Consider the following 72,089-nt stretch of genomic DNA (forward strand, 5'->3'; position numbering starts at 1 on the left):
TTGCCAGTAGAAAGCCCAAAAACCATTTGAAAGTGACCAGTTCGAACTTGCTTCTTTTGTGACTCCTTTTCTGTGTGACTGCTTCCTTTCCCTTTGTGCCGATTCTTATAGTCATTTTTGGGATGATGACGATATTGAGGATGTCGCCGGCGATTTTGGCTACTTGTATGCGATGTGCGAGTACATGGTGAATCATAAACATCTGCAGCACAAGAAACATGCTTCTCAGGCAGGTGTCCAAGGCCATACTTTTCAAAACCACCTCGTAATGCTGATCTTACCTTGGCAAGATCATGATGACAACCTTCAATTGAAACAACAAGCTCTGGCAACTCAAGAGGCAAAGGGCCTTTGTTGCCTTTTGCATGTAACGACGAGATCTTTGAAAAAGTTTGAGCTTCAAAACTACAAGATGCATTTGCCGATCTACTACTGAGCATCGATGGCATGAATAAGCTCTTAATTAAATCCAAAGGCTCAAAATAAGATGGCCAATTGGAAGATAGAGTGAAAATCAACAAAATAAACACAACAATGGCGAATTCATTGTAGCAGCAAACAACGCTGAGGAAAAAACTATCGTAGCAGGCTGCAAGGGGCGAGTTGGGAGAGGCCACAGTGTCGAAAGTCGACCAGTAGGTCTGGGCGATGCTGTTGATGGCGAGCAGGGCGGAAATCATACAGACCCAGAAACAGGTTGCTTCTCTGCAAGCGGCTGTACCCGCGCCGTGTCGAGTCGAGAGTCGAGGTTTGAGCCAAAGCTCTGATACCAGTTGTTGGAACCTGAGGCTATGGTGGGTGCAGCCTGAGGCAAGCCATGGCGTGGGGCCGAGCACAACAGAAGGCGAGAGAGAGAGAGAGAGAGAGAGCAGAGATTCGACACAGAAAGAAAGATAACGCTATGATTCATTAATTGGTTAGAATCCTTTTACATATATAAAGTTAAAAACTTTCCATGCAAACTAGACCTTCAACTGATTGGTAACTGCATGGCTCTAAGGGACTGTGCCCACGGGTGACACTTGGGCTTGAAAACCCAACAATTTGGGCCATGACCCGATCATAGTCATGCTTTCAAGAGTTGACAAAGCTGACCTACATATGATAAAAGGTTTGTCAATATCGAAATAAAGAAATGCTGAAGCCAACGTACAACTGCTTTGTTGTCTGGGGTCGAGCGCCAGTGTTGCTAAGGGCGGACGTGGGCTAGTAGTCTCTAAAATTGCAGCGTCACCAAGAAATGTGCTTATCTTGGGCTCATGATAGAAAGCTAAAGCAACAGGGAATGGGTCACAAGGTCGAATGGTTGTCGACGCACCCACATGCAAGGAGAACAAAGCTGACCCAGCATCATTATGGTTCTTAGCCCTCACAAGAGGACAGTCAATCATGACGAACAAGCCGATCTTCAGCTCCTTGGTGTAGGTCTCAATGAAGGGATCCACAACAACGACCGTAATCGTGTCAATGCAATCGGCATCGACGATGTCGAACTTGAAGTAATGTGCATTTTTTTTTTGCCCAGGGGAGATGGAATGGTATGTGCCATACCAATTCAAGATTTTCCCCTCTATGGAGAAAGGTTTACTATCTTCATCTATATCGCTAATCATGAATAGCGGCAAGGTTTCCTTGACTAAGAAGCTTTTCCCTTTGTCCAATAGCTTGCCCTTGTCCAAGACATTATGAGCAGCTGAAGATTGGCCAACTTCAGAAAATGAGGCTGCAGCTTTTCCCGATTCGTGAGCTGGGCAAGGAAGTTGTTGTTGAGACGAAGATGGTGCCTGTGCGCACTCCTCCTCTAGTGGAGAGTATCCTTTGCCTGCAAAAAAAAGCAGAGCACCATCTTAATGCAACTCAACACTCAAGAATGCATTGTAGCGAAGAATATCGTAGACACGTCAAGACTGTTCCACAAAGAATGATTGTGCACACTGGCCATACCTACACTGCCAACGGGATCGTTAGTAGGGATTCCTTGAAGCAAGGCACACCTACACCTCTTCCCAGCTGCGATTTCCTCGAAGCCCGGATTTGGCGGTGACCCGGCAGAGCTCGACACTACCAGGTGCGATGAACGTTTGCCTGCACGACATGGAGGAGACTCAACGGACCTACGCAGCTCTGCAGGAGGAAAAGAAAAGGAAGCATCCAATTAACCATAGCATTGACTAGTTGAGCAAAGCAAAGAGGGCATAAAAAACATCCTGCAAGCAGCACACTCATGAAAGCAAAGGAAGAACGAGGTGCAGAAACGAACTTCCTGAAAGGATGCGAACAAGCTTGCGCCAAATATGATTTCCTTTTGGATGAGCAAGTAAACAAGTTATTTAATCTTGGAAAATGTCACGTTTCAAATCCCTCGCCAGGTTACATACACAAGAAGATTTAGAAATTTTCTCATGCAAGAAAACGGAGTCTCTCAATGTTTTTCTTACAATGCATAACATCATGAGCTTCTACTCGAGAGGCAATGTATATGGAAGCCTCCGAGCCAAGTAGCAAGATTGCGAGCTACTCAAGCGAGGATGATCATAAAGAGCGTCAGGTGGAGCCCACTCCCCTCAGGCGATGGGGAAATGCGAGCATGCGTAGACATGCATAAGTCAAAATCTAATGAAGGACTGATGCCCGAGGCTAGGCTTGGTGAGGTTTGTGAGTTGTTGCAAGTAGAGACGGCTCAAAAAAGGTATAACCAGAACATAAAAAGATTGGGGCTGTGGGATACGAGACAACCGTTGTGTGTGTGCATGATGCTAGTGCTATGATTAGCAAAGGCAGAGGGTCGTCGAGTGGGGTGTATGCAGAGTTAAAGAAACTAGAGGCAACAACTTTGGGGTTGTTCTCAATGGGCATGCGCCTTGGAAGGCAGGGGTAGATTATGGTGAGCGTGCAATTGTACTTCGATGAAGATGTAATGAACCACCAGTTTCCGGATTTGGCAATTGGGACGAGGTGCCCGTTCATGAAGTATTCACAAATCCTGGCCATCAAGAGCTAGGGTTTTCAAACCTGGTTCGATGGATCAGATATGGTGCGGTTGGAGGATTCAAACTCCCCTCGACTAAGGCGTCTTGTGAATCAGCGGACGGCCAAGCATGTCGCTGAGATGGTTTGGATAGATGAGCGGTGGTTAGTAAGAACTCATGTCCTAGTCGGAATCATTGTAATCACTTGATACACGGGAGAACTATCCATTGAATGGCAAGCATGGAGCAAAGTTTGGACTGAATTTTTTTGGAGGACATTGAGCCCCCAAGCGTGGCTTTTGATTGGCCAAACATGATGCAACCAAAGGGCTGACTGTCCCTTTACCTGAGACGTCCTGCACTACAGCGGACGATCTCCTCGATGGTCAAGATGGCACGGGCAAGTTGAGCCTGAGCTGGAGAGCCAGGCAAAATGCAAGGAGGTAACATGGTATGAGCCGAGTTTGGTTTCAAACATGACAGTAAATGAGGGTCTTGAGAGATCAAGCCCAGATTTGTTGCGATGCTCGTGTTGTATTGCGACCTTATGCTCATGGAGAGAAACGTTGAACGCGACAGCCATCGAAGTCATGGATGACGATTAGGAATACCTAGGTTTGTTAATAAGGATCCCCCTAGCAGGGTACTCGATGGGATTGAGCAGGGCCTACTGAAGGTGAAGACACGTTAGGGCCCCTGGTCTCATACAACGGGGAACCTAGAGTACTCCAACAATGATCAACACACGAGGGCTTCTCAAGCCCGAGAGCAACACTATGGTCGGGTCTATATTGGCCGGAAACACCTGGATGATAGCCAAGTACCAAAATATAGAGAGGGATCCACAATCCCTTGAACCTCGGAGCCAACTCCGGGTCTCAAAGTGTAAGCCGAACACGTCCAGGAGATGTCTAGCTTGACAGAGCTTTGCAACCAGAATACATGGAAAAAGAAGAAGACAACCTCTCAGTCAAAAAGGCCTACTGCCTATGTCCACAAACTCAAAGAGAGTTAGTCACCCTGGCCCTGCACAGTCAAGGCAATTGAGCAAAACAGCCCCTGACTTGGGCGCAATGGTACAGTACCACAGCCCACTGCAGGCATCTGAAATAGAGCCTGGCATTGTCTTGGTCGATATGTGTGCCAACTATGGTGCGCTTGAGAAAGCACAAAAAGTTCTTGAGGAGCTTCCTGTCCGGAATGTCGTCTCTTGCAAACACCTACGTGTGCATCTCGAAGGCATGTGACTCTACGCAAGATGCTGATATGTGTTGAGATGTAGAGAGAAAGAGAGAGAGAGAGACGAGACAAGAGACACACCATATACGCTCCCAAAGACTGATTCATATTGAGGAAAAGATACAAATATATAGGTGAGACCAAGTTGAGTAGAGTGAGCCATATATAGCTCCAACACCTCCACTCAAACAAAGGTCTCTAGCTTTGGATGAAAAAACCCTTGGGGAGTTCAAGGGAAAAACCCAAGCCCCTATACAATGTGAAAATATGAACCAGCGATGATGATGTGAAAGTGAATTGCGCATCTATGTACAAATAAACTTTGACTGTCAAAGGAATAAAATACCTTTTGTACGGTTCCGTTGGATTTGAATGCCAAGACACGAGTGAATCTCTCCAAGATCCACCATATCAAATGCAGAAGACAATAACTTTTTCACTTGTTGAAGAAATCCCAAATCATTGGAAACAAGGATGGTATCATCCACATAAAGAGCAAGAATCACAAAACTACTACCTTGGCGTTTTATGTATAAGTTGGGGTCTGACGAGCAAGAGATGAATCCTTTAGAGGTGAGAAAAAGATCAAATTTTTTATACCAGGCTCACAAAGCTTGTTTGAGACCATATAGTGCCTTATGGAGTTGAGCAACAAGGTCTTCTTTACCTGGAATAACAAACCCTTCTGGTTGTTCCATATAAATTTCCTCTTCCAAGTCACCATTAAGAAAAGCAGTTCGCACATCCATTTGATGAGCTTCTAAATCAAATTGAACAGCAAATGTCAATAAAACTCGAACACTTGTAATGCGAACAATTGGTGAAAAAGTCTCTTGATAATCAACACCAGCTACTTGGGAGTAACCTTTTGCAACTAAACGCGCCTTGAACTTGTCAAAAGATCCATCTGCTTTTACTTTTGTCTTATACACCCACTTACATTTAATAGTTGTACGACCAGGAGGTAATTCAGTTAGTATCCATGTACCTTTAGAGATAAGAAAATCGTACTCTGCTTCCATAGCCTCTTGCCATTGATCCTTTTGTGGTGAAGAGATAGCTTCATCATAAGTAATGGGATCTTCGGAAGTAGAAAAAGCATTATCAGCAATATCTTCATCATAAACATGACATGAGCCATGCTCAAAATCAATAGGCAGATCAACAAAAATATCAATATCATCATTGGCAACATTCGGAATGGATGGTTGTGAAGAGGAAAGTTGCTCTATAGGAAGATTTTCATCTTCTGAAAGAAATGGAAAAGCTTGAAGCAATGATTTAGTATCATCAGAATCATCCATGGACCATGAGCCTCCCATAAGCTGTTCGTTAAAAGTAGCATCACGATTCACAATTACTTTCTTGGAGGAAGGGTCATAGAATTTGTAGCCTTTGGAAGTGTCAGAATATCCAATAAAAATAACTTTAAGACCAGGAGCATCAAGCTTTGTTCGTGTTTCTTTGGGAACATGAATATAAGCAATACATCCAAAGGTTCGAAAATGAGATACAGAAGGAATGTCACCTATCCATGCTGTGATGGGTATCTTACCAGAGGGTGCAGTAGTAGGAAGATGATTCTGAATAAATACTGCTGCCAAAGTAGCTTCAGCCCAAAAAACACGAGATAAGCTAGAATGAATCAGCATACATCTTACAGCATTGAGAATAGTGCGATTCTTTCGTTCAGCAACACCGTTCTGTTGAGACAAATATGGAATAGTGTGTTCATGATGAATTCCACTGTTAGCACAGTAACTCACAAACTCTCGAGAAACATATTCGCCTCCATTGTCACTGCGAAGCTTCTTAAGGCGACGACCAGTTTGAAGTTCCGCAGCCTTGTGGAATTGTTTGAAAACAGATAAGGCTTCAGATTTTTATCTAAGTAGAAATACAGTCGTATACCTTGAAAAATCATCAATGAAAGTAATGAAGTAGCGATATTGTGATCTTGAAGAAGGTAGAGGTCCACATATATCAGTATGAACAAGATCCAATATGTCATGAGAATGAGTTGTATTTGAAAGAGGAAAGGGTTTGCGATTGTGTTTCCCAAGAGCACAAAATTCACAAATTCCCATATGAGGATGGGCTTTAAGATCCATGCCATGAACAAGATCTCGACATTGAAGATCAAGGAGTTTTGAGAAATCAGCATGAACAAAACGGTGATGCCATACTTTGCAATCATGATCACCTGGAGCAGTGACAACATTTGCTACAACATCGTTGAGAGAGAGTTCAAACAAATTACCATTTCGAGGAGCAGTGGCTATAGTCTGTCCATCTTTCTCAATTCGGCATTTGGTATGATCAAATCCAACAAACAGACCAAGATCAAGAAGTCTAGCAACTGAAAGAAGATTACGTTGAAGATCTGGTACATGTAATACTCCTCGCAAAATTCGAGTGGAAGAAGATAAGGTACCAAGATATAAGTCTCCAATACTCTTTACTTGACAAGTAGTATCATTAGCAAGATAAATAACACGTTGAAATGGCAGTGGATGATAGTTATGGAGCCACTTAAACTGATATGTCATATTTCTTGTAGCACCAGAATCGACAATAAAAAGTGATCCATCGCGTACATGAAGTATTCTGTCTGGAGCAACTGAACATAGGATGCAGCTTGTTTCTGGTACAATGTTGTTTCGATTTTCAATAGCATATGCTCTATTCCGATCTGTGTCGAATCGACGCTTATAGCACATATGAGTGGGATGATCAGATCGTCCACAATATTCACAAGAAGAAGAAGAAGAGTCTCTACATAAACGTGGTTGTTTTGTGGTAATATTGTGTTCTTCATCATATTGACGTGCCCAACAATCATCTTCAGTATGGCCATTTCTGTTGTAGTAAGAACATTGCTTATTAGGAAATTTGAGACGAGAGAAAATATTACCACGACGGCCACCTCTGCGGTTTCCTCGTTGAAATGGACGCCTTCGAGCATAAAAAGCCCGTTCCATCTGTTGTGACTCAGTCTCCTCGTGTGAAATCATAGCTGTATCATGACTAGCATTACGACGTTCTTGACGTTGAGAGTATTCAATTAAAGACATGCAGGCTTGGTCGAAATCAAGACCATCTTTATTAGAGAGAATAGTAACAATGTTATCATAAGAAGAGTCCTTCACCGTATCAAGGAGAAGTGTAATCAGTTGCTTTTGTGGAACAGGATCACCGACAGCAGCAAGTTGATTAATAATAGATTTGAAAGATTCAATATGTCCCGTCATGGCAGTACCAACTTCATATTGTAACTTGTTAAGCAACCCTCTCAAATAAAGTATTTCTGTGACAGATTTCTTCTGAAAGTTTGCAATAAGGTACTTCCATACGTCGTGGGAAGTAGGCAGTTCGTACATATCAAGCAAAAGGAAATCAGTAAGAGCAGAAAGAATATACCGACGAGCTGCCACGTCGTTGCCAATCCGTATAGGCAACATTCCAATCTTCAAATATAGGTCCTTCAGTGATAAGCACGTTATCATTATCCGTATCAACAGGCTATGGCGTACAAACACGATTTCCAAGAACAACATCGGAGAGTTCATCGCCTTCAAGAATTAACAACATCTTTACTTTCTAGCCTGGAAAACCTTGACCTTGGAAAGGAAAAACAGAACGCTGGCCAGAAGAAAAGCCGTTGACGAGAGTATTCATAGCCATATCTTGTTGCGAGAAGACGTATAAGATAAGATCGCAAAATTGTCACACCATATATGGTGAAGGCCGCAATTGAGAATGAGAGAGATATGAGGACTGCTTTCTGTCAACGATAAACGTAAGAAGGATGCTCAAGGAACTTCCAAAGATGTGAGAGACGTCACCCAAAAAGGGCAGGGTAAAGGAGACGTTAATAATAAAAGAGTCCTCAAAATAGAGTGGCGTGAGACGCAAGATTGACGGCCACAATACGAATAGCAAAAAGCTAAATCTTCTCGAAAAAGTTAATGCCAAAATAAGAAAAATGATCGCGGATGCTTCACGAAGAAGTAGGACGAAGAAAGCTGTGTCAAGCTCAATTGCAGTAAAAACAGCATAACTTTCTGCTGCGCACTCCGATTGACGCAAACCTAGAACTCAAACCGAAGAGCTCGAGGAGATGAACAAGTTTTGAATGAAAAGTACCATTGCGCTATGCTCCATGGAGCTTTTCCCGTTTCTCCAAATTTTGAGCAGAACAGCAAGAAAAATTGAGATGAAGTTCAGGGTGTCATCAACAAGAAAACGTAATCAACGATTAGATTGATTAGCAATAAACGTCACACAAAACACTAATCATATTCTTCTTAACACAAAACAACCACATTTAACAAGAATCAATGCTCAAAAATAAAATTTGTAGCAATTTTTGAATCTTACATGCAAATCGCATACACATACTGTTTTGTCACTATGAATTGAATCGGCGCATGATCGTTACTGCTCTGATACCATGTTGAGATGTAGAGAGAAAGAGAGAGAGAGAGAGAGAGAGAGAGAGAGAGAGAGAGAGAGAGAGAGAGAGACACCATATACGCTCCCAAATACTGATTCATATTGAGGACAAGATACAAATATATAGGTGAGACCAAGTTGAGTAGAGTGAGCCATATATAGCTCCAACAATATGAGGTTAAAAATTCACTTTCATATTGTTAGTTAGGGGCTGTTACAAAAATTTGTCGTACTTGGCAATGCCTTGGTCCATATGTATGCCAAATCTGGTGCACTTCAAAAAGCACAAAACATGTTGAGGAGCTTCGTGCGAATGCCGTCTCTTGGAGTGCATTGATCACGAGATACGTGTAATAGGTGCACGGCCAGAAAGCTGTCTAGATGAAATCACATATACGTGCATCTTGAAGGCATGTGTTGGTACACAAGATGTCGATATAGGCTTAAAACTTCACTCTGATATTGTTAGTCAAGATTTGTTGCAAAAAACTGCCATGCTTGGCAATGCCTTGGTCGATTTTTATGCCAAATGTGGTGTGGGATGTCGTCAATTGGAACGCACTGATTACAGGGTATGCCCGACAAGGGCCAGAGGCCAGGAAGCTCTGGGTTGTTTTTAGTAGGTGCTTGAGGAGCTTACTATTCGGAATGACGTCAGCTGATTGGGGGATACCCACAACAGGAGTAGGGACAAAAATCTTTGGTTTCACTGGATGCAAAGTGAGGGCCTCTACCCATATGCAATCACCTACGCGTGAATCTTGAAGCGATGTGGTTGTACGCAAGAAAATTCACTCTGATATTGTTAGTCAAGGGTTGTCGCAAAAAATTGTCATGCTTGGAAATGCCTTGGTCGATATGTATGACAAATGTAGTGCAATTCAGAAAGCACAAATTGTGCCTAAGGAGCTTCCTGTCCCGAATGCTGTCTCTCTTGGAGTGCATTGATTGTAGGATATGTGCAATAGGAGCAGGGCCATAAAGCTCTTGGCTATTTTTAGCGGATGCAAACCGAGTGCCTTTCTCTAGATGCAATCAGATACACGTGCATCTTGAAGGCATGTGTCGTACGCAAGATGTCAATATGGGCTTAAAAATTCACTCTGATATTGTTAGTCAAGGGCTATCGCAAAAAATTGTCATGCTTGGCAATGCCTTAGTCAATATGTATGACAAATGTGGTGCACTTCAGAAAGCACAAATCGTGCATGAGGAGCTTCTTGTCCCGAATGCCATCATTTGGGGAGTGCATTGATTGTGGGATACGCGCATTAGGAGCATGGCCAAAAAGCTCTCGACTGTTTTCAACGGATGCAAAGCGAGGGCCTCTCTCGAGATGCAATCACATACGTGTGCATCTTGAAGGCATGTGTCTATACGCAAGATGTCGATATGGACTTAAAAAATTCACTATGATATTGTTGGTCAGGGACTGGTGCAAGAAATTGTCGAGCTTGGAAATGCCTTGGTCAATATGTATGCCAAATGTGGTGCGGGATGTCATCTTTTGGAACACACTAATTGCAGGATATACCCAAAAAGGGCCAGGCCAGGAAGCTCTGGGCTGTTTTTAGCAGGTGCTTGAGGAGCTTACTGTTCGAAACGACGTCAACTAATTGCGGGATACACACAACAGGAGTAGAGACGAAAAACTCAGGGCTGTTTTCAACGGATGCAAAGTGAGGGCCTCTATCGAGATGTAATCACCTATGCGTGCATCTTGAAGACATGTGGCTCTATGCAAGATGCTGATATGAGCTTAAAAATTCACTTTGGTATTGTTGGTCAAGGGCTGTTGCAAAAAATTGTCGTGCTTGGCAAAGCCTTTGTCAATATGTATGCCAAATCTGGTGCACTTGAGAAAGCACAAAATGTGATTGAGGAGTTTCCTACCATGAATGCCATCTCTCGGAGTGCATTGATTGCGGGATAGGCGCAAAAGGAGGAGGGCCGAAAATCTCTTGACTGTTTTCAACGGATGCAAAGTGAGGGCCTCTGTCCACATGCAATCACCTATGCATGCATCTTGAAGGCATGTGGCTCTATGCAAGATGATGCTATGAGCTTAAAAGTTCACTCTGATATTGTTAATCAAGGGTTGTTGCAAAAACATTTCGTGCTTGGCAATGCCTTGGTTGATATGTGTCAAATGTGGTGCACTTCAAAAAGCACAAAACGTGCTGAGGAGCTTCCTATCCCAAATACCTTCTCTTGGAGTGTATTGATAGTGAGATACGTGCAACATGAGATGGGTCAAAAAGCTCTCGACTGTTTTCAGCGGATGAAAAGTGAGGCCCTCTCTCTAGATGCAGTGAAATATGCCTGCATCATGAAGGCATGTGTCCGTACGCAAGATGTTGATATGGGCATAAAAATTCACTATGATGTTGTTAGTCAAGGGCTGTTGCAAAATAATAACGTGCTTGGCAATGCCTTGGTCGATATGTATGCCAATGTGGTGCTCCTATGCAGGATGTCCTCTTTTGGAACGCACTTATTGCAAGATATGCCCAACAAGGGACGGCGGGCCAGAAAGCTGTGGGTTGTTTTCAGCAGGTGTGAATCAAGGGTCTTTCTCCAGACGCTATAATCACCTATGTGTGTAGCTTGCGAGCACGTGGCTCTATACAAGATGCCCTTGAAAAGAGATGGGGTGCTTGGCAGTGCCTTAGTCGATATGTATGCCAAATGTGGGAGACTTGAGCAAGCACAAAATGTGCTTGAGAAGCTTACTATTTGGAACAATGTCCAATAATTAAAGGATACACACAACAGGAGTAGGGATAGAAAGCTCTAGGCTTTTTTCAACGGATACAAAGTGAGGGCCTCTGTCTAGAAGCAATCACCTATGTGTGCATCTTGAAGGCATGTGGCTCTACAAAAGATGCTGATATGGGTTTAAAAATGCACTTTGATATTGTTAGTGAAGGGCTATTGCAAAAAAAAATCATACTTGGAAATGCCTTGGTTGATATATATGCTAGATGTGGTGCACTTCAAAAAGCACAAAACGTTCTTGAGGAGCTTCTTGTCCCGAATGCCGTCTCTTGGGGTGCATTGATTGCGGGATAGGCACAACAGGAGCAGGTCCAGAAAGCTCTTGGATTTTTTTAGCAGATGAAAAGAGAGGGGCTCTCTCCAGATGCAATCACATACGCGTGCTTGAGTCCTCATCATGGTCTTCATGCATTTGAACTAGAAGCAGGTGCTCAAAAGAAGGATTTGTACCAAGTCAACATTGAGATATGTTTCTTTGCATTAGAAAAGTACATTTAGGATCATACTGGTGAGTGTATACTTTGGTCGATATGTACATCAATTGTGGTGCCAACAAATATCCATAGAGAGCCAAAATTTCCACTAACAACTCTAGGGAAGAAGCAATACTTGCTACACACATCAATTCCAACTCCATTCACCCATGCTTGCACCTTGAAAGTTGGTCACCTTATGAAATACCTTCACATGGGTTTGAGAATCCATGATGTAATTGCTAGTCACGGCCGTTGGAGGGGAATGTCATGCCTCGGGGGGTTCACTATGTGTAACACTACCATATCACGTGCGTTTAAGACATGTTTGTAAAACCCCTTATCTGTGATTTTTGTTAGGAATATAATGTACCCTTTTCTTTTAAAATCTGTAAGTTTTTTTCAAATTTGAAAAAATAATGCCCTTCTGTATATATATTTCTATAGTTTCAAGAACTTTAAATACCCTTCTGATGAACTCACGTGATAGGTTACATTTTTATTAGGTGACCTGCTCGGGTGTCATGCTTAATGCTGATTTGATCAATATGTATGTTGAATGTGGTGCCCTCACGCAACTACAAAAAGTTCTAGATGAGCTTTTTCTACGATAGTGAAAAAGGATGTCGTGCTTGCCACTATCTTGGTTGATATGTATGCCAAATGTGGTGTGCTTGAGAAATCACAAAAAATGCTTTAGGAGCTTCTTGTCCGGAATGTCGCCTCTTTGAATGCACTGATAGCGGGATACACACGGCAAGAGCAGGGCCAAAAAGCTCTAGGCTGTTTTCAACAGATGCAAAGCAACTATATCTCTCCAAATTGGGTCACCTATACATTCGTCTCGATGGTTTCTCACTAGGCAAAAACTCTTGGAGTGCTCATATAGAAGTTTGATTCCTAGCTCGATCTTACTAAGAAAGCTCTAAACTTTTTCTTTGATGTAACACAAGAGTATTTCATCAAAACTATTTCTTGTGCCATTTCTTGGAGTGTGTTGATTGCAGGAAATGCGACAGCTCAGAGGAAGGATTTGTACTAGATCAAGAGGATAAATAGTAAGCTCCTCAATAACACGCTACTTAAAAAAGACATAGATTTACGAAGCTCACAAAAGCACAAGTTTTCTCTCGATGGGCTTTTTGCCTTGAAATCATGGTTGATATGCCCAACACGAATGTGGCAAAGATGCACATTGGATGCAAAGGGAAGGCATGTTTCCATATGAAAAATGACATGCTTGGTGGTGCTTTGGTTGATTCTCTCTAGACTTTTATCACTCGGAATGTATTGACTGCAAGATATGTCCAACATGGCTAGGACAAGGAAGCTCTGGGTGGTTTTAACCAGATGTGAAGGAAAGGCCTTTCTCCTACCACAATCTCCTATGCTTACACCATGAAGACTTATGGCCTAATGCAAGACACTTACATGTGGGAGAATTCACAACAAGATTGTTGGCTGTGCAAAAAGATGTGATTGGTGATACTATGGTTGATAGCATAGACAAACAAAGCGTCAAAAGCGATGAGCTGTCAAAACCAATCCAACAGGACAAATAGAGATTCACCAATTTTTGGGGAACACATCTTTGAAGTTCGTATGCCAAATCAGGTACCCTCATGAAAGCATTAGAAGTTATTTTTCTGGAATGTTATCTCTTGAATGTGTTTACTGCAGGATATCCTCAACATGGCTGTGGAAGACGCTGTATCTTTCTTGCTATTTTTAACAGAGGCAAAGACGTGCAGAATTTTTATAAGACAAATGGTGTGATCCATGAAAGCAACAAAGACAAGGAGACTCTTTGGAGAGGAGCTTTAGCTGACATCATCATGATGGTTAAGACAATCGACAAATGAATGTAGAAACAGAAGGTATGTAAATACTTTGTATTCTTTACTCATTACTGAGAATAGAGTGAAACCAACACACTGGAAATTGCACACTGTCGTGGGAATAGCACGTTCCCTCGTATTATTAAAATTGGGGAGGACTGTGCAAACTCACCCATGCAAGGAGACTTGCATGTTTTCTTTTTCTTCCAAACATAAAAAGAGGACAACATCTAAAAATGAACATATTTTAAACGATCTGTATCACTTTATATAAATTCTAACCCTTCTGACAGTTCTTTGGCGAGGTACATGACTCAAAATTATTGCATCACAATCGTAACGCACTTGAGACAATACCAATTAAGAAACAAAAAAACTTGCTTTGACGAAAGGTAACAATCTCTCTCTCTCTCTCTCTCTCTCCCCTCCCCCCCCCTCTCCCTCCATTTTCTTCTCCAAGAATATATACACTTGTTGAATCTTTGAATGACGCAACCATACTTACACAAATAACAAGAATGCACAATATAAAGAGACATTGGATCAAATAATTAATACAATTTAATAGCTAAGGACATATTTAGACATATCAAAATTGAGACATCAAGATCGTGGCATTGTAAACACAAGAAAACAAGAACATAGAAGAGAAAAGCTTGAGAGAGAGAAAGAGAGAGAGAGAGAGAGAGAGAGTTTGTGCTTTGTTTTCCACAATCCTATTACCTTAAGGTGACAATCCTCAATTTGATTCAATACAAATGCACCTAATGATGCACTCTAGTTTCCCTTGTTAAATAATAAGCGTAAATTGGCTTGTCGTGCGTGAGCTCTGAGTTATGGGAAGGGCTTGTTCACACTGCACAAGAGGTGATAGACGTCAAAATGGAAGTAATTATTACCTTGCTTGTTCACACTATGCATGACTCACTATAGACCACAAACGACGTACCAAACAATGGGCTCACACCAGGTGGATCCACCCATTTGCTTCTATCTTGTGGGGAAGATTTAAACTCTCACGATTTCTTTTCCTGACCAATCTCTAATGTTAAGAGTGCCGCCCATACCTCTATGGGGTCAAAAAAGTACACCCCTTTAATTTATCAATTTGCTGAAGAGCGTCATCTAAACGTTCGTTGCCTTATGTCACTTAGGTTTCTCCTGAGGAAGTGAGAGCAAAGGTGAAGGCGCTAAAAAAATATGTAAGTTGGGATTTTTTAGTTTTTATAGAGCAGTTTGAATGTTGTTGGAGGCAGTTGGAGGTCGATGTGGGGTTTTGAGGCTACCAAATCCACCATCTACAACATACAATATTGACTACATGCATCAAAACATACAACATTGATCCTCACATTGATCATACATACCCTTAAAACATAATACTAGAGATCTATATAGTAAGTGCCACACTGTGCATGCATAGTGCAACTGTTCCTCTCCATTGTGTGTAGTCCATATGGTTGACTTCCATTGCACAAATGCTTTGTCAAAGTGATCTTTGTGGAAAGCGTGCATCGGCTCTTCGAGAAACAAGCTGTAATCACGTGTAGCACATGCATGGGGCTTCTTCACCATTAAATTCTCACACTTTATCTACTCTGCCAAGCTCAATACACTCTTGTATAAGAAGCATTACCAAAAGTGCACTCATATATATATCACTATTCTCAAATGTTATTGTACTCACCTTTCTAGTAGCCACTAGTATACATGCATTCTCACCCAATGCAGAAATGGCTTCTCTTCTATGTCGGGATCATTGTAACCTCTCCCTTGGCCAATATTTTCACTAAATAACATTTTCTAAACGTGGAGATGATATAGCATCATATTAATTTGCAAAAAAAACAATTACATTCAAAAGTAAAGAACACTCACTTCACAGGGCTGGTATGTGCACATTGTTAGCGTGCAAATGACAAGGAAAAAGAGTGCCTCTATAGCCTTGCATGAATCCCACCGTCGGAAGGAAGAACTATTACACTGCCGAAAACACTTATGATAAACACCTGGAGTGATTTATGAAAAATTGCTCAAGCAAGAAACACACTCAAAATTAGGAAAAATCGAGGACATCATGACGAATCTGTTCTCCTGGAGATGTCCGTAGAGTATCCATAGGTAAAAAACAGATGTAAGATGAAAGAGTTATGGCCACTCGAAAACGAGGGTGTACTCTTTCTTGCTAAAAACTGAGCTCTCTGGAAGTTGTGCAGGTGTTGAAACTATTAAAATGGGGGTCTTTCTTATCTTTTATTCCCAAAAATTTCCTCTCTCTTCTCAACTTACAAGGCTCTCTTTGTAGGCTTCTTTCAATTGATTCATTTTTGGCCTTTTTTGGGTAGAAAATGAGGTTTCGGTGACCTTGTGACCAAGGGAATGGGGTGGGGGGCAAGTGGCCAGGGATAGAAAATTGAAGCCAGACACCTCTCAAGCTGAGTGGGAACACAAAAAATGTGCCCCTTCTTCCCCATGAAGCCCATGAGCCCCTCCATAGCCAAGCCTGAGAGCTCCTCTCACCTTGATTCACCCATAATGGGCTCCCAATGTGCCCTATGTACCCTCCACTCTACCCATTTTCCCTTCCCATGTGGGATAATTCCCATGCCACATGGCAACTTCCTCCACAATCCTCCCAACTCCCTCATGCCCAATTAGTTTCCAGCTTCTCCCCCAAGCAGGATTTTGGACAACCTTCCCTAAAGAATAACTTGCTGCTCCGGTCACTGAATGACATAGCGTAACACACGGCTTGGATCTCATCATCTTGGCTACTTCTAGAAATCTTAAATCTCATTATTTTCAATTCCAATTATCAATTTGGCCTAGTTGCCTTTGTCGCATGGAGTTGCAATCACTTTCTAAGTTGAGAAACCTTAGCACCCAAGCCTGGAAAAATCAGATCTTTGTACATGAATTTTTACGTGGTCACTTCCGAGACTCGAAGAACTATGTACACATATGTACATGAGGCTAGTTCGGAAGAATTTTAGCATGATTTAATAACTTAATCCTCATCCAAAAAATGCATGACATAGCTTGCCAAACCCCCCTATTTTTCTTAATCATTCATGACAAGCAGAGGTTTCTAGGGTGAACATCTGCAGTAGCTCATTTCTAGAAACCTCATTTACATTCTCAGATGTGTTCACACTGTCTTCCTCCATGATAGAATCTCGGCTGTCACAATTTTCATCAAAACGTGCCAGATATTTCTTCAATCTGTAACCATTAACACGGTATTTATGTTTTGCACCACCCAAATCTACCAAGTGATATGTATCATTGTCGAACTTGTTCACAATAGTAAAAGGACCTTCCCATTTAATTTGAAACTTTTTCTAAAAGGTATTGTCCAACTTACTATTGTATCGCAACACAAGATCACCCTTTTCAATCACCTTATCCTTCACATATTCATTAGCCTTTATCTGAGCTTTCTTTGACACTTCCTCATAGTAGTTTAAAGCCAAAACTCTGTCCTATTACAAACATTGTAGATCCAATAGCCTTTTCTGCCAAGTGTCCCTTTCCTCTCCATCTTCCAATGACAACAATTTGAGTACAGGATTCAGGAATCTCCACTTCAATTGGAAATAATGCTTCCTCGCCAAAGACCAAATGGTAAGGAGAAAACCATGTGCTCTTTTTGAAAGCAGTTCTGTAGGCCCATAATGCACAAGGAAACTCTGAATCCCAAGTTTTCTCATGTGTCTGGATCATCGATCTTTGTCAAGATTTTCACCAACTCTCCATTGAACCCCTCATTGAGACCATTGCATTGTGGATAATAAGGAGAACTATACATGTGCTCTATATTGAGCTTCTCGCATAGGATGTCAAACAGCTCTCCTTTAGTCCCGGTCCTCTATCAGAAAGTAGTTCTAGTGGCACACCAAATTTGCAGCATATATGCTCATATACAAACTTTCCCAATTTCCTTACTAGTAATCTGTTTGACAGCTTTGGCTTCTGCCCAATGTGATAGATAATCCACTGCTTTCAAGATGTAAGCATTCATTTTACTAGTCATGGGTAATTAAGGGTTCAATAGCATCAAGACCCCATTTTTTGGACACATCAAAAGCTAGAATTGTCTTTTGTAATTTGGGCTTCAAAATTTTCTTCCCCATTTTTTGGTAAGGCAAACAAGACTTGCACCAATGGTTAACATCCCGGTGAATACTTGGCCACACATAGCCTTCTTGCAAAATTTTATGCAATATGATCTTTATGGCAAAATGACCTCCACAAGATCCCTCATGATTTTCTTCCAAAATCTTGTAGATTTCCTCTTTCCAGGGCACACGACGCAAAACCAAATCACTTCCTTTAATGTAAAGCACCTCATCAAGCATTTTGTACTTTATAGATTTTCTTATAAAAGAATACTTTTTGGAGGATTGTAGACCTTTAGGTAAAACACCTATCAATAGAAAAGCCATCTCCTAACACTTCCCTCCCATGATATAAAGGGACAGTTTCCTTCAACACAAACACACAAGTGATCATTTCTTGGGCACAATCACGAGCTTCTTCATTTTTAGACCTCTCAATATGCTGCAAACTCCATGCTTCAAAATTTTTGAGCAACGATTTCACCTTAAAGCATAAATTCTTCAGTTTAAGATTCTTATTCTTCCATACTCCCAATACTTGCTTCACGAGCAAGAAGCCATTCCCTTTGATCTGTAAGCATCTAATTTCCAACTGTAAACAGATGTGCGAACCACCTTCCAGAGCCAAGGACTCTGCTTCATTGTTACTTTCAGCATCAAGTTTTAGCCCTTGTTTCCTTACAAGTTTCCCCCGTGCATCATAAATGACAATGCCTCTCGAAGCAACATCATGACTTCTTTAATAAGAGCCATCAAAATATAACAGTGAAGCATCAGATATGGCAAGAGTTTTGACTTTCTTCTTTTGCACCACCTCTTCCTTAACCAAAATAGGAGTATCTTTATAAGTGAGTAAATTTGCAAGGGTAGCCCGAGCACTCAAAAAGGTGAATCAAATCTCATGAAGTTCAATAACCCATTTCATCATTGTTTTTGATATATTCAAATTATTGAATAGCTCAGGAAGCAATGAATAACTGGTGAGAAAAGTGAAGGACTTTTTCAACAAGTAATGTTTGAATCGTCTGCAAGAATAAACCATATTGGTCATCACCAATTCAATTTCAGAGTAATCTGTTTCATGAGGAGTCGTCACTCTGCTAGCATAATGAATAGGCTTCATATACTGAGATTCCTTCCCGCTTTGCAAAACAACATGGCCCCAATGGCATTGTCTCCCACTGATGGGTTAACATAAAACTCCTTTTCCAAGTCGGGAGCTTGCATAATTGGTAGTGTACTCAAAACTTCTTTGACTCTGTCAAAAACATTTTCACAGTCACGTGTCCACTCCAAGGGATCATTCTTAACTGCTTGCTGCGGTTATAGAATTGACATTTTTATTATTTATTGCAGCTGATAGGTGGAAAAGACTGGCCTTTGCAAATGGATTTTTTTATCATGTACATTTTATTATTCAAGTGCTCTTTTATGAGTTTGGCCATTTATGACCGGTCGGCCAGTTTGTAACCAATTTGACCATTCAAGAAATCTATAAAACAAATACGTGCAAGAGGGAAATGGTCACTCTTGCACGGGGGGAGATTTCACCCAGCGTTGTCTTATTCTTCTCTTCTCTCCTCTCTTCTCTCTCGCCGTGCTGGCGTAGCACTCTTCTCTAGTAGATGCGCCTGCACGTGCTCTCTCACTCTATCTCCCTCTGTGTCTCTCTCTGCCCGTGTGCAGCTTGATTATGTGCAAGGATGGTTGCCAGGTATGCATATTTGTGTGTTTCATCCTCTATAGTATCTAGTTTTGGTATTTTGCAGGGCTCTCCTCGCTCCCGTCAGCAACAGTGGTATCAGAGCAGGTGTTATGCTCTTGGTAACAAGGAAAACAAAAACACTCGAAGTATACAGTTTGTCCTTCGACAACATAACTCTTCGCGATTGGACACTAAAGCTAAGTCGATCACATGGTTCTATTTTGTTTTATTCAAAGTTTTTTTTATAAAAAATTCCTTCTAGATGTTTTATATATGTTAATGACAATACTTGTTCAATTTGTAATGAGGCCCAAGTAACATGAATAAGATAGTAAGAATAATAATATTTTTGGAAAGCCAAAACGTTGTTAATATAGTAATTAGTTCTTGTTTGCATCATTATAATTAATAATGGGGTGCATATAAGTACGCATGCAATTAGCATAAGTATTTAATTAGATCAAAGATATATATATATGTGTAAGAATAACTACCAAGAGGAATTGTAGTGGAAAGGAGCAAAATAAAATAAAATTTGAATATGTCTGGATCAATCTTAGACCTCTCGCTTCAATGTGAGCTCCGCCTTTGTCTCTCCTTAGCCATAGGAACAAAGGCCCATGAGACTTCTAGGGTATGAAAAATTTCAAATTATCGTTTATTAATTTGACAGATTGGCCTGGCTTGGCGATAGTAGCCATAGTTCTGAACTCCGCATCGGCTGCTACATCCACGAGAATTGATCCTCAGCAATGTCATCCATAGCCAATGAACATAAGCAATCATAGCATTTGCTAACGATGACTCTTCATGAACTCCAATACTTTGGCCGTGAATATTCAATTAACTACAGGTTTGCCACTTGTGTGCCCTCGCTCCTCTTGCAAACCTACAGCTACAGTCTTATATATTGAGGTCATGTCGACCACCACCATACGATTTTCTTTCATCTCGACCAGTCCTCCGACACACCACCCTCTATTCCCGTGCCTACCCCAACCAACTCTTGGCCCACCCGCATGCAACGGATGAATTGGTGCCAGCAAACTTCTCTCTAGATGCTCTCAACCACCACACACACAGAGTCCAACAGCCCCCATAGGTCATCGCCCATTTTCCCATGCTTTACAACCAGTCTCTCTCTCTCTTTCAGCCACAAAATCCGCCAAAACCTAGCATCGACACTACTTCTTGATGTAATATAACCACTTCCAATGACACATCCACAGAAAAGCAGTCAAGCTCTCTCCCTCTCCACAGATCTCACAAGCATCTCTAGACCGGCAGTTAAGCTCGCTCCCTCTCAATTCCTCATAGCCATGAAACGGCATGCAGTTCACGCGTCATCTGCCTCAACTCCCTATCTCGGTCTCTCCTAGCCACTGAATTCTCTCTCTCTCTCTCTCTCTCTCTCTCTCTCTCTCTCTCTCTCTCTCTCTCTCTCTCTCTCTCTCTCTCTCTCTCTCTCTCTCTCTCTCTCTCTCTCTCTCTCTCTCTCTCTCTCTCTCTCGCATGGCGGAGCCAATCTGCCTGTAAATCGTTCCTACCCACGCCTTTTTGGACGCATGTTCTCATAGGTAGCCGCCACTGCCATCCCGAGGCTCATAACGGGCGTCCACAATATCTCTCTCACGCTCTCTCACCTCGTGGCACCCATACCACCCACTCTCCATGCAGAGATTCTCTCTCCCCCTGCCAACCAATGGCATTGCCATCAACTCAAGCTGCCAACCACTCCCGCACATTATCCAAACAGTGGCCACCCAAGCTACCAACTACACCTCTCTCTGATCTGTCTCTCAACTGCAGCCGCTCTGAGACTCTTGGAGTCTCGGTGCATGCAGTTCACCAACCCTAATCTTGACTCATGGAGCTCCTGCCGACTTGCAGTTCGTGCCGTTTTTTTTCTTATTTTCTACGCCACACACACACGCGGTGGCCAGTTTTCCCTCGGTAGTCCAACACTCTTCTCTCTCTCTCTCTCTCTCTCTCTCTCTCTCTCTCTCTCTCTCTCTCTCTCTCTCTCTCTCTCTCTCTCTCTCTCTCTCGTGGAAAACCAGATTTCTCTCTCCCTCTCCTGTAGTGGCTACCAGGCAACTCTAGCTTCTCCAAAATTTCATCTTAATTTTTTTCTTCACTTGCCTACTAGCACACAGTTCAACCACCTCTCGCATGCATTTTGCAGCCTCTCAAGGCCCGACAGCTTGTCAATATCACGAATCTTTCTTTGTCCTTAACTAGCACCACACCAGCATCCCTACGCACACACCCAACCTACCCCAAGCATGGCAGTTGTGGGTCCAGGCATCCCCAACACACACACATAGGAGCAAGTTCGAGAGAAGAAAGATTGTGGTGGATCGTTTCATAAGATGGATTGGAACAGGCAGCGGCGATGCGGCTAGTCGATGAGAAGAAGCAAGCATGGAGTTAGCAAACAAAGGTCAGCAATGCTAAGTTTGCAGCTCATGACGGAAGCTTTTGACGTGGCAGCTTGGCTCACTCACTGCCTCTCTCTATCTCTTTCGCGCTATGACAAACCCCATCACACTCCCTCTCTTTTCCCCCCCTTCAAGTTCGACTGCTTACAGAAGCAGGCATTGACGACGCCGCTGCAACGCCCTCTACAATACTTTTTCAGGCGACGCTTGATGCAGAGCATCCTGGAGTCACGACTACTGATGACGTTTTTTTTCTCTTAAAAAATAAAATAAAATAATAACTCAGTCTTTAAATATTTTTTTCATTTTATTTTGTACCCAGGCATTGGCTTAGATCTAAAAGGATTGTATGAGTTTATTCCCGATTCCCATAGGCCTTTTGTCGGCGTTTTATATAACATATCATTTCATTCCGCTATCTCTCTTCACCCTCCCACTACAATTCCTTACGGCAGGGGATATTGACGAAGCTCTATGGTGACCGTTGCATTACTTTCTCAGATAAACATCCACTGACGGGCATCCACGGGAATCGACGACCATGATGACAATATTAGTATCACGCTTTTAGGGTTTTACTTTTAAGTCTGTACCCAAAATTTGGATTAGATTCACACTGATTGCATCAGTTTTCACTCAAAATGTAATTTTGGCCTTTGAAGGCATTTAATGTAATATTTTCTTTCATTTATCGCTCTTTCCCCCTCATCTACTGCATCTGACACCTTCACAGTAGTGCTCCCGCCCCTTTTTTTTACTATGGCTCTAGCACGTACAAGCCCACCTTCAATAGATTGAACAATAGTGGCTGCTACACCACTGTGCACTGACCTAATAGTTTGCAAGATGAAGAGGAATGCCTTGTTGATATTAACAAAAAAAATATAAAAAATAAAATAATCAATAATCTATAAGACAATACAACTAACCGCTTATGCGTAGTTAGTATGTCCGCAAAACTTCAAACTGCTTATGGCAATGACCTCACATTGCGACTCACTACACATACTCAAACATTGGACAAGCTTGACATTATATTACGACCTCACACAACCCAAACACACACTACCAATCCCTACTTAGGGGCAGCTAGTACCACATTACATCTATTCTCTAGGCAATTAAGTTTCTATTAGCAGGGACTACTCATTTGTGCTCAACCTTAATTTTCTTTCTCTTAATTGATTTTTTAAACTAAACATAAACAATGCGCAGCGAATGCTAACACATTGCGATTGATTCTTTTCATTAAGTAGTGAGTGCAACACTTCTGTAGTATTGCTGGTATCCAAGGAATTTATTCATGTTATAGAATTGACATTTTATTATTTGTTGCAGCTGATAGGGGGAAAAGACTGGCCTATGTGAATGGATTTTTATATCATGTACGTTTTATTATTCAAGTGCTCTTTTATGAGTTTGGCCATTTATGACCGGTCGGCCAGTTTGTAACCAATTTGACCATTCAAGAAATCTATAAAACAAATACGTGCAAGAGGAAAATGGTCACTCTTGCACGGGGGGAGATTGCACCCAGCGTCGTCTCATTCTTCTCTTCTCTCGCCGTGTTGGCGTAGCACTCCGCTCTAGGAGGTGCGCCTGCACGTGCTCTCTCGCTCTATCTCCCTCTCTGTCTCTGTCTGCCCGTGTGCAGCTTGATTATGTGCAAGGATGGTTGCCAGGTATGCATATTTGTGTGTTTCATCATCTATAGTATCTAGTTTTGGTATTTTGCAGGGATCTCCTCGCTCCCGTCAGCAGCAGCTGCAATGGATACAATAACCGTGATGCCAAAGATATGAAGCGAGACATATATTTAACCTTCTGTATGAAAGTGGGCAACTGTCTGATATCCTTTGGATATGATAGCAGTCACAAAGCTTGCACTTTCTCTGAATCTGCTTCTCTCCCATTTTTTGAAATCACATGTCCAATACGCTCCACCCTTGGTTGCGCCAAATGACTCTTCCTAGGGTTCAACTGACCCTCGCATTCATCCTACCTTGCAAAAGTAATTTCAAGATTTTGAACATGCTCTTTCCTTGAGCTGTATACACAGAAATCATCTATGCAAACTTTGAAAAACTTCCCAAGGAATGGGGTAAGAACCCAATCCACTTTTCTTTCAAAATCTCTCATTTGTTAACCCAAAAGGAAGGTAGCAAAAGCAGAAACAACCCCATGGCATGATAAAGGTAGTCTTTTTTTGATCTTCGGGAGCAAGGATAAGCCAAAAATATCATGAACAACCATCACAACCACTGTACATTTCAAAGCCAGCCACTACATCTAAAAGTTGATCAATGAAAGGTAAAGGGAAAGGATCTTTCTTGGTCGCTGCATTTAATGAATTATAATCAACATAAACTTTCCAACGTCCATATTTCTTTGGAGTGACTATTGCAGGGCTTGTCCATTCAGCGTTATCAACTGACACAATGAACCCTGGATCCAAGAGTTTATCCACTAATCCTTCTAAAGCATTCATTTGCTCCTTACCATCCTTCTTAATTTTTGTCTCATTGGATTTGCCCCTTTCACTAGTTCAAGCTTCGCAGGATCTCCAAAAAACCCCTTATTTTCTGATATGAAGTGATGAAAAGGTTTGGAAACCTGTCCAACATTGCTAAGTACTCCCTTCTTTCTCCTTGTGTCAAATCAGCACTCAACATATTTTGAATCAACTCTTTCTTCACTGGAAATTCCTGTTTATGCTGCATCAACTCTTCAAGTTGCTCTAAACGTCTTGGAGGAATCCCAATCCTCGAGCGAGTACTTCCGAGTGAACAAGTAACTGAGAGAGTGTATAAAATAAAAAAGCAAAGATCAAGACCTCAGTAGTTACTCTATAGAGGATGGTGTAGCGAAGTAAATGCAAAATCAAACATAATCCTCCACAACCCCCATAGGGTTCAAACTGGATGCGATGTATTTTTTGCAACCCCAAAAACATGGTGTGACAACCCGGTGCTTAATATCATGTAAGCTATCATTAATTAATTGCACACATCTGCTTATTTGATTTTGTAGAATCCCAAAACACGTCATGTTACATTGACTTTGCAAACCCATTTCTGTCATCGACTTTGTAAACCCATTTTTGCCATCGATGAATGGGTGAGACTGACCAAATTTCTAGCATCCAAGGCAATAGATCATTTCTATAATAATCTCTAGGCAAGGACTTGCATACCACGGGCATTGCTCGTCTTTGCCCCTTTAAGGTAGAAATTACGCTTAACACTCGGAACATGACCATTGCCATGTCTGCCATAGCACATTCATATAAATAAGCTTGTGGTCATGCTCTGGTTCATAAATGGTTATGTCCCTAATCACTTTTGACTGTAGGCTCGCTCAAGATGGGTTATTGGGGTTCTAAATGATCTAAAACACTAAAATCCTTTACTGTTCCTAAATTTTATAGACACTAAAATATATAAAAATATAAATCAATTTTTAAAATGCGAGATTTTTAATTTTGAAGATGCTAAAATATTTTATTTTAAAATAAATAAATAAATTATGTCCAATCCATCAACACGATTTTAATTGAAAGTACTTTGACCCAATAAAATGTCTCGACTGTGAATTTTGTCTCCTTAGTTTTGTGGAGCACTTGGTCCGTGTAAAAGGAAAAGAGTACCTCGAGGTGGGTAGGATTTGTGAGAGAGCTTTGGTTTGCACAGGACATAAGATGATTCATTTATAGTTAATGCTCAGAAAAACCTAGGTTAAGTGTGATCCCACCTAAAATTTTGAGATTTACCTCTAAATTTTAGATTTGAGGGTAAGAAAAGCTAGGTTAAGTGTGATCCCACCTAAAATTTTGAGATTTACCTCTAAATTTTAGATTTAAGGGTAAGAAAACCTACAAATTTTGGATAAATGTAGTGTAATTTGGTGTGAAAACCTTCAAAAGGTGCACGCCAATGTTGTACGCTGAGAGAGAGAGAGAGAGAGAGAGAGAGAGAGAGAGAGAGAGAGAGAGAGAGAGAGAGAGAGAGAGAGAGAGAGAGAGAGAGAGAGAGAGAGAGAGAGAGAGAGAGAGAGAGAGATGTTGAAGCATCTAAGCAAGGTAAAGATCGAGTTCAACACCTTCGATGTGAGGTCTGCATCAGCCGTGGAGTTTCTAGCGCAAATCCAGCAACCCCAAGTGCCAAATTCTCATCAAGCACCGTACAGACAAGACCCCTCTCCCTTGTGTCTTCTACTTACACTAACGGCAAGGAGGAGGTAAGCCTTGATGGCTTAGTTCTCAATGCTCAAGACATCCACAAATCCATCCTTAATCAGTTGTAGGCCATTGAAACTGAGGAAATGTTCAAGAAGGCTGGCATCCCTTGACTTGTCATCATCATCCCTTTTGAAGAGGTTGTACTCGTCAAGAATACTTCAGACTTAGGCCAAACCGCCAATTTTCTTCGGTACTATGTAAGACATGAATGTCTCTAATGGAGCCTTTGGGGGAAGAGAGAGAGAGAGAGAGAGAGAGAGAGAGAGAGAGAGAGAGAGAGAGAGAGAGAGAGAGAGAGAGAGAGAGAGAGAGAGAGAGAGAGAGAGAGAGAGAGAGAGAGAGAGAGAGAGAGAGGGAGGGAACCGGTTCATCTGAACAGGGCCTTGGTCTACACACTTAACTTTTTTCCCCCTTGAGCTTAAGGTTCCATCAACGGATCATGATCCATGTAGGCCTTCTTTGCTAGCTGGCCGGATTTAGGGAGCTTGTAGAACAAAGCGGGTGTGTTTTAGCAGGCTGGAGTAGATTAGGGTCAGCGATCGTGATCCAAACACACTTGCCTCCAACTCCTAAAAGGTTATCCAATTGATCTCAATCCAAAGCCGCGATCCACTCCTCAATGATTAAAAAGGAGTTGATATGTGAGCTAGCATCGCCTGGAGGCAGAGAAAGGTCATCGCTTGCGTGGGGTCTTAGCTCAATCTGCAGCTCGGGCAACTGAAATAGAGCCTTCCTAACACAACCTTCCGTGCTAAACAACAGGAATTAGATGAGGTACCCACAGGACCCAGCAGGCCTAAGTTTTAACTTCGTAGGAAACTATCATAAGAGACCTCAAGACTTGAAGTCCCTGTAAGGGCGCGCGCCGATGCGCGGTGCTAGAGAGAGAGAGAGGGAGAGAGAGGGGGGGAGAGAGAGAGAGAGAGAGAGAGAGAGAGAGAGAGAGAGAGAGAGAGAGAGAGAGAGAGAGAGAGAGAGAGAGAGAGAGAGAGAGAGAGAGAGAGAGAGAGAGAGACGGAGCGCCCATCGATCTTGGCAGTTACGGAGTCTAAGCTGGCCGGCAGCCGCAACCGTCGGTATCACAGAACCCTGGAAACAGTCCCCCTTCGTGATGCGTCTCCTGTCCCAGTCGTGACGCGTGATCTCTGTGTGTGGAAAAAAAACTCCCCAACTGGTCCCGTACATCCTTTACGTAGACTTTGCTTAGTAAATGGAGCTACTCCATTGATGTTCGATTGCAGATGCAACTGCATGTGTGTGTGTTTGTTGTGTGAGTGTGTGTGTACGTGAAGGGCGCCAACGAGGCTCAGAATTCAACATGCATATGTCAGGCTAGCGTGGGCGGTTAGTGCACAAACTCTCGACTGCAGTGCCAACTTCTTGTGTGCAGGCCTTCTGAGGAGGCAGAAGCGGGTGTGGCTACGTAGGGTATGAGCACGGGTAACAATAGGGGTGCGGGCCTGGGTATGGAAATTGAGGCGGCGGCTGGGGAGGAGGTGCTGAGGATGGTGGGTGCGGAGGCAGAGATGGAGGAGGAGGAGGATAAGGAGGAGGTGGATTTGCTGCATCCAAAGTGTTGGCCTGCTCCTGTGATTTCTTTAGCGACTGTAAGGATTCTTGTTAGAGTTGATCAAGCTTGTCTCTCTCTCTCTCTATCTCTCTCTCTCTCTCTCTCTCTCTCTCTCTCATTTAAGACCAATGAACACTTTATTATATAAAATAGATGCCAATGTGTACATATGAGTAGAAACTTCATCAAAGGGGTGACTAATGATAGAGACCAATGACCACTTTATTATATAAAATGGATGCCAATGTGTACATGTGAGTAGAAACGTCTCAAAAGGGGTGACTAATGGTATAGAGAGAGAGAGAGAGAGAGAGAGAGAGAGAGAGAGAGAGAGAGAGAGAGTCCAACATGACACTGAAAGCAACACAGTAGCGGGTCGATGACTTGCCTCGATGTATGCTCATCCACTCATTCCCACAATGATCGTGATAACACAATCTCTACATAGTGAGCTTTGAAGAACTCGATAGTGGGTGATAGCACTATTGTGGTTTTGGAATGATATCTAGGGTTGATGAAGTTTGTGTTACTTTGGTTCCCACAAACAGGTGCGATGATGGTGACAATGATGTCGAGGCCAATTACCGTGTGTATTCACGGTGTATATGCAAAAAGGCAGTAAACATTGGACCCTTTTTATTAGCAGCCATGACCTTCGAAAGTGAGAAAAACATAAGAAGTTTAGATTACATAGTACAGATGCATCTTCCTCCAACTCGAGCTCTAGCATGAAACAAAGGAGATATGCAAAGTGACTCCATTTTATTCACCACATTTCACAATATCAACTGGTGCATTTGAAGATAGATGCACTTAGATAGCACCATCCAGAGATTGTGAAAGCTTCGCAATCACACATAGATAGGTGAGAGACTAACACTCTAGCCATGTATGCCTCTTTTGACCGCATATGAGCTAAAACTACCCCACATTTTCCATCAATAGGTACTCCTAATGGATCAACTACACAATTTGATATGTCCTTTCCTACAAGAACATCCACACTACATCCAGACAATATCGCGTTCTCTAATGGATATTAGAAAGATTTTGAAAATTTTCCTTTGCAAAAAATGGTCCTTTTTCCTTAATTTCTCCAAAAAAAATCTACATCTTTAGATTCTATTGGATTGCCTACAGTTTGTAAACTTAGCCAGGTGCATTGATTGGTGTGTGGGGGCTACAAAGGATAATAGTCCCTCTGCCTTGAATTTCACACCTAGCTAGTTGAGCAAAGACAAGAGAATAGAAGCACATGATGTTGCCATACTTCACAATGTTTTAATAATAGTGGGAGGAATGATGTGTTCTTGTGAATTACTCGCCTTATTAGTAGAGGCAGCAATCTTGCGCACATACGAAACCTAGCTATGTGTCAATCCCGTATAATGTTATGATTTTGAACAAAATAGAAAAACTAAGAGAATAAAGAACTCTTTTTTATAAGAAAATTTTTCAAAACCGTTTTGTTTTTGTTAGTGTGGATTTACCCTTGCGTTCTAATACTAATTTTTTTCTCTATAGGTATTTTCCATGGGCCCTATATTTGTAGCTACACTTAAAGTAGGAAAAGTTACCCTTTTTGATGGGAGCGTTCCACCACTCCTTTGAGAAAGGGGTTTTTAGCTTGACACAACGACTGGTATTGGACCACATGATTGCTATTGGACCGCATGTCCTTCTTGTAATTTTTTTTATTTTCTTATAGGCAAGTTTGAAATCTAACGATTAAAAAACATTGGACCCGTGAGCAATATTGTCAAGTTTTGAAAAAAAATCCCTAGCATTGTTCATAGTGAACCGCACATCGCGTGTGGTCCTTGGTGTACGAGGTGATGCCGTAAAATACAACCCAAAAGCAGGCTAGAGCACCCACAGATTCCAGAGACCCACATTAACCCTGCCAATGTCATGTGCTTTGTACAACTTCCCCATCGCTCTCCTCTTTCCCTCCTAGTCCTATGGCCTATGCCGTGTTGCTTGGAGGGTGCAAGAGGTAGTAGGAAGCCCCTTTTCCATGTGCAATTCCTCTCCCCTCTATTTTGGATTGCAGGAATCCAACCCCAGTTACCCCACCATTCCAAAGCGTCAGAACTCTCACCCAAAGCCACTTGTGCCAGTAGAGTTCAAGACATGTAGTCTTCTTTCATGCACTCACTTTTTGTAGTTGGCCGCTTCACTCACAAGTTGATCGGCCTCTCTTGCTCGGGTTTTAGTTCGCTCGAGAAATCTCGCTCGGGCTCTGGTAAGACTCAACGGCTTGAAGCATTTATATTCCCTAACACTTGCAACATTTCACCCACTTCTCTTTTGTCCCCGTCCAACAACAAGAATGATACTTCACCCTCAACACTAGAAGTGGAAGCAGTGCTACTTTCTGAATCTTCAAAATTGTCTTCACTGGCAATTTTGGATTCATCATTTTCACTCCAACTTCTAGTGCTAAAGGTTGCTTGGTAGTCATATCAAGCACCCTCTTTTCTCCCTTCCTTCCATACACACAGATTGTGCCCTTGCCCCAATCTTGCACAACACCTACAACTCTCAACCAAGGTCATCCCAAAATGAGAGGAAATGCTCCCAGATCAGCTGGCATAACATGAAAGTTTACTATAACTTTCACGTTAAAGATTTCAACTTCTAAATTCTTAATCAGCCCCAAACACTTCACTTTGGCATGGTTTGCTAGTCAAATCCAAAACCCAGAGCTTCCACATGTAATGAGACCTAGTCTCTCAACACTTGACTGTGTGATCACACAAACTTGAGTACCTCCATCAATATAGGCCTCTCCCGTGCCCACACCTTTGTGCCAAGCGTTCACCACAAGACAAATGTCGGGTAATTCTCCCACAGCCAACACTCTGAATTGTCCATGTTTTGACTCTTTCTCTAGATTCATTAATGACTTCCACTGCCTCCTAAGTTTGGGTGCCATATTTATCAACTGTCCAAAAGTACAATCTACTTTCCTCCCAACGAGGTATTCCTTTAAATTGTAAGCTGTTTGGCCTTCTCCCAAAGGTAAATCTGCTACTTCAACCCATCTAGGAGGTCTGCCTTTCTTCTTAGCTTTTGCATCTTCACCCCTTTCTCTTTCCCTTTCTTTTTGCTAAGACCTAGAGTGGCATAGCCCTCCCTCTACCTTTTGCCTATGGGCATCATATCTGCTTCTTTCTTTTCAACCCGCACAATACCCACATGACCACTAGAGGTTGAGGCCTGATTTTCCTGCTCAGTACCTTGATCTCTCCATATATCCAATGCATAATCATTAGCCATGTTAGTAATATTCTAGGGAAGTGGATACATATCACCTCCCATCCTTGTTGGCTTTAAATAATAAGTGCTAATGTGACCAAGTTCTCCAAAATTATAACAGGTAGGGATGAACCTCCTTTGCGGCTCAAATACACCTTGTTCACGACCCACATTAGCATTAGGTTGAGCTTCACATGCTTGGGCCATTCATCTACCACGTCCAGGACCACCACCACCACCACCACCATCACCACCTTCAAGAACACCGAGTCACAATTCCTGCATGATGGTCATCATGTCTTGCACATTTCGTTTAACTGTTCAATATTAGCAACCCTTTGAGCAGGTTGAGCCCCAACCTCTTCATGATTTTTCTCATTTTGGACACCATTACTTTGGACATGGACTGCTTTTCCATACTCATTAAGTCTTTGAGCCTTCCATTTTCTCCCTAGAAATAGTGACTGCTTCCTCGAAGGTAGTGGGCCTTTTCAACTCAACTTTTAACTTCAGACTTTCTTTTAAATTTTCCCACGGGGGGTGCACTATGTAATCATGTTAATATATAACGTGAGCTGGATAGGAGGGGTTTTAAAATTCAAAAAATTTAGGCAATTTAATAGAGATACATTAAAATAAGGGGTATTTATATTCAATTAGGAAAAAAATCCTAAATTAAGGGATCATTTTATTGATTCATACATGTTAAAAGAGGGGGTTTTTTTAATACCGCGTGAACGAACATTATATAGGGGGGTACTTAATAGTGAACCCCCCAAGAATTTTCCACAAAACAATCCTTTTTTAACATGGATGGAGGGATTTCATTTCCCAAATTTCGGGCCCATTTATCCGATAAATGGATGAACTGCATGAAAAAATCATCAACACTTTGATAATTAACCTTTTGATTCTACCCCAAAATTTCATGCCAAACTTCATTAGTTGCTTCAATGGATCTCTCTACCAGAAAAGCTTGCTTCACACAATTATAGTCCAAAACCACCCCTGGAGTTTGTGCCTGCACCAGATCTTCATGATTTTGTAACCAAACTTTTGCCTCATCCTATAAACTGTATTGCAGCAACCACAACAATATATCTTGGTCTAGTATATTTCACAGTGAGCAATTGACTTCCAATTTTTCAATTAAGGTCTCTGCATTATCAGTAGGCAATCCATGAAACTGTGGATACTTGTCCGCCATGTTTGATTGCCACAAAAACACTTACATGTGACATTGAAAGCTCAAGGGATGTCAATGGATCACTCGCGTACCTAATCCACATCATACTGGGTAACCGAGCGCCCATTGCTTGGATTTACAAAACCTGATGACCCTCCAAAGGTTGCAATCCAATTACAAGACAGCCTCAAGTGTTGTTTACAATTTGCACATACATAGGCGGTTGTCTATAAGGATCCACACCCCCTTCACATTCTCTGCCTGTAGAATAGACATATTTCACAAAATTTTGAGCAAGGAACACCTGCTCCTCAGTGGGGGAACCAAAATAATGTTAGCATACAAACAACAAGGAAAACAAGTGCCTCTATAGCCTTGCACGAATCACAACATCGGAAGGAAGAACTATTACACCGTCAAAACATTTGTGACAAACACCTGTAGAGATTTATAAAAAACCCTTCAAGCATGAAACACACTCAAAATTAGGAGAAACCAAGGACACCATGACAAAGCTCGTCTTGTGAGATGTCCATAGAGTATCCATAGGCAAAAAACAAATAAAAGATGAAAGAGTTATGGCCACTCGAAAATGGGGGTGTACTCTTCCTTGCAAAAAATGAGCTATGTGGAAGTTGTGCAAGTGTTGCACGTATTAAAATGGGGGTATTTTTTTTCTTTTATTCCCAAAAATTCTCCCTCTCTTCTCAATCGACAAGGCTCTCTTTGTAGGCATCTTTTAATTGGTTTTTTTTTGTCTTTTTTGGGTAGAAAATGAGGTGTTGGTGACCTTTTGACCAAGGGAATGGGGTGGGGCAAGTGTCCATGGACCAGAAATTGAAGCTAGGTGCCTGTCCAGCTGAGTGGAAACCCAAAAAATGCAACCCTTCTTGCCCATGAAGCCCACAAGCCCCTCCATAGCCAAGCCTTAAGAGCTCCTCTCGCCTTGATACACCCATAATGGGCTCCCAATGTGCCCTATATACCCTCCACTCTCCCCTTTTCCCTTCCCATGTGGGATAATTCCCGTGCCACATGGAAAAGTCCTCCCCAATCCTCCCAACTCCCTCATGCCCAATTAATTTCCAGCTTCTCCCCCAAGTAGGAGAACTTCTCGAAAAACCTTCCCCAAAGCATAACTTACTGCTCCGGTCACCAAATGACACACTGTGACACACGGTTGGGAGCCCATCATCTTGGCTACTTCTAGAAATCTTAAATCTCATCATTTCCAATTCCAATCATCAAGTTTTCTCAATTGCCTTTGTTGCATGCATCTGTAATCACTTTCTAAGTTGAGACCGCCCACTTTGGATGCACATAGCTCATGATGTACACGTCCGATTCACAAGTTGTAAATCACGGCTGAAAATACTTATTGAAAACTATGTCTTGGGGATTCAAACAACCCAAAACCTCAGCACCCAATCATGGAAAATTCAAACCTTTGTACATAAATTTTTACATGGTCACTTCCAACACTTGAAGCACTATGTACACATATGTACATGAGGCTAGTTAGCAAGATTTTTAGCATGATTTAATGAATTTATGCTCATCCAAAAAATGCCTGCCAACATGTGACCTTGGACTTTGAAGGGGGTCATGTCATTTTGCACCCCTTCTCTTCCCAACCCACAAACAAAATATACTTTTAAAAGAAATCTATTCCATTCTCTTCAGGGATTTAATCTCGGGGGGTGCACTATGTAATCATGTTAATGTATAACGTGAGTTCGATAGGAGGGGTTTTAATATGAAAAAAGTTTAGGAAATTTAATAGAGATACATTAAAATAAGGGTATTTTATATTTAATTTTGGAAACAAATCTTAAAATAAGGGGCCATTTTACTCATTCACACATGTTAAAAGAGGGGTTTTCTTAATACCTCATGAATGCACATTATATAGCACGGTACTGAATGGTGAACCCACGAGGATTTAATATTCACATGATCATGTGAAATTTCTTGCAATCACAATGTTTATTATCATTTTCACGTAATCACAATTAACGTGATCACAAAAAAGCCGATAAGTGGGGATGTGGCAACCCACCAAAACCTCACCCAAGTATGTGTTTTTTCCAATGGGCACAGTGGGAAACTATAAGAATGCTAAATTGAGCCCACCAAAAAATGAAAATTATCCTGTGGGCTTACCTAATTGGACAATTTCTATAGGTAAAGGGGAAGTCACGTGAATAGTTGACGTGATCACGTAATTTCAAATGTGATCATTCAATGTTATTAACATGTTCACGTACTTGTGATTGCTACAGATGGAGGCGAGGAAGGCCCTGCAAAACAAGAAAAACTATATCGTGCAAATAATTGAAGCTGACAAAATCCGCATACCTAGTAATTAACTCGAACATACAACCATTGCTATACATGAAGAGAGAGAGAGAGAGAGAGAGAGAGAGAGAGAGAGAGGGGGGGGGGGAGGGGAGAGTGAGAGAGAGGGAGAGAGATAGATAGAAATGACACACACAATGGGTGCAATCTCCCCCCGTGTAAGAGTGAGCATGTCCCTCTTGAACGTATTTAATTTATTGAAAAGTAGATGCTCAAAAATGAGATACACCAATTCACACTTGGACAGAAAATAGTCATGGCTCGTAAAGAGCTCAATAAAACAATTAATAGTTGTCTACATCTCAACTAATAACTAAACCATAAAATACTAAGGCTTGCCACAAAATCCAATGGTATCAGTTTTATTTTAAATAACTGCTATCGCCTTATTGTCCATCACGTTCCAATCACTGATCTGCTCACACAACACCCAACAAGTGATCATATTCCACAATTCAAGTCAACATTGCAATGCTTCATCAAAGTATCAAATATTTCACAAATATATCATCAAAATATCCATTCTATTACATACCCCGAGGTTGAAAGACAATTGTCCTCAATTGTTACCAAAACCAAACTAGCGGCAGTGGTGGCGAGTCCACTGGTAGAGTGGTCTAGTAATTTGGTGTTGCCTCAATCGACGGATCTACACCAATGGTCATGCTGCCTAAATCGGCGTATCTGCACTAATGCTGCCTAAATCAGCAGATTTGCATTTTGAATTTGTGTTACCTAAATCGAAGAATCTACACTAGTGGTGCCTAAATCGGCGGATGTGCACTTTTAAAAATTGTGTTTCCTAAATCGGCGAATCTACATTAGAAGAGAGGCACTGCCTAAATTGGTGAATCTGTGTCTCTAGGTGTGTGGTATGCAAGTATCAAGTGGTGGTAGTGCACACATAGCGATTGTTCAGAAATCCATTGACACTCTTCCAAAGAATGGTTTTTGTATTTTACTAAATATCTTTTGTACTGGTTTCCTATGCGAGTAGTGGTCATGTCATGATCTAAAATTATTTTGGGAGTCTGAATTTTTTCATCGCCCTCAATTAAGGGGGGGTCAACTGTGGAAGGAGTATCGGGAATAGGTCCCTTGTGTGGTCTCAAAAAACTAACATGGAAGGAGTTTTGTATTTTCCAATGTGAGGGAATGCCCTAGCAAAACGCATTTTCATTTATCTTTTGAAGGATTTTGAATGGTCCATAAAATCTAGGGGCCAATTTTACTTTGGGATGTTTTTCTACACTTTTTAAGCGTCGTTTATCTATTCTAAGCCAAACAAGGTCGTTTTCTTTAAAAGGTGTAGGTCTTCGTTTCTTGTTGGCTTGTGCAATGTATCGTTGTTGTGCTCGTGTAATGCAAACTGTGGCTTCTTGTAAATGTGTGTGTGATCTCTTGCTAAAGTGTCAGCCGCTGCAGGGACATCAATGCTAATAGTGGAGACAAGGACATGGAGTTTCTTCCCATAGACAATTTCAAAGGGTGCATGGTTTGTGGAGGAGTGAGGGGTGTTATTGTAAGAAAATTGAAGCATAGGAAGGTGTTGATCCCAGTTTCTAGTATTTTCAGTGGTATAAGATCTAAGAAGGTCCATAATAGTACTGTTTGTGACTTTTGTTTGACCATTACTTTCAGGGTGAAATGCACATGTGAAATCCATTGTAGAGCCTAAGTTTTTGGCTAGGGCGACCCTAAAATGATTGCAAAAGCGTCCATCACGATCGGAGAGAATGGCCTTGGGGAAGCCCTGGTAGGGAAAGATGGTTTTGAGGAAAAGGGTTGCAGTCTGTGGTGCAAACAATGTCTTTTTGCAGGGTACAAAGTATGCTTTTTTTCTAAAACGGTCAACCATGGTCTATATCATATCATTGTGTGAGGATGTGGTGGGGAGTCCCGTGATAAAATCCATGGAGATTTGTTCCCAAGGGCCAACATGGATAGGGAGAGGCATTGAAAGACCATAAAACTTACCATGATGACGTTTAACTCTTTGACATATCAAACATTCTGAAACAAATTTTGTGATATTGTGCTTCATTCCAGGCCAAAAAAAAAGATCTAGACACGCAGTGAGTGTGGATTGAACTCCTCGGTGACCCATATATGGTGGTGCATGCATTTCAATCATTGCTAGTTCCTTGAAGGGTGTTGTGATGCATAGCTTTTGCTGAAAATAAAGATACCCATTTGCCAATGTGTAGTGTTCATAGGGAAGACCATTATTGTAAGTTATTTCAAATGAAGCACGTGAGAAATGTGGATTGTGAGCATATGTGTTAGGCATAGAATGAAATGATTGCACATCACTTACAGAAATGTGATTCAAATAAACATGCTTGATTTTATCAAAGACACATGAACAAGTAACAAAGAGTACATTCACTTCAGGTTTTCTACTTAATGCGTCTACTACTACATTCGCTTTACCTGGTTGGTATTGTATCATAGGGTGGAAATTTTGAATGAAACCGTCCCATTGGATATGACGGTTAGAAATGGTGGATTGAGTCAGAAGATGTTTAATGGTCTGCTGGTCAATGTTGATTAGAACTTCGAAGCCCATAAGAGAGTGTTTCCACATGTCTAGAGCATGGGCCACGGCTAGCAATTCTTTATCGTATGTGTTGTATTTGGTTTCAGAGTGTTTGAGTTTTTTAATTTTGTAGGCAAGCGGGTGATCATTTTGCATTAAGACTGCACCTATGCTTGAGCCACTCGCGTCTGTAAAAACTACAAAGAAGGGTTTGCGTGAAGTCGGGTAATTGTAGGATAGGGGCATGTGTGAGGAGATATTTGAGAGTGTCAAATGATTTTTGTTGTGGGGAGCCCCAATTGAATGGTACTTTTTGACGAAGTAGAGTGGTCATTGGTGATGCAATGTGTGAGATGTTTTTGACAAATTTATGATAAAAAAGGATTTTATGTCATGCACGGATTTGGGGGTAGGTCATGTTTTAATAGTGTCAATCTTTTGAGGGTCAACAGATATGCCTTTTTCTGAGACTATGTGGCCTAAATAATCAATGTGTGTTTGAAAAAATGTACTTTTGTATGGATTTGCAAACAATTGGTGGTCGCGCAATAGCTCAAAGACAATATGTAGGTGATTTTTGTGCTCGTGATCATTATGATTGAAAATCAAAATGTCATCAAAGAACACAATAACAAAGTCTTGATAATCAAGAAATATTTTGTTCATCATCCTAGCAAAAGTGGGAGGTGCATTTGTGAGACCAAATGGTAAGACAACAAACTCATAATGACCAGACTTGGTACAAAATGTAGCTTTTAAAAAAATATCATTGGGATGCATACGGATCTGATGGTATCCTGATTTCAAGTCAATTTTGCTAAACACTTTCGCTCCTCGTAAGTGATCTAGGAGGTCATCTATACGTGGGATGGGATAGCGGTTTTTGATAGTGACCTTGTTTAATCCACGGTAGTCTATGCACATGCAAAAAGTTTTGTTTTTCTTTGGGACTAGGAGAACTGGGGCACCAAAAGGAGATGCACTAGGATGGATAAGGCCCTTGTCTAGGAGTTCGGTGATTTGTTTTTGGATTTCTTGCTGATGGAAGGGACTACGTCTATATGGTGCTCTGTGTGGAGGTTGTGAGCCTGGAAAAATTTCAATTTTATGATCTAATTCACCATGAGAGTGTGGGAGGTTGGGGGGTAATCATCCACAAAGCAATCATTATATTGTGAGAGGAAATCATTATGTGTGTGAGAGACAGACGCTTTGTCGTGCTTTTGTAGTGCACATTTTGCTTTTGTGTGTGATATCAAGGGAAACATAGCAAGTGATGTACTAGCAAAAAGTGAAATAGATTTGCCATTGAAAGTGAAATTCATTGTGTGTGTGCGATAGTCAATTTGTGGATTATGTTAGTGACGAAAAGGCATGCCCAAAATGATATCAGTGGATTTCAATGGTGCAATTAAAAAATCACGTTGTTCTGTGTAATCACCTATAGTAATTGCAAGAGATTTAATTTCACGTGTGCCATTGTACCTAGTACCTTGAGAAACACATTTCAGTTTGTACGCAAATGGTGTGGTGGTTAAATTCAATTTTCTAACCAATTTTTCAGAAATAAAATTGTGTGAATTTCCATCATCGTGTAAAATAGACACACTTGAATCTTGAATTTTCCTATTTGACGGAGGAAGGCATGAATTAAAATTGTCTTACCTGATATGTGAGGTGGTGTTGCAGTTGTCCAATCAGCCATGGCATCATCGATGGGTTTTGATGCATCTTCGATGTTGTGTATGCAAGTTGTGGGTTGGCGAGGATTGGGTGGATGGTTGGTGGTGCAGTCCACTTCAGCATGGCCCGTATTGGCGGCATGTGAAGCACCAAAAACCATTGCAACATGCAGGGGGGTTGGGGTGATAATGTGTGTTTGAAATTTGAGGTGCAATGTGTGTGGGTGGAGTGGCGGAATTGTGTTGCTGGCAATGATTATTTTGGTGACTACGGGGAAAGGGGGTGGACGGGTTTGTGTGTAATTATTTGTGCAAGGATTTGAAGTTGCAATTGTGTGTAACCATTGCAATTGCGGTTGCGGTTGTTGTTACCCCACTGAGTGCGAAGTTGAAAATTGGGACGGTTGGGATTGCGTGTGTTGCGCACTTCATGGACGATAGAGTTGACTTCTTTGTCAACATCCTAGGCCAAGGATATAGCTTCATAAAGAGACGCCGGTTTAAGAAAATTGAGTTTTGACTGTATACCATTGGGAAGACCATCTTCATATTTGCGTTGGAGAAACTCTGTAGGCCTTCTTCCACCATACGGAGGAGTAGAAGACGTTCCCAAAAGCGATCGGTGTAACGAGAGATAGTGTCGTCTTGCATCCAGGAGAATCTGGCCGAAGCATGACAAGCATCAAGGCCAAACTGAGGGGGTAGGAAGAAATCTTTGACCCACTGTTGAAAACTATCCCAAGTTGATGGTCGTTCGGCAGTTTTGCGAAGCACGCTCCACCAGAGTGAATCTTGACCAAAAAGGTGATTAGTAGCACATTTAATTTTATCTTTTTCAATGAAAGATTCACCAGCAAAATAATCATCAAATTGAGTTAACCAAGATAGCACTGTTTCAACAATTTTGCGATCATCGAACTTGAAAAATGTGAAAGAGTTTTGACTTATTTTTGCCTCTTTGTTGGATTGTTGAGCATCAAATGCGGCCTTCAAAATTTTGATCATGAGTTCATCTTCGTTAACGTCGTCACGTGCTCATTTCTGATCATTTGCTGTAATTCTTTGGTTCGTGACATCTAATTCTTGTTGTAGCAAGAAGACTTGTTGCTCCAAAGTCGCTGCCGAGAGAGGTGAATTAGTGGGCCAATCGGAGGGGTTACTGGTGCCGTTTGTCTCCATGATGAGTGGAAAAATTGGTAATTACGTTGATTTGCTACAAATCCGGATCCGGTGTAGAAGGTTTGTGGCGAATAAATTCGACTAACTTGATTCCACGCTGTCAAATAGAGTAAAAGAGTTCGTAAACCCAATGCTAGGTAGTGCGAAGCTCAAGGTGGTGTAGGGAAATTGCGAGGTTTTTGACGTAGAAGCGATGCAAACGAGTGGGTTGTTGATGATGTAGTGGTGCGCAATCAATGTGATGCTGGTTGTGAATGCAGCATAGCAGAGGAGGCATATGACTGGAGAAGAACGGTGAGAATTAGCAACCTATTTGATAGGTATGACAAGCACAGTCTAGGCAAAAACGGTGATGGTTATCACTGCGGCTTACTTTGCGAGAGGGATTGACACGTCCCAAGTGTATCTGTTTGGCTGGGGGGATGCGGTCCATTCCATCAAGATGTCGAAAATGACAATGATGTGTATGTGTGTGTGTGTGTATTAATCAACAAGATAAGAGATGTGTGTAAGTGCACAATGATTTTTTCGGCATGATAGGTGTGCAGCCTTTCTTTGGTAATCCCTTCATGTCTGTAGGGAGTTGGGAGTAAGAAAGAAAAAAAAAACCTAGAAAAAAAACAAGAGTTCAATTTTGGGTTGTGAACTCCATGGCCATCCAGTGGTTGTGGGCGTAAGTGGCCGAGAGCTGAGAGAGTTTGACTATGTGTCCAGTGAATCGTTTTGGGCACCCCTGATGGTTGGGTTGGCACGCCATGCACGCACTGAGAGATAAGGTGGGGATTAGTTTGATGATCCTCAATTGGCGCAAGTAAAGTGGATGCGTGTCAGAAAGATGGGGGAGAGTAAGAGGCTGCATGAGAGACACTGATCGTGTAGGATTTCTGGAGGCTATTGCATGAGGGGAGGGAGACGTTGGTGGGTGTCCATTTAAGAGGGAGAAGGAGCCGACTGCAGTGGGCCGGAGAGGGGAAAAGGTCCGCATCCCAGCATAGTTTTCGTAAGGTAGTCGTCTTCATCAGAACGCCAGCTGCAGAAGCCTCATCTTCCTGGTTTCTTGGAAGCCGCAGCTGCTACTGTAGCTGGCTGTTGCCGTAGCCGAACAACTTGAATTGCTCTTGTCCGGTGCCATGTTGAAGAAGCTATGTAAGATAGTATCTGGCACCTCAAGGTGAAGGACAAACCCCCACTCACTGTCTTGAAGAAGGTCTCCATGCTGTGATGTGCCTGCCGCCCTGCATGCAAAATGGGGTTGACCACTTGCTGCGGCGCATTCTCACGTAGTGCGAGGTTCTGCCGATTCTGGTTTACAGCACCATCGTCACTGTGTATATGTGACAGCGTCAAAAAATTAGTAGGGTGATGTAAGTTTATTTTAAGCTTATCCCTTTGGGGTAATGTCTCGTGGTGTAGGTTCCGCCTTGGCCTAGAATGCTCGATTTCGATCAAAAAGCAAAACTTTGTCTCTATCGTTCTCTTTGGTAGTGTTTGTGTCTTTGTTCTTATGGAAGAATAATTTTATGAGAGCGGATGTAATAAGTTAAGCAATTATGGAAAAGGGACTAGATCTATTCTATAAATATGTTTAATTAATATGATTATACTAATAACACTATATTATGACAATGAAGAGAGCACCCTCTTTAAGTCCCAAAAGAAAGGTGTCATTAACTATAAATTGGAGCAATTAATGGAAAAAAACAAAAAACAAAATACATAGCTGGTATTGATGAAAATCTTTAGTTTTGGAGCGCATCCTTGAGATCTCATACCACTGCTATAGACGGAGGGAAGGAAGGCCCTGCAAAACAAGAAAAACTATACGGTGCAAATCAAAGCTGATAAAAACCGCATACCTGGCAATTAACTAAAAACATCACAGCCATTGCTATACATGAAGAGAGAGAGAGAGAGAGAGAGAGAGAGAGGGGGGGGGGGGGGGGGGGGGGGAGAGTGAGTGAGTGAGTGAGAGAGAGAGAGAGAGAGGGAGAGAGATAGATAGAAACGAAAAAAACAATGAGTGTAATCTCCTGCTATTCAAGAGTGAGCATGTCCCTCTTGCACGTATTTAATTTATAGAAAAGTACATGCTAAAAAATGAGTTACACGAGTTCTCACTTGGGCGTAAAATAGTCATGGCTCGTAAAGAGCTCAATATAACAATAAATAGTTTTCTTCATCTCAACTAATAACTAAACCATAAAATACTAAGGCTTGCCACAAAATCCAATGGTGGCAGTTTTATTTTGAATAACTGCTATTGCCTTATTGTCTAGCACCTGCCAATCACTAATCTGCTCACACAACACCCAACAAGTGATCATATTCCACAATTCAAATGAACATTGCAATGCTTCATCAAAATATCAAATATTTCACAAATATATCACCAAAATATCCATTCTATTATAGTGATCACATTAATGAAAGCACTGATGCTCTTGATTAGCGTGATGACAACAATTTCCAACTTCTTTCAGACAAAGATGTTCTCCATAGCATTTAAAGTCGTGGCATAGCTTGCTTTGTATTTTTTTTCTCTTGAGAAGTACTTCTTTGTGTCTTTTGTAAGCAAGTTCTACATGTTTTGGTGATACATTGCATCAAAATCCTCCTACAATACACAACATAAAGGTGGATTATGTTTTTAACACAATAAATTCAAGTCTACCTATGCATATATACTATAAATTACACTCACCTTCCATAAGAGCTAGGTTAAGAAAAGACATTGGAATTATAAGCCACCTTGATCAATTCATGGTAGTTCCACGAAGTACTCTTTGTTATGTCTTCCTTGTTAAACTTGTCCAACAAGGACTGTCACTATGAAAATATCTAAATTTTTACCAAATTAGAGATTAAATTTGGTGGATTAAATTTTTAACACAATATATTCAAGTCTACCTATGCATGTATACTATAAATTACACTCACCTTCCATAAGAGCTAGGCTAAGAAAAGACATTGGAATTCTAAGCCACCTTGATCAATTCATGGCAGTTCCATGAAGTACTCTTTGTTCTGTCCTTCTTATTAAACTTGTCCAACAAGGACTGTCACTATGAAAATATCTAATTGTTCACCACGGTCTTTTACCGTGTTTGTAGAGTGAAGGTCCAAAATCAGCTGGAGAGGGAAGAGAGAGCAGGGTGGGGTTTTTTTTTTCATTTCAAATTTTATCGTGTTTATTTTTGCAATTATTGTCGTGATATTTACCTCTGTTATTGCCACAAGTATAATCGCGTTTATTCCCGAAGCCCAATTTAGCACGTAAACAATCAAATTTTGGCTTAAACATTCCCTCCCCCTCAAATTTTGGTGTTTGGGCCTACCCCTTAAGCATATAAAACACAACTTTTGGCCCCTTAAATCTGCATCTAGCATACAATTAGCATTAAACTTGGTCTATTAACAAGCCGTGATCACTGCTCAATAAATGTGTAGGCTTCAAAGAAGCTTAGCTTGTATTTCTTTGCTCTTTTTCCCATCATGGAAGTGGAGTGGCACGACATTCACCCCCTCTGAACCTGCACATTCTCCGGCATGTGCCAACCATATTTCCCTTTAATTTGCATAATCAAAAGCTTCATCAGACACATCATCCTTGACAAGATGCAAGGATCACAGCTTTAGAGGCCGAGATCCAAGAACTTTCTTTGGAGAATGCTAAACTAACAAAGTTCTTGATTAAGCTCGAGGACACAAAGGCTAAAGAGAGTGAAACTTTGCCTGCAAAGAAACTCAAAGCGGCGAAGCTTCGCTCATTGAGGCTATCAAGACAGCCCAAAAAGAACCCAATGAGGGAGCCCAGAAGAAGATTGATAGTGAAATACAAGCAGCCTTACAAGAATGTTGGATACAAGAATCCCTTGCCCTAAAGATTAGGATTGGAGGACTCTCCTTGCCATGGTGCACCGAGGAGGATACTCTCAAAGAATCCATCATCAAGCTCAATGAATTTCTTCAACCAATCAACATCAAGCCCGACACTATCTCCTGGATCAACGACACACATAGGTGTGTGCCCCATGGCCAATGCATCCTCACTTTCAAGAACAAAGAAAAACAGGTGAGGTTGCTATGTCAATTCTATCATCTCAATGGGACAAAGCTTTGGATCATCAAGGAATTGACTAAAAATCAACTCAAGCGTAAAGCAAGCGAGCTCAAAAAGATGCATGAAGCTTGTAAACAAGGTAAATGGGCAGTCTATCATGGCGGGAAATCCATCATTCAGGAGTTTTGAACTCCCAAGCCATCTCCCCCCACACATGACCCCCCTTAGGTTTTAGTTTGCTCTTATCCTTTCCCTTCTCCTTTACCTGTGATGGACCCTCAGTCCCTAATTGATATGTATCTAGCGCTTTCACCCTGAAAGAACATATGTAATGTTTTGTTTTGGTCCCATAGGTCATATCGGATCTCCATGGACAATAATTACATCTATCTATCTATCTATCTATCTCCCTCCAACGTTTTTGGCGTGTGTGGATCACACTCTTTCCGTTGCTCACTCTCACAAGAGCCAATTTGATGCCCAAACAAGCAAAGAACTCATGAGCTTCATCTGCATCCAGCTCTCCTCTATCAGCAGTGATTTTGTCAACACAGCCATACCTAGAATTACGTCTTCAAGCAAAAATTTGCATACTGTATTGTAACCTTTGTACACAAAGCTCTTTCTTTATCTTGATTAGTGAGATCTTCTCTAGCAAGAATAATATACCTCATTTGCCAAACCCCCACTGGCATTGTAATCAACTCTACTACCCACTTGTAATGCAAAGCTAGTGGATAAGTAGGATGTAATCCATCTCAATGCCGTACATTAGAATACTGATCGCATACTAAACAAGTCTCCACAAATTGAGAAATATCTTTGTACATTCCCTTCCACCAGTAGCGGTCCTTGATTTTGACAAAAGTTTCCCATACTCCTCTGTGTCCAGCCCATAAGCTTTTATGAAACTCTTTAATCACCTACTGCTGAGTTTCTTTATCATAAACAACTCGTTGTGGTACCCCCTTGAACTCTTTGGTTGCTTCCACAAATGATCATCCTTTAAAAAGTAGCTATAAGACTTTTTCCTTTATCCTCTTGTACTATTGATCACTCCATCCCTCTTGCTTGGTAAGAGTACTGGGGTAATGGCCTATCAAAATCCATTCTCCATCATACACATCTTCAAAAAATACTTAAAAAACACGAGCGTAAGTACCACAACTTGCATGCAAATGAGAAAAGGTATAAAACTTTAAGGCTAAATCATCATTAGTGGTAAGCATATCCTCTGCATCTTTATACCTAGCCCTTGACAACATATTTTCTACATGGTTATCTCTGCCTACAATGTGACAAATTTCAGGGTTAAGAGACTTATTAAAGGCAATCCATCGCAACATTGCAATGTCCAGAGTAGAGTAGCTTGCAATCATCCCTATCAATGGTAAATAATATGTCTCTACCACAATTGAAGCACCTATGAAACATTCTTTGTTAGACCTTAGGGCAATAGCAACACCCCAAAATTCTCTCTTAACCTGTGGGTAACCTCTTTGATGAGCATTAAGCAGTTTTTCTCCAAATTTGACCATCTTCATCATGTGGAAATATAGCCCACCCAATACCTATTGGACTAGTGTCCACAATTAAGATCACTAGCCTTTCACACTTATAGTCAACCTTTCTCAAGGTAGGAGCCTTGAGAAGCATCGTTTTTAGTTTTCTGTACAAACCTTTTACCCTTTTTTAGCAATTGATAAAGCACCTATGCAACATGAGAAAAGTGTGGCAACCAAATATGATAAAATACACATGTACCCAAAAACCTTTAAACCATAGTGACTAATGTGCATGTTTTTATCATCTTTTGTATAGCTTCAACTTTAGCTGGACTTGGTTGTCTTCCATCTGGGCCACACATATGCCCCACAATTAAAACCTCCTTAGCACCAAAAATTGATTTTGGCCTCGAAAGTGTGTCAACTCTTAAAGCCTAGATAAAATGGCATCATAGTCAGCAATATGTTGGGCAACAAATTGTGGGCACCGCCTCTGGTCTTTTACCTCACCTTTGAACCCTTATTCACATCCCTTGATCATCAAATCATCAATGAAATGCATAGTAGCATGAGGAATAAAATCCTTTAGTGTTGTTACCATATACATGTGGTAGTGATGTGTGTGAACACACTAGGACCACCGGGGCATTTTTTCCCTCTTTAGGAGGTTTTTTCCCCCATGCATTGTATATACACCCATCACTCTAGGGATATCTATCTTTCTATTGCACACTAAGTAACACACTCTCTATTGTGTTCCTTGAGCTTCCTGCATCTTCTCCAAGATATGTGTGTTTCTCTGCAACCCTAAATCCAACAATTGGTATTAGAGCAGGTCACGTCCTCCCGGGCTTAGTCGCGAGCTTCTCCAGCACACGCCTGCTCACTTTCTCCGATTTTAGTGAGCTTTGGCAAGCATTCGCAAGTCGACAAATATTTTGGGATGGCTCGAAGAGCTAGGTCTGCTCAGAATTTTGATTTGGGCTCATTTCGGCCTCCGTTTGCACTACAAGTAATACTGCATAGGCTATTTTGTCATTTTGTGCAGAATTTCTGTCAGTGCCATTTTCTGCATAACAGGTGCCTTATAGTCTTCTATGGTTTGTGCTATATAGCACAGGTTGTTCCTGCTCCATTTCTCCTATTTTTGGGCAGTTTTCACATGAGGTGCAGCATTTACCATGGCTGACAACAACAACACAGATGTGTTCAAGATGTTTGCTGCTGAGGACAGGTTGGATGGGGACAACTACCCTATGTGGGCTTATATGATGCAACATGTTCTTGTGTCAAAGGGTGTCTGGAACATTATGCAGGGCATTGATGTACGTCCTGGTTCTGAGGATGTAGGCGATGTTGAGGATGTTGCAGGTCTTGCTGCAAGGATTGCAGCTGTTAGAGTTGTTTTGCCTACAGTAGAACAAGCTCATTGGGATGTTAAGGATGCACAAGCTCATGCATTGATTGCATTTTCTGTGAAGCGCACCATTGTTTCTCACATCCGTTCAGTGAAATTTGCAAAACAGGCTTGGGATATTCTAGTAGGTCTTTATGCAAGCCGCAATAAGGCTAAAATCTACGTAAAGAGCTCGAGTCGAAGATTATTCATGAGGAAGATGATATGGAAAATTTCCTTGCTAGCTAGTGTCAAGGATATCAATGAGCAACTTATTTCTGCAAGTGAAGTCATTTCAGACAGCTCCCTTGTGCAGACTGTTCTTGATGCCTTACCAGATTCCTACCAGACTTTTGCTAGTACTTGGAGACTTATGACCCAAGGAAATCCAGAAGTTGTTAAGTTTGATGCATTATGCACATTGCTGCTGTAAGAGTCACTTTCCAGAAAAAACAGGACTAGGCAGTGTGCAGTTGAACATGCTTTTATTTCTTCTCAAAGAAAGGGTGGTAACAGCAATGCAGCCACTTCTTATGGTTTTGCTGCGAGTGGCAAAAGTTCTATTCCTAATGCTTCTGCTGGCAGCAATTCGTATGGAAATTTTGGTGATAAGGGCAAAAAGAAGATGCATTGCCATTATTGTAAGGCTAATGATCACTTGATCAAGTCGTGTCGTAAGTTGAAGGCCAAAGAGGCTAAGAAGAAAGAGGGTGGTTCCACTGCAAATGCTGGTTCCACTACAAATGCAACCATTGTTGAGTCTTCTGTGAAAGGAGACTGTAATGCTGATGTTGATGCAGAATGGGATTTTAGCACAGAGTGCACTTACAATGCTGTTGTCCATGCTGCATGCTTGTCAGTTGTTGCAGATTCACATGTGTGGTATTTCGACAGTGGTGCTACAAAGCACATTACCTCACATCGTGAATTGTTTACCTCTCTCGCGTCTGTCCCTCATGGGAATTAAGTCACTTGTGCCAACAACGCCTCTTATCCAATTCAAGGAGTTGGAAAGATTGTGCTCACTAGTGCTAATGGCAGTTCCTTCACACTTGTTGATGAACTTTATGTACCTGGGATCAAGAAGAATCTCTTATTTGTATCCGCACTTGCTAGACTTGGACTTGTAGTCAAATTTGTGGATGACAAATGTACAGTTCATGATCTCAGCTTTGGTGATGAAATTGTTGCATCTGGGCTTTTGTGCCGTGGGCTGTATAAGATGACTTTGTATGACAAGTGTGGACAAAATTTTGCAAATGCTGTTGCAGATTCAAGGGCTATTTCAGATGCAAAACTTTGGCATGCATGTTTTGGTCATCTGAATTTTGCCAGTTTGCTACGTTTGCAGAAATCTGATATGGTTTCTTCTTTGCCGCCTCTTGAAGCACCTGTCAAACATGTTTGTGAGGGCTGTATTTTGGGTAAGATGAAGTGTTCTAAGTTTCCAAAGGATGGTTCAGTTCGGGCCACATGCAGGTTGCAACTTGTGCATAGTGATGTTTGTGGGCCCATGCAAACTGCGTCCTTGGGCAATTACCTATACTTCATGAATTTCATTGATGATTACTCCAGGCATGCATGGGTATTTCCGCTTAAAGAGAAGTCCAAAGTTTTTATGTGCTTCAAACAATTTCTGGCTATGGCTGAAAATGTCTCGAAATGTACTATGGGCACCCTCCGTTCCAATCGAGGGGGGGAGTATATGTCTCATGAACTTAATGCATTTTTGGCTAGTCGTTGGATAAAACACCAATGTACAGTGCCTTATACACCTCAGCAAAATGGTGTTGCTGAGAGGAAAAACAGGTCACTGACCAAAACGTCACGATGTATGGTCAAAAGTCAAGCTTTGCCGCATTCTTTTTGGCTTGAGGCCATCATGTGTGCCACTTATGTACTTAACAAGTATCCTATGAAAGCTTTGCAATCTATTACTCCATATGAAGCATGGCATGATAGAAAGCCTTCTATTGAGCACATGCGTGTTTTTGGCTGTTTGGCATATGCTTTGGTGCCACAAGTGCAGCACAGAAAATTGGATAATAAGGTTGTCAAATGTATTTTTGTTGGTTATAGTGCTGAAAGCAACGGTTACAGGTTGTATCATCCACAAAAAAAACGTATTCTGGTTTCTCGGGATGTAGTGTTTGTGGAATATTCTGTTCAACCCTTGTTGTCATGCACTAGAGACAGTAATGTAAGCTCACATGACATTTATGACACTTTGTTGCCTCTTTTCAGTGGTGGAAATATGAATGTAAGTTCCAATGAGGCAAATGTACAGCCTATAGGGGTTTCTAAAAATGTTTTAGATCAGCCTATTATTGATGCAGATATACTTGATGAGGAAAGGGCTGAAAATGAGCAGGCTAGAGGTATGACAAAATGGGTAGTGCACACTTTGCGTGACAGTAAATTGGATGCACCTTGGTCTAGTCGTACTCATTCAGGCTCTCGCCATGCATCTTATGCATCAGATTGTTATGCTTTGGATGTGTCTAGCTTACATGATGTTGAGGAGCCTCTGTCTTTTGATGAAGCACAGAATTCAGAAAATTGGATGGCTGCCATGCAATCAGAATATGATGCACTTATAGAAAATGACACATGGACATTATGTGATTTGCCTCCTAGCAAAAAGGCCATTGGTACGAAGTGGGTTTACAAGTTGAAATGCAAGCCGGATGGTGAGATCGATCGCCATAAGGCTCGACTTGTTGCAAAAGGTTATGCACAGCAAAAAGGCATAGATTATGAAGAGACTTTTGCTTCCACTTGTCGTATGACTACTGTATGTTTTCTATGTGCATCGGAAGCTCATTTTGGTTGGGATGTACATCAATCAAACATTATTACTACTTTCTTGAATGGTGGCATATTTGAGGAAGTTTATGTAGCGTAGCCTCACGGTTTTGTCATAAAAGGACAAGAGGACAAAGTGTGCAGATGTAAGAAGGCTTTGTATGGGTTGAAGCAATCTCCTCGTGCTTGGTAACAATCCAACAGAAAGCACATTGTATGTAAAGCGTGAGGGTGATGTACTTCTCATTGTGGTTCTTTATGTTGATGATTTGCTGATCACTGGACCAAATGCGAGACATATTGCTGAATTTAAGGCTGATTTGAATGCTACTTTCAAGATGAAAGATTTGGGGTTGTTGCATCATTACTTGGGTATACAGTTTAAGCAGTGTGATGGTGGTATTGCCTTGTGTCAGAAAAGTTACATAGAGACATTGCTATGTAAGTTTGGACTTGAGGATTGCAAACCTATTGCCACTCCCATGGAAACACGTTTGAAGTTGAGTCTACATGATGCTGGTGATCCTGCTGATGTCCCTCTTTACCAAACTGTTGTTGGCTGCCTCATTTATGTATGCAACACGAGGCCGGATATTCAGTTTGCAGTCTCACAGGTCAACAGATTTATGCATAGCCCCGGATCTCAGCATTGGTAGGCTGTCAAGAGGATTTTCCGCTACCTTAGTGGCACTTTATATCTTGGCCAGACTTACATTCTTTTTCAGACTCAGATTGGGCTGGTTATTTTGACACACGAGTGTCCACAAGTGTTTTTTGTTTCATGCTTGGCATTTCATGTATACCATGGCTGAGCAAGAAGAAACCTGCTGTGGCCACTTTGAGTTGTGAGGCTGAGTACAGGGCAGTCTTCACAGCTATGGTTGAGTGGGTATGGCTCAAACGCCTTATGGATGATTTGGGTGTTGGATAGGACACTTCCAACACTATCTACACTGACAGTCAGAGCGCATTGGCAATTGCAAGGAACCCAGTTGTTCATGCTCGCACAAAGCACATTGAGGTGCATTACCACTATGTCAGGGAGAGGCTCTCAGCAGGAGAGATCAGCTTGGCTTATGTGCCAACACAGGACAACCTTGCAGATCTTTTCACAAAGGCATTGTCTCGTGAGAAGCTTGAAGATTTACGCAAAGATTTGGGCTTACTCCTCTTTGTGGACTGATCTTGTCCTCAGGGCATGGCACTTCCCTTTACTCATGTGCCAACTCTGGTTCACCGCATCACTCCAAGGGGGATTTTTTACCATATACATGTGGTAGTGATGTGTGTGAACACACCAGGACTGCCGCGGCATTTTCACTACAAGAGGCTATTCATATTAGCGATGCTCACACAACGACGCTCAAAAAAAAAAATTCCTGGCGACGCCGGCTGGGCTAAAACAAATAACAGAGAGCGCCCAAAAACTCAGATCTCAGATCTGAGTTTTTCGGCGCCCTCAAGCAAGGAGCACGTAACGCTCTCCCTCTCTCTCTCTCTCTCTCTTTCTTCTCCACACACACACACACACACACACGAGGAGAGGAAGGAGATCCAGGTATGCTCCTTCCCTCTCCTCACTCTCATGTTCCCTTCCCCTCTTTCTCTCTCCCTCTCTCTCTCTCTCTCACACACACACACACAAACACACACACACATAGTGTTTTTGAGAGAGAGAGAGAGAGAGACAGAGAGAGAGAGAGAGAGAGAAAGAGTACAAACATAAACAAAAACGCACACACACATACATAAACAAAGAATGCACACACACATTGAGAGAGGAAAAGAGAGAGAGAGCATGCATAAACAAAAAACGCACACATTGAGAGAGGAAAAGAGAGAGAGAACATGCATAAACAAAAACGCACACATTGAGAGAGGAAAAGAGAGAGAAAACATGCATAAACAAAAAAACGCACACACATTGAGAGAGAAAGAGAGAGAAACTAATTTAACGTCGTAGGAAACTAATTAAAATTAAAAGACCTAAAGATCTAGCCGACGAGGAGTTGAACTCAAGACCTATTATTCAAGAGGGAAATGGCATAACCAATCTATCATACTTGGCATGGGTGATAGAAAGGTTATACCATTTATCTCTTTTTATTGGCACACACATCCACACACGCGCACACACAAGAAGAAGAGAGTTATAACGTCGTAGGAAACTATCCTAAAAGATGTTAAAGATTAGGTTAGATGTAGACTTACGTTAAATTAGATTTAGGTTTATTTAAGTTGAATTAGATTAGATTTAGGTTTATTTTTAGTTAGATTTACGTTTATTTACGCTAGATTTAGATTTACGTTATATTAGATTAGATTTAGGTCTCCATAGACTGCGATGCCTGCATGAAGCGGGTGAAGAAAGCCCTCAATGGAATATAGGGTATTGCTGCCTTCACTCATGGTGGGCTCCGTCGATCCAAAAGTACTGGTGAAATGTCTTCAGAAGATAGGGAAGAAGGTGGATCTTCAGGGCAGCAAGAGTCACTACATCCCCGACAATGACCATCTAGACAACCTCTAGTCATTCAACAGCAACTTCAAAGTTAGTAACAAGAGCAAGAACGGTCCAAAGGGCCAATTGCTGTCGTCAGATGTGGATGGAGATGAGGCAGCGTCACCGCGGGAAGTTAACTCTCACATCTTTAGTGAGAATGCCAACTCTTGCCGAGTTATGTGAAAAATTATGTGTTAAATCAGTTTTAAGGTTCTTATAATCCCTGTTAGTTTAGTTCTTTGTTTTTAATATAACATAATTTACGTTAGATTTAGATTTATGTTATATTAGATTAGACTTAGGTTTATTTAGGTTTACCCACACACACACACACACACACACAAGAAGAAGAGAGTTTTAACGTCGTAGGAAACTATCCCAAAAGACGTTAAAGATTAGGTTAGATGTAGACTTACATTAAATTAGATTTAGGTTTATTTTTTTTTAGATTTACGTTTATTTAGATTTACGCTTATTTACGTTAGATCGAGTCCACGCAAGAATTACTTACGGTTTAGGGTTTAGAGTTAGACGAAAAGTGAAAAGATCTACTGTGAAAAGATGTTAAGATGCTGTGAAGTGCTACAGCTAGAGAAGAGGCAAAGGGGTTTTGTCCACTACATGCAGTATCATGTAGACTTGGGTCTGTAGATTTCTTGTACCCACAAATATAGGTATTGACCAATAAAGACGAGATTATAACCCGGTGGTTCTGCTCTCCGTGCACCTCTAGATCGAGGTGTGCAGGGATTGGACATGACTAGAGAATGTGAGGTAGAGAGAGAGAGAGAGAGAGAGAGAGAGAGAGAGAGAGAGAGAGAGAGAGAGAGAGAGATAAGACGAAGAATGCCAATAGAATATTAAATTTGTTGTCCAGGTTATAAGATTTTTATCCTCATTATGAGTAGTGACGAGGATGTGGAACCGTCCAACCGAAACACCTATCTCTCAACGAGGGTCTTATGTCCTTGTAATCAATGCAAGCATGCTGTGCAACGGACAAGACATGTTTCTTTGCAGCACGTTCGCGAATTTGGCGAGTTCGATCCATCTATTATAGATCGAGTTGTTGCCAATTATAACTCGTCGGACTCTGACGCTGGCCAACAAGCAGCAATCTTGCAACCCAATAGACGTGTTCGCAGGCGCTTTGGTCAAGCAGCATATGTGAGGCCACAAGATGTAGCCTCTGACAGCTCGGGGGATGATCATGCAGAGCACATTCCCAACGAGGCAATGTTTGAGCCCGAGATTGATGAAATGATCGAGACGATCATGGATTCAGAAAGGCTTATCTATGATGATATGAAAAGTGAAGCCGATACGCCATTGTATAATGGAGCACGTATGTCTAGATTGAAAGCACTCCTGGTTCTTCTCAACATGCAGGCAAAGTTTGGATGGAGTGACACTAGCGTCACAGCGCTTTTCAGGTGATCTATTACAATTAGTTTACTTTAATAAAACTCTAAATGTATAATGATCTGATAGATTTTTACACGACTGTATCGTATTTTTATGTTGTGTAGATTGCTTAAAGAGCACATACTACCAGCTGACAATGTGATGCCAGATTCCCGAGATGAAGCAAGAAAGATTTTGCGAAACTTGGGGATGGATTACAATTCTATCCACGCTTGTCCTAATGACTGCATTCTTTTCAGAGGGGAATACATAGACATGGAGAAGTGTCCGAAATGTGATTCCGAAAGATATCGAGTAGATCTCCACGGGACAAAAATTCCACAAAAGGTTTTGCGACATTTTCCTCTGCTTCCTCGCATCAAGCATTTCTTCGAATGTAAGTCCATGGCCGCCCTAGCATCATGGCATGAGGAGAATAAATCTTCGGATGGTGTGCTACGAATTCCTGCAGATTGCGCAGCCTGGAAACATATAGATGGAACATGGTCGGATTTTGCCAGGGAAGCTCGAAATTTGCGCTTAGGCCTGGCTATGGATGGCGTAAATCCATTTGGTCAAAGATCAACATCTTACAGTGTATGGCCCGTTGTCATCGTCAACTACAACATTCCCCCGTGGTTGACTACGAAGAAGGGGCACCTATGGCTAAGCTTGATTGTGCCAGGGCGATATAAAGTGGGGAATATGGATGTGTATCTTCGTCCACTATTGGAAGAGCTACAACAATTGTGGATTGGCATAGAGGTGGTGGATATGAGCCGACACACAGGACGACGGAATGCTTTGATCAGAGGCATTCTAATGTGGACCATGCATGACTATCCCGGGCTAACAGAATGCTCAGGTGATCTATTGACACTCCTCACTCAGACACTGTAAATCTTGTTTTTTCCCATAGTTGATCTATTATCATGTGTATACATGCAGGGCTTCAAACAAGCGGATACAGAGCATGTGTCACATGTGGACCTAGACTGAATGCACGTAGGGCGCCCTCACTGAAGAAGCAAATCTACGAAGGTCATCAAGCGTATCTTCCAGAGAATCATGTGTTACGCGACGGCTTTTTGGGAAGAGAGCCACCAAGGATGTCTGCACAAGCATGGTTAGAGCAGAAGGAGATGTGCGATGACGGATTGCCTCCAGGGATGAAGAGACTATCTCTATGGTACGAGTTACCATACTGGCCCCGACTCATGATCAATCACTTGCTCGATCCAATGCACATATTCAAGAATGTGGGTAATCTACTATGGGACCATCTGACCGGCAAGAAAGATACTTTGGGAGCCAGAGTTGACCTTAGAAATGTGGATCGTATGGAGCAATATTGGCCGCAAACAGCGTCTGATGGATCGATAAAACTCCCTAAAGCACCATGGATTTTCACAGGAGCCCAAGAACGCAAAGTAAAAGAGACCATTCGATCTTTGCGGACCCCCACTGGCGTAATGCACTCGCTCCGAACGTGTTTTACTAAAGAAAAAGCTTACCGGTTTGAAGTCACACGATTGGCATAAAATGTGTCAGGTACGTTCATAGTGGACTTTAATATCATTGCATAAAATGTGGACTTTAATATCATTGCTGCACATACTTTACAGTTTATTTTACCGGTTGCCATTGAGGGATGTTTGTCTCTCGACATCCGTAACACAATCTACAAACTTGCAAAGCTGGTGCAATGGATCTCACAAAAGGAGATCAACGTAGACTCCATACCATTCGCCAAACTAAATGCTGCGGAGCTTGTGTGCATGTTTGAGAAACATTTTCCTACTACCATGCTAACCATTCAGGTGCATCTTCTTGTTCACATAGTTGATGAGGTGGAAATAGCTGGCACAGTTCATTCCAGATGGATGTTCTTCTTAGAACGTTTCATGAAAACGCTTAAGGGATATGTGCGTCAAAAGGCACGTCCGGAGGGTAGCATGGCAGAAGGTTGGTTGGTATCAGAGTCCCTAGTGTACATTGGAGAGTGGCTAGACGGATTTGATAAAGCCCGGGACACGCTATGGCGAACCATAGATGATGAGCGCATATCTGGGATTGTCATGTGCAATCTCGGTGTTGAGAAGAAGATGACGGAAGATCTAGAGGCTAAAATCAACCGATTTTGCATGCTTCACAATCCAGTGATGCAAAAGTGGATTTCACAATATGAGGATGCAAAGCAAGAGCGACAAAGGGCACGAATCGAGTGGAGACGGGGAAGACGACCACCGATGCACTATCCGACGGTTCTGGAGAGCCTACCAACCTTCATGAGCTTAAGATGGTTGCACAACCAATTGAAAAGCGCACAACAATGCGGTGACGAAGTGACTGAGGAAGAGTGGGAGTACTCTCGGGGTTGCGCGACCAAGGTAAGTTTGCAATGTACGACTAGCTAGTGACTTTATTTCTAAACGTTTGAACGGCCACTCATAATCTTTGTTCGTTGTAGTATAAGTCATACACAGCAGCATGGTGTAAAGGTCGACATTTTAGGGTGGAACGAATCGACAAAAAGCGTTTTACTCAAGATTGTGGAATCATGGCAAAATTTGAACAGTCTAGTCGACGACGTTCCTCTGATGCAGATCCTGTGGTGGCGGAACTCACTTACTTCGGCACGCTGCAAGAGATTTTGAGGATCGATTACAGAGGATTTTTTGTCGACTTGTTCGACGTGCAATGGTTCAAGATAATCATGGAGGGTCGCAACGCTACTGTGCGTAGAGGAGAGTCTGGTTTTCTTGAGGTGGATTCTACTAAGAAATGGACTGACCTAAGAGACACTTTCGTACTACCCGAGCATTGTGAACAAGTAAGTATGTAAATAGTTAACATCCCCCTTTTACAAGTTATGTGCTTGAAAGCTCTCATGTAAGTTATGTGGCTCTGGCAGGTAATATTTCATCCTACAAAGTCTACATCAAACTGGTGGTACGTCATAGAGGTAGCCCCTCGTAGTGCAAGGACGTATGAAGGCTACCATGTGCCAATCACAACGGCATCAATGGAGGAGATCAGAGAAGATGCTCAATCAGAAGCCGCTGCGGTGGTGCCAGACGAGCATCAAGATGCTACTACTCTATATGGGGTGCATGCAGAGGAGCTACAAAATGAAACAGAGGATATGTGTTTAAACGGAGAGCTCTATATAGATATAGGAAGTTATGCTGAGTTATGCGAGGATGAGAGAGAGATCTCTTAAAGCCACAAATATTGTATTTGAACAATTTTGCTCCGTGTTGTAAAAGCTCTGGCTCTCTAAGTACCTTCCATGGTGTATAACGCTCTTTTCTACTCGCGCTCACATCTTTTGATTGAAAATTCTGAGTTTTCGACTTGCCTCTTCTATCACTCAATTCATTGCGTCATTGTATTTATATGCGTCATTACGTCATTGTATTTAATGGTCTTTGCGTCATTGTCTACTCTATTCATTCAATATTAAGTTTAAATATTCGTGTGTTTAATGCAGGTATGGATGATGAGGAGTTTCTTTCTTCTTTGTCACCGCAGCAGAGACAGTGGTACGTGGAGCGTCATCGCTCTGGCGCATCATCGCGCGTTCCTACTCCATCCGCATCTCCCTCTCTTTCGGAGCATTCGGCGCGCTCCGAAGCTTCGGCGTCGACGAGACGAGCTTCACACTCGTCTAGACACCGGCGCTCTAGTGGTGGCGGTGGCGGTTGTTGTGGGGATTCCGCCACCGATGCCTCCACACCGCCTCGTGTTCGACGAGGCTCTTTACCCTCCCCTTCTTTGCCCGCCCCCACACCAGCCACAGCATCGCCATCTACGCCAGGTTTTGCACGGCTGACTGTTCCTAGCAGCTACACACCTCTACCTACTCCGCCAGGAGCCACCCCACTCGACACTCCTCGCTTCGGGGTCCAGACGCCGGTGGAGACACCTAACGTCCGTACCCCCATCAACATGCCGCTAGAGACCCCTGCCGGGACACCCAGGTTCACGCGTCACCGACCAGAGGGCTTGCCTTACTCCGTCGACTTCAGCGGTGACATCATCATGGATGATGACGGCAAGAAGGTGATCTCGTGCATGCATGGTCTTTGCTCTCAGCTGTTTAGACACTACATACTAAACAAATGGAGTGAGGTACCAAGTGATTTAAAAGACAGAGTCATCAGCATACTTCATGATGAGTTTCCCGTTCCAACACGGGATCAGCGCTTCAATGAAGACCTGATGAAGATTGGAATGCACGAATACTGCAAACACAAGCGTTCTGAAGTGCAAAAAGCAATCAAGCATGGGTGGAACAGGCTAGATTGGCTGGCCAAAGAAGATTGGAAGCATGCGAAGAAAGCAGCGCGCGAGAATCCCGACAAGTGGAAGCAACAAAAGGATGCAGCTAGAGCGCGAGTAGAGGCAAGGAGCTCACACCACTTGGGGAGAGGTGGATGGGCATCATTTGAGGCTGATTTTGTAAGTGTTTTCTCATTGCTCTTTATGTTCGATAGTTTAGGGTTTATGAGTTTTTTAATTCTAACATAATGAAATCTTTGTATGTTTTGACAGTGGTCGATGATAGGACGTGATCCCACACCGTACGAGCGCGAGTACGCAGGCAGGAAGCGCTTAAACGCCCTGATGGACATTCTCAATTCTCGCGACGGCATGGTTAGTATTAGGGTTTACTCTTTTCTATTTTTTGTATTGTTTTATAAATGTCGTTATATGTTTATACTTACTGAAAGCTGTCTTATTGTCTTTTTTTGGAGAATCCGATAGATACGCCGCTTGGACGCGATGAGACGTCTGACTAGACGACGTCAGTTTAGCCGTAGCTAGATAGCATTAGTTTAGGGTTTCTCATAGCTTATGTATCATGAGACGGATTTTATACGTCTTTTTGAACCATGTATATTATTACATTTGTCACCGCAGTTCATTTTGCCAATCAATTCTTTATGCCTATGATGTACAATTGTCATTATTACATTTGCCAATCAATTCATTTTGCCTATGATGTGTACAATTGTCAATTTTACGCTTGTCAATTTTGCAAACAATGCGTCTTGTGGGTCACTATTTTGGGTCTATTATCTACCCTTGCACTTTTTTTTAAAAGTGAATCAAGTACAATATCGTTGATGGGTGGCAGGGCATTCAATGCCCTGTCACCAAAAAAAAATTCTCTCGGGCGTCGCTTTAACCGTCGCTATTTATGGCTCTGTAGCGTCGCTATGAGCGTCGCTATAGACTTCTGTGTAAACGTCGCTATAACCGTCGCTATGACCGTCTCTATATAGCGACGCATATAGCGATGCATATAGCGACGCTCTTGTAGCGACGCTATTAGCGACGGTTTTAGCAACGCCGGGGGTTATAAAAACCCAGTGTATTTCCGTCGCTAACAGGGTCACAAGAGCACACAACCTCTTGTAGTGTTTTTCCCTCTTTAGGAGGTTTTTCCCCCCGTGCATTGTATATACGACCATCACTCTAGGGCTATCTATCTTTCTATTGCACACTAAGTAACACACTCTCTATTGTGTGCCTTGAGCTTCCTTCATCTTCTCCAAGCTGTTTGTGTTTCTCTGCAACCCTAAATCCAACAACTGCCTTATTTATACCATTCATAATATGAGCTACATAGTTAGTAGCACCTTGTGGTAGAGTGCACATCCTCACCAAACCAAGAGGTGTATGCACTGTAGTAAGATCCCTGCTCTCCAAAGCAAGCTAAAACTAATCATATCCTGAGTAAAGATCACCCATAGAGTAGATAGGTCTTCCTGCAAAGGCTTCAACAAACTCGTCCACTACTGGACATGTACTCACATTGCAGATTGTTACTTTGTTGACTAGTTGCATATCATGAATGAACCTTAAGGTACCATTCTTCTTTGGAATAGTAAACCGTCAATTAGAGTATAGTGCACATGATGGTTCCAAAATGCCCATCCTTATCTTCTCATTTAGCTTTGTGTACTGGAATAGGGCGTAAAGTCCATGGCATATGAGGAGCAGTAAATATAACCATAGGAGAAACAACATTTGGATCTGCACATCCAATCTCACCTAGCTCAAAAGAAAAGTCTTTACCATGTTTTACAAGCATCTCTTTATGATCTCCTCTTCAGTAAGGAAATCCTCTTCTCCAATCTTCAATTGCTTCAATGTCTCTTCAATGAACTTATGCCCAATGTTCTTTGGATCTCTCAATATAGGTTGACAAGAAGCTTTATCCATTACTCCATCACTTCCTTCTAGCTAAAGGTGTAGCCACCGGCCTCACCTTATTTGCAATAAATTTATATTTTTTATCTACCTGGACTTCAATTGGTTCACCCAAGTCCTCCTTTATACGTGTGAGTGTTCCATATAAATCCACTTATTCATACATGTCCATTAAATATAATTTAACTATGTCAGATTGACTTTGTAACTTGTATTTCATGATCTCCTCTAGCTCTAACATAGTATTCACATAAGAGACCTCTTCAAAGATCCTTGAAATCACATCATCTGGTTCAAGCAAATCACATCACTACAATTCACTTTGAATAACTGACACATATTGCTTTTCCCATTAAGGTAGATCACTAGACTTCTTGTATGACACCGAACCCTCAGATGTTAATCCCAAAACCCCCAAAGAGAAAGTCTCTCTTTGCAAGAGATTTCCCACCTCCATACCGCCATAGTCCCGCTTTATAGTGGCACACCAAGAAAAGCCTGTGAAAACCTATGTTCTTTAAATTCTTTCCGTATCTTTGGCAATGGATGCTCACGCAGGCTATCTTTGTTTCTTGCATGATCTACACACACATTCAGAAATTGAACATTCCTTTTTACTATCCTTCCTCCAGATCCTTGCATAGGCTGAGCCATCGTCTAACACCTTTGTTTCCATACGCACAGTTGTAATGTAGGGTTGTCACAAAATGAGTGGATAGAATGAATGCTCCTATATAGAAACGTTTTGTGCATCACAAGCCTCCCTATAGTTACCTTAACATTTGCACATGCACCATAAAGATCCCTAGAAGCATATTGGTAGCTCGAATCCGCCAACTATGATCAACATCAATAAACACCAGAGAGTTTGAGACTTTAGAGCCAATTTGGGATTCACCGATGTCTTAAGATGTGGCCATATGGGCAAGTCTCAAACTATTTGTTACGGTCAGCTCCTTCCATAAGATAGTACTTGAAAAGCTCTTTTGAGCCATGCTTTCAAAACGTTGGCTACGATTTGGCCATGTGTTCAAATCTTAAGCTTATTTTAAAAGTGGGAATTAGGAAACTCCCAAATTCACTAGTATGTTGTTAATAGGCCATTTTTGTTTCTTGTGCAAGCTCTCTGCCATAAGATTGATTTTTGACCCATGGTCCACAAGTTCTAAAATTGGCTCTTCAATGTCCCCAAGCTTCACAATTGATTCTGTCGTTGCTCTGGCCCAATGAGTCCTAGAAAAGTGACTCCTGGGCACAATTTCCTCATCTCCATCATCAATAAAATGAACATGACTTACCTCAGATATAATTGGATTTATAACCATCACTTCCTTTGACCTTTCATCTTCAAATGCCTCTTCATAAGCATCCAAAATTGACTCAATGTGATGGATCATTTGGCTCTTAACCGCATCAAGTTTCTGCTCCCTTGGTAGATCTGTTGTTTCTTTTTAATGATGTCAATAATCTCCTCATGAAACTCACACTTGGCAATTCCGAAGATGTCACCCAACATGAGCTCCGCCTTGCTATTGAGAATGCGCTCTTCAAAAACCTCCTTAGATCTATAGCCAACTCAATGTTAGATTTTAGCCTTTAGGAAGGTCCCTTGGGCTTACCTTGCTTCTTATCTTTTGATGCCTCTTCCATTACCACTTATGGAGTAGGTTTGGGAACATGCCCCTCATCTTGTTTACTGCTAGATTTGGTTGCTCTTTATGATGTTCCTATAATATCTTCATCTCTTTTGCACTTCTCTTCTACTATGGATTCATTAGCTTGAGACTTGGCAATAAATGCATATTTTAAAAATGAATCTACCGGACCTACCCATCTTGTAGTTTTTCTAATGCAATTCCCAACCTCACATAATTTTCCATGAATCACCTTGCTTGCCTCTGCAGTCTTCAAAGCATAAGTCCATAAATCACCTTTAGTTCTTGTACCTTTATCATCTGCATTATTGTATACATGCAACCCATATGTAGTTTCTTCTACCATAGCAACATTATGTTGTATTTCCTTCGCTAACTTCTTCATACCATCCCTCCCAAAATTCAACCGGAGCGGCTCACCAATTGCTTTGAGATGAATCTTCTTGTCTTTCCAAAAGACCACATTTTTCTTGTAGGCTTCATCAAAATCTACACATGTAGTGGTCATCCCAATCCTACATGGCGGTCGTTGCCTGGGCTCTAAAGTGGAGCCCTTGGCGCTTACCCCTTCAAGCTTAATTTCTTTCAAGTTCAAAATTTATTCTTGTATACCTTTGATCAGCTCGTCAAGAATTGGCTCTTCTAATTTTTGTTTCCTAAAGGTTCACTTCTCCTTAATTTCCTCATATGTTGTCTCCATGGGATCAACCATAATTACCTTATCCACCCTCATTTTCCATTTAACAATCATGTTGATTGCTTCAAAAACTAGCTTCCAATAATATGTTAATCCCAATTCACCTATTGAATCCTCAAGTAGCTGCACCAACCTCTTTTGAAGCCGTGAATCAGCAGCTTGGACAAATAACTCTACCCATTCTGGTTTCAATGATCATTTCTCTCCTATAGTTGCTCGGATTTCTTTTCAAATTCTTGGAGCAGCTCTTATACACACATAAATCCTTGTTTTTTTGCTGGATCCACTTCATAAAACTTTGCTTAGTCACCCTTTGAGAATATTCAAGGAAATACTCCTCCTATAATGCATTTTTAAAATTTTACCAGTTTGGTCCTTGTGAAACTTGTATCTCCCCAATTTGAGCCGTAAGCTCTAGCACGACAATCAAGTGAAAACCTTCAATTGCTTCAGGATCATCAATCCTATTATCCTCCATGGATTGCTCATAAAATTGGCAAAATGTTGAAACGTCTCAACCTTCGAACCGCTCAAATTCTTTTGTTATTGCTTCTCGAGCTTTCCGTATCCGCTCATGAAGATTAAATTGCTATTGTGAAGTCTTTGCTTGCTGCATTGTAGGCAACAAATTGTTGTATCATCTGTTGCATTGCCGCCTCCTGTGGTGTAGTCATCTTTCTCTGCAAAATTTTCCCACCCCGGCTTAGTTTCACGTCGGGTTCACCAAAGATGTTGGGGATAGTGGGTTCACAAGGTGAACCGGGTCAGCACGAGGCTGCTCGTTGTGGGCAACAAGAGAGACAAGATGCATGACACTAAGAAAAATACTAAAAATGACTTGGGAATTAATTAAAAATGGACACCCATAATTCCTTAAATTGCTATTGGTTAGCCAAAGTGGGATTTAATTACAAATGTTGGCCGTTAACGACACTACTATGCAATCCCAAGCTTGTGAGAGCTTAATCCTCTCAAGAACCTTCTTGAGAGAGCCAAGATTACCCTGGTTACACTTGTAAAGCTTATCCCCTTCAATATCCCTCTCCAATTCAAGATTTAAAAAATTGGCATCCAATTTTCCTCCTTCACCTTCTAATTCCTCCTACTTGCTTTACCAAGTCGAGAGACTTAGAGAAATTTCAAAAGAGCATGCATACTCTTTCCTTGTTGAAGTCCATAGAAAGATCATGAACTTGAATTCAAGCTCACCTTGGTTGTTCCTTGCTTCATCAGAGAGAGAGAGAGAGAGAGAGAGAGAGAGAGAGAGAGAGAGAGAGAGATCATCCAACAATCCCTTATAGTTCTTTACCTACTCTTACTCTGTACAAGCAGTGAGAGACTTTGATTTTCTACCCCTTGGAGATCCTTCCTCATACCTTGCAATCGCTTGAGTTTCACGCACTTATCCTGCTTGAGAGAGAGAGAGAGAGAGAGAAAGAGAGCTTTGAATGGTCTACCACTGTGGCGAAGCTCCTAGAGGGTGTTTTATCTCTTGCCTTCATTAGTCGAGAGAGAGTGAGAGAGCCATGGTCATCCCCTCTTCTTTCCCTTGCCCACCAAGCTATGCTTCTTCTCTTGCTTACCCTTGAAATTCCTCCTCGCTAAGCTTCCTCGCCACACTTCTACTTGACCTCTTTTCAAGCTTCACCGAAGCGGAGCTCCGGGTCCCTAGCTTCTCCCACACTCCCTTCTCTCCACACTTATTCCTTGTAGACCCCCACCCCCCCCCCCCCCCCCCCCCCCCCCCCCCCAATTTTTGTTTCTTATCCCTTAGCCCATCATCCATGGCATTGTGACTGATGTGGCATGTGAATTGGTCCTCATGACATGGCAAGCTCGAGTTGTGGGTGCACAAAAGATGACGAGAACGGGGCCAAATCAGAGCACCTTAGGCTGCTAAAAAAATTTTGCATTCCTTCCCTCCATGCTACCTGCTGCACTTCCTGACCTTGCAGTGTGTTTATTTCCCCCCTTATCCAAACCCATTACCCCCCCCCCCCCCCCCCCCCCCCCCCCACACACACACACACTTACATTGGGCGGCCATTTGACTCATTGGGCGGGCGGTCTTTTGGCCCTTCATTCATAAGGGCACCACATTTGGTATGCAAATTAACCAAGGCATTGCTTCCATCAGCTATTGTCAGTTTGCATGGTGCCACTTGACTTCAAGATACAAGCGTACGTGATTGTATTTGGAGAGTTGTTCTCTCTTTGCATCTGCTGAAAATAGCCAGCTTCCTGGCCCTGCCTCTGTTGGGTATATCCGGCGATCATTGGATTCCATAAGACAACATTCCAAACACGAAGCTCTTCAAGAACTTATTGACCTCTAGGCATTGCCACGAGTAACCTTTAGGGTACATACCGACTAAGCATTATAAATTACTATTTTTTGCAAACATACCGTCCATTGTAGTGCTTAGCATAACTCTGGAAGCATATCCCATTATCCATGCATTGCAAGCGGGGCTGCAAGAGATAACATATTGGGCTAGCGTCATCATCTTTGTTGGAGACGACACAAGCAATGTCGAAATCATCCAAAAATTCAGTGGTGAGATCTTCTCCCTTCTTTCCACTGAACGTGGGGAAAGAAACACTTGCCATGGTAATGACTCAGGAAATTACAAACCTTTTTTTTAATTATAATATTAATACATTAAGAACAGTAGCGGCTCATAGCGGCTTTTTACAGGGTTGGGCGGATAGGTTAAAACAAGATAAAGATAGAAACATTAAAGGAATGATGGTAATCCAATATGGGGAGAATGATAGGGTTTGGGGAATTAAGGATTTCTCCTAGTACCACCGCACCAAATAGGTACACGATCTTCTGTTGGTAGAATATTTTCCTATCTGTAAAGAAAGAGGATGCAAGAGAGCTACACAAGAGAAGCACACAACACACAGATATGGAAAGCTTCTTCTTCTTCTCACAGAAAAGAGAGTACAAAATGACTAAGTGCTAAAACTGAAAAGTAGCACATATGTGCATGTGGTCACTAAGTGTGAAATCGCTAGAAGCGTACTAGGCTGGCACTATAAGTGTAGTCTAGCTGTAGAATCACTGGTAGAGATCCTCCGTGTCGGTCATCTAACGCGCCAGTGAGTAAATGTCGTAAGCGGCCAAGACCCGTAGTGGATGCCAGCTCAAGATGTAGAGCTCAACATCTCAACACTCCCCCTCGAGCTCAACATGTCGCAGAGTCCAAGCATAGTCCGGAAACGTCGAAGCTTCTAAGCTCCGAGGGCCTTGCTAAAGTTATCCGCTATCTGCTCCTCTGTGCTGACGTAGACCAAGTCGATGTCGCCTGCCAACACTCGCTCTCGAACGTAGTGGTAATGGACCTCTATGTGCTTGGTCCTGGCATGGAACACTGGGTTCCTAGCCAACTGCATGCTGCTAAGGTTGTCGCAATGGATGACAATCTGTTGGTCCACTTGCACTCCCAAGTCCTCAAGTAATGTGCGTAGCCAAGCTACCTCGCACGCCGCAACTGCTGCACCTCTGTACTCGGCCTCTGTGCTCGATAAAGCAACCGTAGGCTACTTTTTGCTGCTCCAAGAAACAGCAGCACTCCCAAAAGAGAACATGAAGCCACTCGTAGATCTCCTATCAACAATGCTACTTGCCCAATCTGCATCTGTATACCCATACAATGCTAAGGGAACATCTGCTGCATAGAACAATGTGTAGTCAAGAGTCCCTTGCACATACCGAAGTGTGCATCGTACTCCATCCAAATGTGGCTTCCGCGGAAGTTGCATGAACTGACTCTCCAAGCCTACTATGTAGCTCAAGTCTGGCCTCGTGATAGTCAAGTAGATTAGACTACCCACAATCTTCCTGTACATGTTGACATCCTCAACAACATCACCCTTCTCTGCACTCAGCTTTGCATTCACATCCAAGGGAATAGAAATTGGCTTACAATTAGCCATACCATACTTTGACAACATGTCCAAAGCATACTGTCTCTGTGATAGCCATACACCCTCTGGAGTCCTGATCACTTCAATGCCAAGAAAGTAGCGCAACTCGCCTTAATCTTTCATTTCAAACTCCTGCTTGAGAAGACCCTTCACATGGTCAATCTCCATAGCATTGTCACCAACAATAATAAGGTCATCTACATATATGGTAATGACCACAATCCCCACATCACTCTCACGTACATAGAGTGAATGATCAACATGAGCTCTCCTAAAACCAATACTGACAAGATACTTGGCAATCCTGTCATACCATGCTCTAGAGCCCTGCTTCAAACCATACAAAGCTTTGAGAAGTCTGCATACATAATCTGGGTAACCTGGATCGACATAACCAGGTGGCTGATCCATATACACTTCCTCTTGCAACTCACCATTCAAGAAGGCATTCTTTACATCCATTTGATGCATAATCCATCCTCTAGATGCAACCACTGCTATGACAGCTCTCACAGTCATCATCTTTGCCACTGGAGCAAAGGTCTCCTCATAGTCTATGCCATACGTCTATGCATAACCCTTTGCAACCAGCCTTGCCTTGTGACGCTCAATGTTACCATCAGCCTTATGCTTAGTTTTATACACCCATTTACAGCCAATAGCTTTCTTGCCACTTGGCAATGGCACCAACTCCCATGTGTCGTTTGCTTCCAATGCAGCCATCTCTTCATTCATTGCATCATCCCAATGCACATTTCCAAATGCATCCTCAAAACATGTGGGCTCCACATCCTGTATCACCTTAGCCATGTAGGCTTGGTGATGCGCTAGATACCCATCATAAGTCAATTTCTGAACTGGATTTCTGCCTCTGTTAGATCTGCGCGGTCCTGGGTCACTCCTTTGCCCTCTAGCATCTTCTTGTACTTTCCTTACACCAGGTGTCCTGACAGCCGGGATTCCAAATTCATCAAGACTTTGTTGAGAACCATCTGAATCCATGTCTACATGTGAAAAACCTGATGATGCATCAGCCATAAAGGGAGGTTCATCAACCTTTTCCTTTCCTTTTTGTGATACATTCCCTGTACCTGTTGGTGGAGTAACCTGCGTACGTATTCTATCATTCCATGGCTTCTCAACAGAGCCACGAGAAGAGGACTCTTGTGGTCCACTCAAAACTTGTGACTGTGGCCTCACATTTTGTACAACCACATCATCTTTTACATCATCCCCGATAGTGCCATGTGCATTACTGTACCAGCTTCTCATCTCATCAAAGACTACATCTTTGCTCACTCGTAATTCTCCTGTAGTAGGATTGTAGCACCTGTACCCCTTTTGATGAAGGGAATATCCCACAAGAATACATTTCTCTGCTTTAGGATCCAATTTCCTACGCAACTCATCTGGTACATGCACGTAAGCTATGCAGCCAAACACTTTCAAGTGTGCCAAATCAGGCTTTGTACCTGTAAACTTTTCCTAAGGTGTTACATCATGCACCGCAGCTGTAGATGTCCTGTTCATAATGTACACAACTGTATTTACAGCTTCAGCCCAGAAATGATGAGGCATGTTCTTCTCATTCATCAATGCACGTGCAACCTCTGCAATGTGCCTGTTTTTTCTTTCTGTGACCCCATTCTGCTGTGGAGTATTTCTGCATGTAAACTGCCTGCATATACCATGCATTCGTAGAAAATCTGAAAAATCATTGGAGAAGTACTCTCCCCCTCCATGTGACCTCAATGTCTTGATTTGCATATCTGTCTTCTTCTCAATCATGAATTTTAAGTCCTAAAAGTGACCAAACACTTCACTTTTGTTACGCATGAAGTAGACCCATACTTTCCTTGTATGGTCATCAATGAAAGAGACATAATACCTGCAACCATGTATACTTGCAGTATCGGTTGGACCCCAAACATCTGTGTGCACCACCTCAAGTGGCTTTTTACATACATTGCGCTCATGTGGAAATGAGCCTTTTGACTGTTTTCCAAACTGGCATGCTGCACACACTTTATGCATACCACCCACCTTGAATTTGGGCAAACCTTTCACAATCTGTTTTGATTGCATGCTGCGCAATCTCTGCTCATTGACATGGCCAATGCGTTTGTGCCAAATGTCAACATCAGCCACAACACCTGTGCCCTGTGCAAATAATGCAGCTTTTACCTCAGGCATGTCTACATTCAGCGTAAACATTCTGCCCACACATTTGCCCTCTGTGATCAGCTTACAGCCATTCTGGAAATCTTCTACATAACAGCCGTTCGGATTGAAGAAAACCTGCAAACCCTGCTCAACCATTTGTCCAACAGAAACAAGATTCTTTGTAATGTTTGGGACATGAAGTACATCGGCTAAGTACTTTGATTTCCCACTCTTCGTATTTAGAGGTATGTCCCCTACATGAGCAATGGGGTGAGCTGTGTCATCTCTTGTCTGCACATAGCCTGACACATCTAGTTTGCGCATATCTCTAAACCACTCTCCACGAGACGTCATGTGATTAGAGGCACCTGAATCCACATACCAAACATCATCTTGGATGGAATTCTCTGCAGTCATTGTATTCATTACATGCTGCATAACAAACATGCGCTTGTTTTGCTGTCATCTGCATCTATGCTAGTAGATGCATAGTTGCCCTATTGTCTCTTTCCACTTTCTTTTCCCTTTGGACAGTAACGTGACATGTGACCTCTTTCACCATAAGTCCAACATTCTCTGCTATCTGCAGTATGTTGCTGCCTGCTTGATCCTACACCACGAACTCTTTGACTCCCCCTGCCTTGAAACTGGTTTCCCCTGCCACCTGTATTGTTTTGATTTGATTGACCTTCTTGAAATTGGCCCTGGCAACCACTTGGGCCTCGACCACTACCTCTACCTCTACCTCTGTTGGAGTTAGAATAGAAGGCCTGTTCAGAATTATTTATGCCATGAGAAGAAGATGTGTCAAGGTTCTTCTCCTCAAGAATAAGCATAGAAATCAAATCTTGGAACACGGGGATGTCGTCTCTTGTATTCATGGAAGACCTGAAATGTACATACTCATCTCCTAGACCATCCAAGCATACACGGACAATGTCATCGTCTTCCACTGAGACTTTAATAGATCCAAGAGCCTCAATGATACTCTTGATCTTCAAAGAATAATCATTGATGGAGAGGTTGTTCCTCTTAACCTGATTTAGCTCCGACTTTAGTTGAAGCTTCTTGGCCTTGGTGTTCACCTCAAACACTCTGCCTAAGTTTTTCCATGCAATGGCGGAGGTTTCAGCATCCTGTAGATAGCCCATCATGGCATCTATGATGCTCATAGAAAGCCAATACATCACTTTTCTCTGGCCTTGTTGCCAGTCCCTCAAGGCTTTTCTTTGTTCTACTGTAGCATTTGCCTCGGGAATCTCTGGTTCCTTTTCATTGTCTCCTTCTACATAGTCCCAATAACCTTTTCTTTTTAGGAAATTTGTTATTCTGAACTTCCATGCAGGGTAGTTATTTTTCTCAATCTTCTCAGCGACAATCTGACTGAAACCGTCAGACATATTGAAGCACTAAGACAAAATAGCTGCAATCTGCAAAAACCTGCAAATCTGTTAAAACCGCTATCGTGGTACCTGTAACACTTTCTACACTCAACAAGTGTCCACAATCAAGCGTACATACAACCACTGTACTTGTACAGTAAATATCTGTGTACTGCACTTTGGAGACCTGTTCAGAAACTTGTACGAAAAACCCCTAAAAAATTTTCCGCTGCACAGGGTGCCTTCAGCATCTGGTCATGGATTGCGAATGAAGGGATTGTGATGCTCTTTCTCTCTTAGCCTCTCTTGCCTGCACGAGGCTCTAATACCATGTAAAGAAAGAGGATGCAAGAGAGCTACACAAGACAAGCACATAGCACACAGAGATGGAAAGCTTCTTCTTCTTCTCACAGAAAAGAGAGTACAAAATGACTAAGTGCTAAAACTGAAAAGTAGCACATATGTACATGCGGTCACTAAGTGTGAACTCGTTAGAAGCGTACTAGGCTGGCACTATAAGTGTAGTCCATCTGTAGAATCATTGGCAGAGATCCTCCATGTCGATCACCTAACGCGCTAGTGAGTAAATGCCGTAAGCGGCCAAGACCCGTAGTGGATGCCAACTCAAGATGTAGAGCTCGACATCTCAACACTATCTACATCGATATTCACATGCATATGCTGCACAAATATGAACAGGAATGCTGTTGGCCCGTTTTCCATCATGCACAGAGGGTGAAATACTTACTTATACTCTTACCGTGCCAGTGTTGATGAGTCGGAACATCCACAGGAGGTCGTCGCCTTTCATGGGCCCCCTCCCCGTGATTCCAATAGTGTCAACTCTTCCCACTACACTCTACCAAGTGCTGATCTCTCATGAACTGCCCCCCCCCCCTGATAGTGACCTCTCAGTGCCAATATATAGGTGTTGGCTGCTTGGATTATGGTAATCCCGGTTTGATTAGGGTGAGCTAATTGGGGAGACAAAGCAAGTGGTGGGCCTGGTGTGGTTGACCCTTGCTTTGTTTTGGGAGGTTATTAAAAATATGAGAATCTCTAGGTGGGCCTTTGTAACCATCACCTAGAGAGAGGAAACTTACCAAGGGGGAATTTTTCAAGGCTTGGGTGAAAACTGAAGAAATGATGAACATAATCAATAAATTACTGAAAATGGCGTTGTAGTTGTGTGATGCCAGCGAATGGTGTGTTGCCGGTGCGTCGATGTAGTGCGTACTTCTTTTCGGGGTTGGTCGGGGCATGCATTCGGTGCATTTCTCCTTTTTTGTTGTTGGCGACGCGTGATTTGGGTCCTCCTTCTTTTTCGTTGTCGTCGTAGTCGTGGAATCCTTTGGTTTTTTTTTGTATTTGTGGTGCGTATATGCGTGTGCATGTGGGCGAATGTGTGTGTGTATGTGTGAGTATGCAAACGTGCATGGGAATGGGGTTAATATTATTATATATATATATTATTATTGGTTTTTTTTAAAGCTTTTTTCGGGTCGGCGGCCTGCTATGTAGCTACGCGAGGGTGAGTGAGGGGATGGGGTGTGTGTGAGAGTGTGTGTGTGTATGTGTTGTGTGTAGAGAGAGAGAGAGAGAGAGAGAGAGAGAGAGAGAGAGAGAGAGAGAGAGAGAGAGAGAATTTCTATGTGCCATCAAAGGCCTGCAAGGGGGAGGGAGAGAGAGAGGGTATGGCGGGTTGGAGCCATGTGCAGAGCGTGTGAGAGAGAAGGAGAGAGAGATGGGGTGACTGAGGCGGTGGTGAGGGGGCTGGTGTATGTGTGTGGATGAGGGGGGGGGGGGGGGGGGGGGTGGTAACCCTATCCTTGCGTGCCTTTGGGCTGTAACCACGAGCGACTGAGAGTGAGAGAGGGGTGGCGGGCCACCGTCGATCGACAGTGAGCGAGGGAAGGGGAGGGGCTTTGGCAACAAAGTGGGGTAGGGGGCGGGGTATGTGGTGAGAGAGAGAGATTCCTTATCTGCCGGCCGTCCTGTTTGGTGGCTCAAGGATGAGAGGAGGGGGAGGGGGGGAGAGTGAAGGGGTGGAGAGTGAGGGAGAATATTAGCGGGCCAAGGGAGGGAGAATGAGGCCAAGGTAAGGGTGAGGCAAGCTGGTGGGTGAGAGACATGGAATTATTTCGTCTATCGTCTTGCATAGAGAGCAAGGGAGGGGGTGTGGGAGGGGGGCGGGTGTGTGGCTAAGAATACGGGAGAGCGGGAGTGCGCATGAAGCTATGGGCTCCGTGTAGCGGGGGCGCGAGAGAGAAAGCAAGAGAAGGGGGGTGGGTGCTCGAGGCTTGCGCTTGGCCTAGGGTGGCCAGTGAGGGGGT

Source organism: Adiantum capillus-veneris, chromosome 18 (genome assembly GCF_014529385.1).
Source record: "Adiantum capillus-veneris isolate H3 chromosome 18, ASM1452938v2, whole genome shotgun sequence".
Taxonomy (NCBI): domain Eukaryota; kingdom Viridiplantae; phylum Streptophyta; class Polypodiopsida; order Polypodiales; family Pteridaceae; genus Adiantum; species Adiantum capillus-veneris.